The 71,622-nt window shown below is 44.7% G+C and overlaps 2 protein-coding genes across 2 annotated transcripts; one reads left to right on the top strand and one right to left on the bottom strand.

Moving 5' to 3' along the window:
- Positions 1-24,764: 24,764 nt before the first annotated feature.
- Positions 24,765-38,605, top strand: CSTL1 (cystatin like 1). Its single transcript, XM_029069564.2, has 4 exons — positions 24,765-25,084; positions 35,762-35,934; positions 36,574-36,690; positions 38,211-38,605. The coding sequence occupies exons 1-4, from the start codon at positions 25,012-25,014 to the stop codon at positions 38,286-38,288; spliced, it is 441 nt and encodes a 146-aa protein (XP_028925397.1). The 5' UTR covers positions 24,765-25,011; the 3' UTR covers positions 38,289-38,605.
- Positions 38,606-50,051: 11,446 nt separating this feature from the next.
- Positions 50,052-71,419, bottom strand: LOC103167717. The gene is made up of 23 exons (XM_007661496.2): positions 71,292-71,419; positions 71,135-71,205; positions 70,962-71,054; positions 68,636-68,766; positions 68,241-68,387; positions 67,849-67,938; positions 67,265-67,432; positions 67,086-67,182; positions 66,219-66,436; positions 62,920-63,073; positions 61,481-61,689; positions 59,899-60,016; positions 58,794-58,999; positions 58,246-58,363; positions 56,621-56,787; positions 56,437-56,537; positions 55,525-55,655; positions 54,739-54,789; positions 54,467-54,656; positions 54,269-54,392; positions 52,125-52,227; positions 51,521-51,622; positions 50,052-50,203 (listed from the first exon to the last, which is right to left on the bottom strand). Exons 1-23 carry the CDS (start codon positions 71,318-71,320, stop codon positions 50,076-50,078), a joined length of 2,946 nt encoding a protein of 981 aa, XP_007659686.2. The 5' UTR covers positions 71,321-71,419; the 3' UTR covers positions 50,052-50,075.
- Between the last annotated feature and the right edge of the window lie 203 nt (positions 71,420-71,622).

The following is a 71,622-nucleotide window of genomic DNA, read 5'->3' as shown; positions in this document are numbered from 1 at the left end:
TCTCCGGGGTCTCTGTCTTCCCCTTTTCACTTCCACTTGTATCCTTACTCTACACAGGGAGTTTCTCTTAAAGCTTCCTGAGAGATGCAGAAGCAGAAGTAGCATGGCCTAGAGGAAAGAACACAGGCTTTGGAGTCAGAGGATTTGGGTTCTAATCCTGACTCTGCAGCTTGTCTGCTGTATGACCTTGGGCATGTCATTTCACTTCCCTGGGCCTCAGTTACTTCATCTATAAAACGGGGATTAAGACTCTGAGCCTCATGTGGGACAGGGACTGTGTCCAACCTGATTATCTCATACTCAATATATTGTCTGGGACCTCGTAAGCACTGAATAAAAGCCGTAACAACAGAGAGAAGCAGACCAAGGGGAAAGACAACTGTTAGAATAACCTCGCAGGTAGCCACCAAGTCAGGGAGCCAAGCCCCAAGGATGGAGAAGCATTGTTGGGTCTTGGGTCCCTTGATGTTGGGGGTAGGGAGTAGAAGAGGAAGGAAGGGAAGAGTAAGCACACATCTGCCCTTCTGGGTTAGAATTAAGTCCATTCAGGGAAGATCATCTAGTGGAATCCAATTTTTCTGGCATGATTAGTCCTCTCAGGGCTCCTGGGTGGTCAGGCTGAGGTGGCAGTAGGTCTGTTTTAAAGCTGGAGAACCTTTTGAATCACAGACCACATCAAGATAGATCTGTAGCAAGAACTCAGGCCTTCTGGTTTCCAGACACAGATTTGACCTACCAGGCAAAGTTGCATCTAGGCAACTTCCAGAAATTGTCCCCTAGAAATTGTAAAATCAGTACAATCCAAGGGGACTCTCACCAGTCTCTAAAAAGCTGTACACAAAGCATGGGAGGGAAACTTGGGTTAAAACACACACAGACACACATACATTTACACATTCACACATTCACACTCACACACCCACTCACAAAATTTTGGCCAGGAGGGCAATAATTAATTTTAACACCTTCCTTAGGCATTCCCAACTTTAGAGTTACGGTGGTTCCCCACGTTCCCTCAGTGCTCTTGCACAGGTGGATAGCCTGCAGGGTGCTTTACAAACAGAGAATATACAAATTTCAGCTAAACATTTTTGAGCTTTTGCCCAGAATATAAATTGTGGTTTATCCACATTCACAGCTGTGGCGCCAAATGTCCTAATTGGCTATTTCTATGTGTGGTTTTTAATTTTGTCTTTGTAAGATGAGAATTGTTCATCTGCTTTGCTTACAAACCGAGGCATAACATACACAGCCCCTCATCTGAGTCTCTCAGCTCAACAGAGAACATTCTCAGATCAGTGGACCATGTGATGCCTAGTTAGCAGAATTCAGTGATGCCATTCACCTCGGAGAAGATATGGGAAGGAGGGGAAGCAGCATGGCTCAGTGGAAAGAGCACAGGCTTGGGAGTCAGAGGTCATCGGTTCAAATCCCGGCTCTGCCACTTGTCAGCTGTGTGACTGTGGGCAAGTCACTTAACTTCTCTGTGCCTCAGTTACCTCATCTGTAAAATGGGGATTAAGACTGTGAGCCTCATGTGGGACAATCTGATTACCCTGTATCTACCTCGGCACTTAGAACAGTGCTCTGCACATAGTAAGCGCTTAACAAATACCAACATTATTCTTATTATATGTGTAGGGTTTGTCCAGGAACAGGCTGGATTATGACTTTGGTCTTCTTCATTCTCCTTATCAATCCTTAGCAACCACTGCCTCTACAAAATAATTCATAATCACTTTTTAAAGATGCTTGTTAAGCACTTCCTACATGCTGGATATTGTACTAAACACTGGGGCTGATGCAGGCTAATTAAATTGGACACAGTCTGTTTCCCATATGAGGCTCAGTCTTAATTCACATTTCATAAATGAGGGAATTGAGGCTCAGAGAAGTTAAGTGGCTTATCCAAGGTCACAAAGCAGACAAATGGAGGAGTTAGAATTAGCACCCAGGTCCTTCTGACTCCCAGGCCTGTGCTCTGCCCACTAGGCCACACGTCTTCTTTGTATTTGCATGTCTTCTGCTATCTGTGTTTACAGAACAGAGTCACCAGCCATTTATGCTGATGGGAATAGATTTTCTTTTTTTTGACCTACAACATTTTCTAGAGGTTTTGATACTGGTGCAAGCATTTCTCCTCTACCTGATGCAGAGCAAAAAATCCTGTTTTGTAGACTGAAGTCACACTGTAGTTCTGAGACTAAATGGGTAAAATGTTCTTCAGGAGACATTCCCCAGTTAAATTCCACCGATCCTGGTGGTATCACCCCAACAACCATTATTTATGTAACTCAGCTAAGTTACTCATGTAATGTTCATACCTAAGGTCATATCTCCTCCAAGAGGGCAAACGTCTATTAAGCCTTTTTTTCCCTGGCTTTCTTTCCCTTCTACATCATCTCTGCACTTGGATCTGTGACTTTTGGGCATTTGATATTCACCCACCCTCAACCCCACAGCATTTAAGTGTATAACTATAAATTATATGTTATAAATTATTTATTTAAATTAATGTCTGTTTCCTCTTCTGGACTGTAAGCTCATCGTGGGCAGGGAATGTGTCTACTAACTTTGGTGTTATACTCTCCTAAGTGGTTAGTGTAGTGCTCTGCCCACAATAAGCACTCAAGAAATGCCACTGATTGATTTATTCATTGGGGCAGGGAATGTGTCTTTTTATTGTTGTATTGTACTCTCCCAAGCCCTTAGTAGAGTGCTCTGCCCACAGGAAGTGCTCAGTAAATACTATTGAATGAATCAATGAATTTATTGGTAGACAGTGTTATTCTCACACATGAAAGCCCAATTCCCTTCCCACAAAGGGAAATACCTTCTCTCCCCGATATTCACAAGTCAATTGATAATATTTATTGAGCTTCCTGTGTGCAGAGCACTGTACTAAACTCCTGGGAGAGTACAGTACAAGATATAGCCATAATCTAAATCCATCATCCTAGGATGGTTTATTGCTGTGGAAATGCATGAATCCCTAAAACAGTCAATGGGCCAAAGACAAATGAACAGAAAGTTGAGAGCCATATAGAGGTTCCATTGTATCCCTTTGAATACACCGTTCTGGTGTTGTCAAAGCAACAGGCTGAGTGCCTTTGATGACTAGGTTTGTAGTAATCAAAGTTAAGAAGTTGGGACCTTTTTCGGGAATGTGTTCTTCAATGGAATAGAAATGCAGCGAGATTCCGGCAATTACATTCTTCACGCTACTCTGGATTTGATTCTGAATATCCATAGGGGTGGTAATCTTGTTTAGCATCAGACACCTCCTAAACACTGGAAAACAGGAAAATAAGGGGGGAGTAAGGAGCTCAAGTAATCCTTCACTTTAGAGGGAAAGAGGGTTGACTCTGCAGAAAGCCTGGCTTAATTATTTGATAAGCATCAAGCACCACTAAGTGGTGTAAATGAGTCCTGGGCACTTGTCTGGGTAGCTTGAATCATGTCTTCAGGCTGTAAAGAACTCTGCCTCTCATAGGAACAGATTCTCGGGCATATAATGGGATTGGGGCCAGGCACTGATCTTTTCATGGGGGCATGGTGTTGGCCTGGGTCCAGTGCCGGACAGGAGAAATACAGACCCAGCTTTTTGGGTGAGTTGGACATTTCAAAGTGAGTCATGGCCCTCTGGAGGGTGATAGCATCAAACCTGACCTCTTTATGTTTTGTCTTTTCATTCTCTGGAAAGACCCAGAGACTCAGAGACCAGAGACCGAAGTCAGACATTTGGTCCCTTTGAAGTGAGAAAAATGAGTGGCTGCCTCCCAGTGCCAAAAGACATTATTATTACTATATTATTATTATTAGTACCATCATCATTATCACCATCATTATCATTATTCTCATTATCATGTTTGTTAAGCACTTACTATGTGTCAAACACTTTTCTAAGTGCTGGGGTAGGTATAAATTAATTAGGTTGGACATAATCCCTGTCCTTTATGGGGCTCACAGTGCAAGTAGGAAGGAATAGGATTTAATTCCAGCTTTACTGTTGAGGAAACTGAGACACAGAGAACTTAAGTGTCTTGCCCAAGGTCACACAGCAAGCAACTGTCAGAGGCAGAATTAGAACCCAGGTCCTCTGACTTCCAGGCCTGTGCTCTTTCTACTAGGCCATGCTGCTTCTCATCATTATCTTACAATGTGTGTGTATGCAGTGTAATGCAGTGATGTCCTAACTTCAGGCAGAAGAATGTTTTTGCATCACTGCCCTGCCCCCAGGGAAGCTCAGCTTTGAAAATCCAGATTTACACCACGTGATCAGATTGCTTTCATCTTTCTTGGAAGGGAAGCAACATGGAGCTTCTCCTCCAGACTGTAAGCTTCTCCTTCTAAATTGTGTAAGCTTCCTGTGGGCAAGGAACATGTCTTCCAACTCCATTATATTATAGTCTCCCAACACTTAGTCCAGTGCTATGAGCTCAATAAGCGCTCAATAAATACCACTGATTGAAGAAGAGTTGAGCAGTTACCATCTTTGCTAGGGCACAAGTGGTCACCATCTTTGTGGGGCTTGCTCTGCCCACTGGGGCAGGTCCTTAACCTTCGTCACTGTCCAGTGTCAGCCCTAGAGAGACTCTCAGAACTCAAGGATCCCCCACAAAGCCATCTCATTCATCTATCTACTTCTAACATAGCACCATCAGATGACCAATGGAAATCTCTATGGGAGCCTGAGGTGCACAGATAATATAGCACTCACTTTCTCAGTTAATTTTTCAATGTTTAGTACAGTACTCTGTACCAAAAAGCGCTTAATAAATACCATGACAACTCCTGATTAGGAGGTGCATTGGCCTAAGTACACTGAGACATGGAGCAAGAAACTGAGCCACCCAAATCTACTGCTCTCCCCTCTTGCCCACCCAACCATTCTAGACAGTTCTAGAACTCCTCTGGACTATAGGTTTGTTGTGGGCAGGGTATGTGTTTACCAACTTTGTTATACTGTACTCTCCCAAGCCCTTAGTTAAGTGCTCTGCACAGAGTAAGCACTCCAGAAATATGATTGATTGATTGAAGTCAGAAGAGCAGAGATGACAATGGAGAGCCTTTTCAACTGCTCTTCTGTTGCAATTCCAGCCAGACTGGCTCCTTTTTGTTGTATTTCCATCCTGCTCTGGCACCCAACTGACCCTCAGCAACCACTCCCAAAGAAAGGCGCAGATTTTTTTCTAATTCATTTTATGCACCTATCTGTCCCTTCCCAGTAAATTCATTGTGGGCAGGGAACATGTCTGCCAACTCTGTTGCATTGTACTCTCCTAAACACTTAGAACAGTGTTCTGTACATAGTAAGTGCTCAATAAATACCACTGATGATGACGATAATGATGATGATTATAAGAAGCATGGCTTAGTGGCTAGAGCACGGGCTTGGGAGTCAGAGGGCATGGATTCTAATCTGGCTCAGCCATTTATCAACTGTGAGGCTTTGGGCAAGTCACTTAACTTCTTTGTACCTCAGTTACTTCATCTGTAAAATGGGGATTAAAACCCTGAGCCCCATGTGGGACAACCTGATTATCTTGTATCTACTCCAGCACTTAGAAAAGTGCTTATTATTTTGAGCATATTTCCACTGTTTTTCAGTAAAGACACATGCAAGACCATCTACCACCCAATCAGTACAATACTTCAAAAAGATCATTACTGCCCTAAATTGCAGAGTAGTTATTTATCTCTTCATGGGACACATACTTTAAGATTAAGTCACTTCACTTCTCTGTGCCTCAGTGACCTCATCTGTAAAATGGGGATTAAGACCGTGAACCCCATATGGGACAACCTGATTAACTTGTATCTATCCCAGTGCTTAGAAGAGTACTTGGCACATAGTAAGCACTTCACAAATGCCATAATAACTATTATTATTATATGACCTTTTTTGTTTTGTCCATTTACATATTCCCCTGCCACACAGTCATGTCGGCACAAATCCTCCGTGACCTTCCATTGGTTGCTGAGCTTTCCATCTCTTCTCATAGTCAATAATATGTTCTTGGTGGGGCACATGGGGACCCACCATCCTGGGTTTGCTTCCAACTTCCGGTCAGAAAATGAGCCTACCAACTCTCTTATACTGTACTCTCCCAAGTATCTAGTTCAGTGCTCTGCAGACAGTAAGCATTCAATAAATACAATTGATTGATTGGTTGATTGAACATCTTCAACTGTCCATAAAGAAAACATTAGGGCACCCTACTGTCATTGGGTTGAAGTTTGGGATGGTGAAAAAGTTCTGGACGAGTTGATTTGGGTGTTGGTTTGGTTTGGTGTAAAGGTTACCCTCCCTTATTCTTACAATCCAAAAGAGAGGAATTCATTCATTCAATCGTATTTATTGAGACTGTGAATATGACTGTGAATATGGTCTTAAGGAATCACTTACCCAATCAGATTACCAGTTATCACTTGAACCTTGGCCAATTCCAAATCAGAGGGAGCTTGGAGAGAAGGGACCAGCTTTCCGTAATGCTGTCGCAGAGCAGGCTTCATCATCATCATCAATTATCAATAACATTTATTGAGTGTTTACTGGGTGCAGAGCACTGTACCAAATGTTTGGGAGAGTACAATACAACAGAGTTTGTAGACACTTTCTCTGCGAGCTTATAGTCTAGCTTTGGGGTACAAAAGTCTTAATTGGAATGCCCTCCGAAAAGTTCAAGGAACCACAAAGACATTCAAAAATCCCAAGCAGCATCATCACCTTCTGTCACATAATCCCAAGTCTCTGAAGGAAGGGCAGGATAAGAATCGTTGTAAAAAAGTCAAACAGTGTGTTAATCTTGCTTAAATCTCCAGCTCTCAACCCTTCTGTGTGATTGCTTAGCCTGGTCAGGTTAATATTTCAGAGCTGTGCACATGCAATGGAACACGGTGACATTTATAGTGGAATGAGGGCAGAGAGAGTGGCAAATTCATCTCAGAGCAGCCTCTCTCCCCCTCCTTCTCTCTTTCCCTCTCTTCTGTACTCTGTCTCCCTCTTCTCCTGCCCCTCTTCTCTCCCTCTCTCTCTCTCTCTTTCTATAGACATATTTGAAAGCAATTCAGCAGGGCCATATTGCTGAACACACAACCCAGTGGGGGGTATGATAAGCTCAACAGGCCTCCTAGCCCACGTTTTTCCTGCTTCATTAATATCACTACTGCTCTGCCTTGCCAAGTGAAGGGGAAGGCGGCTTGCACTGGTGTTGAATGTAAATGCCATCATAGCCTTGCTAGGAATGCAGAGGGTTTTTATTGTTATCCAGAATTATCAGTCCTCTCTGATTGGATCTGATGCTATAGAAACACTCCCATTCCTAGTTTTTGAGAGTAACACTTTTGGTATTTGTTAAGCACTTTGTGAAGCAGTGTGGCTCAGTGGAAAGAGCTTGGGCTTCGGAGTCAGAGGTCATGGGTTCGACTCCCGGCTCTGCCACTTGTCAGCTGTGTGACTGTGGGCAAGTCACTTAACTTCTCTGTGCCTCTTACCTCATCTGTAAAATGGGGATTAACTGTGAGCCTCACGTGGGACAACCTGATTACCCTGTATCTACCCCAGCACTTAGAACAGTGCTCTGCACATAGTAAGCGCTTTAACAAATACCAACATTATTAAGAACTTACTATGTGCCAAACACTGTACTAAGTGCTGAGGTAGATATAAAATAATCAGGTTGGACATAATCATTGCCCCTCATTGTATTTCCAGTCCTTTTGTTGCACTCAACCCCAAACCCTAGAACCTTCTAATCCTTCTAACTCCTGGATTTGTCCATGAAAGAAGAAGGGTTATTTTATTAGAAATTGTAAGCTCGTTGCAAGCGGGAACATGTCTACTACTCTGTTATATTGTACTCTCCTAAGCACTTAGTACAGTGTTCAGCACTCAGTAAGCATTCAATAAATACCATTGACAGACTGGTTAAGAAAGTGCATCCTTTGTATCATGATATTAGGTAGAACTCCCACATAGAAGTCATTAGTTCAGCCCTCTATCCACGATTACACTAGATTTAATGGTAATAATAATTGTGGTATTTGTTAAGTTCTTACTCTGTCTGTGCTCAGAAGTATACTAAGTGCTGGGATGGATACAAGTGAATCGGGTTGGACACAGTCCCTGACCCACATGAGGCTCAAAGTTTCAATCCCCATTTCACAGATGAGGTAACTGAGGCATAGAGAAGTGAAGTGACTTGCACAGCAGACATGTGGTGGAGCTGAGATTAAGAATAATAATAATAATGATAATAATAATGTTGGTATATGTTAAGTGCTTACTATGTTCCAAGCACTGTTCTAAGTGCTGAGGTAGACAAGGGAATTAGGCTGTCCCACGTGGGACTCACAGTCTTCATTCCCCCTTTATTCATTCATTCATTCAATAGTATTTATTGAGCTCTTACTATGTGCAGAGCACTGTACTAAGCATTTGGAATGGACAAATAGGTAACAGATAGAGACAGTCCCTGCCCTTCGAGGGCTTACGGTCTAATCGGGGGAGACAGACAAGAACAATGGCAATAAATAGAATCAAGGGGAAGAACATCTCATTAAAACAATAGCAAATAAATAGAATCAAGGTGATGTACATCTCATTAACAAAATAAATAAGGTAATGAAGATATATACAGTTGAGAGGATGAGTACAGTGCTGAGGGGATGATACATTGCTGAGGGGATGGGACAGGAGAGGGGCAGGAGCAGAGGGAAAGGGGGGGAGAAGAGGGTTTAACTGTGGAGAGGTGGGGGGGGGGTAGAGGGAGCAGAGGGAAAAGGGGAGCTCAATCTGAGAAGACCTCTTGGAGAGGTGAGCTTTAAGTAGGGTTTTGAAGAGGGGAAGAGAATTAGTTTGGCGGAGGTGAGGAGGGAGGGCGTTCCAGGACCGTGGGAGGAGGATGGCGGGATAGGTGAGAACGGGGGACAATGAGGAGGTGGGCAGCAGAGGAGCGGAGAGTGCGGGGTGGGCACTGAAAAGAGAGAAGGGAGGAGAGGTATGAAGGGGCAAGGTGATGGAGAGCCTTGAAGCCCAGAGTGAAAAGTTTTTGTTTTGTGCAGAGGTTGATAGGTAACCACTGGAGGTTTTTAAGAAGGGGAGTGACATGCCCAGAGTGTTTCTGCAGGAAGATGAGCCGGGCAGCGGAGTGAGGAATAGACTGGAGTGAGGAGAGAGAAGAGGAAGGGAGATCAGAGAGCAGGCTGACCCAGTAGATGAGGTAACTGAGGCCCAGAGAAGTTAAGTGAATTGCCCAAGGTCACACAGCTGACAAGTGGCAGAGCTGGGATTAGAACACATGACCTCTGACTCCCAGGCCCGGGCTTTTTCCACTAAGCCACACTACTTCTGACTTGCAGACTTATGCTCTATCCAATTGGCCACACTGCTTCTCAGAAATCTGCTAGATAGGGGAGGCCACTATTTCTAGAAAAATTCCTGTTTGCAGTACAAATCCCAGCAAACCTGTATTTCCTCCAGGTCTGTCTTGAGGAATAGTAGGTTGACTATTTGTTTATTCTTAATAAGAGGTAATGGACCTGAGGAAAGTCATTATTGTAGACTGTAAGCTCCTTGTGGTCAGGGATCAGGTCAATCAGCATGGCTCAGTGGCTTAGGAATCAGAGGTCATGGGTTCTAATCCCAGCTCCACCACTTGTCAGCTATGTGACTTTGGGCATGTAACTTCTCGGTGACTCAGTTACCTCATCTGTAAGATGGGGATTAAGACTGTGACCCTCATGTGGGACAACCTAATTACCTTGTATCTACCCCAGCACTTAGAACAGTACTCACCACATAGTAAACGCTTAACAAATACCAACATCATTATTATTAGTATTTTCCAAGATCTTAGTACAGTGCTCTGTGAAAACTAAGCACTCCACAAATATCACAGATTGATTGATTGTCCCTATAGCCATGTTCTGATTTTCCTGTGGAATGCAATATTTCTGGCTATATTCTTGTTCAGCTTTGCTAGAATGAAGGAGGGTGTGACCTAGTGCAGAGGACAGAGAACGTGGCAGGAGGGTCTCTTCACGGTCTAACCATCCAAAACAGTTTGGGCTTCTGCACCAGTGGAGTTGGAGAAGCTTTGGAAGTCATGTCCAAGGTTCTGGGAATCATTATTCTGGCTAATCCTATACTACCTTCTAGCCAGGATGACGTGGAATCCATTCATTCATTCAATAGTATTTATTGAGCATTTACTATGTGCAGAGCACTGTACTAAGCTCTTGGAATGTACAAATTGGCAACAGATAGAGACAGTCCCTGCCCTTTGACAGGCTTACAGTCCTGTGCTACAATAACTTTAAAGCAAAGGGCAATCTCTATAGGCACACAATGCCAAAGAGAACAACAGTGTCACATTGGTTTTGTAATCTATACACTGACTAATAATAATGGTATTTGTTAAGTGCTTACTATGGAAGCACTGTTCTAAGCACCGGGGAGGATACAAGGTTATCAGGTTGTCTCATGTGGGGCTCACAGTCTTAATCCCCATTTGACAGATGAGGTAACTGAGGCACAGAGAAGTTAAGTGACTTTCCCAAAGTCACACAGCTGGCAAGTGGCAGAGTTAGGATTAGAACCCATGACCTCTGACTCCCAAGCCCATGCTCTTTCCACTGAGCCACGCTGCTTCTCTGAGACATGCTGCTTCTCTAGAGAAACAGCCTGATGTAGTGGATAGAGCAAGGACCTGGAAGTCAGAAGATCATGGGTTCTAAACCTAGCTTTCTACTTGTCTGCTATATGACCTTGGGCAAGTGACTTCACCTCTCTGGGCCTTAGTTACCTCATCTGTAAAATAGGGATTGAGACTGTGAGCCCCACAAGGAACAGGGACTGTTTCCAACCCTATTTGTTTGTATCTACCCCAGCACTTAGTCCAGTGTTTGCACATAGTAAGCCCTTATGCTTACTATGCACTTACTATGTGCAGAGCACTGTTCTAAGGGCTGAGGTAGATACAGGGTCATCATGTTGCCCCATGTGAGGTTCACAGTCTTCATCCCCATTTTACAAATGAGGTAACTGAGGCACAGAGAAGTTAAGTGACTTGCCCACAGTCACACAGCTGATAAGTGGAAGAGTCGGGATTCAAACCCATGACCTCTGACTCCCAAGTCCAGGTTCTTTCCATCGAGCCCTGCTGCTTCTACGAGTTATTATTATTATTAATTAAAAATATTACCATCTGAAAGGTGATGTTAACTGGGTGTGTGTGTATGTGTTTGTGCCTGATGCATGATGGTCATTTACTCCTTATCTTTTTTTATGGTACTTGTTAAGTGCTTACTACTGGCAAGCAGTGTTCTAAGCAGTGGGGCTCCCAGTTTAAATAAGGGGGAGTAGGATTTAATCTCCATTTCACAAGTGAGGTAATTGAGGCACAGAGAAGTTAAGTGATTGCCCAAGGTCATATAACAGAAAGGTGGCAGAGCTGGGATTAGAACCCAGGTGCTCTGACTCCCAGGCCTGTGCACTTTCCACTAGACCATGCTACTTCTCTAAGAACAGAGAAGACTAAGACTAGTTAAGACTACAAATGCCTTGCCTCCCCTCTCCTTCAATCTTGTAAAGTTAGCTGCTCATTTAAAATCTGAATGTAAGGGCCAGTAATATCTGTCTTTGCTTGCTTGAGTCTCACAGCAAAATGGATTAAAATGAGTTTCTAAGAATGAATAATTACTTGTTCTCAGTGTCCAATCTCTTAGGTTTTTTGCTTACTGAATTTATGGATCAAGTAATCAATCAATCACTTGTGGTAAGCCCACAGCAAGTCACTTTATGAGTGACTGACTGTGATCCCAGAAGAACAAAGAAGAAACTTGTGAAAGCACTGAAGTGGTCGGCTTGAGGACAGGCGGTTGCCAGCATGGAGCATGAAGATATGGCCTTCTCTCCCTGCTCTACCCAATAATGAGCCTGGACCAATCGATGACTGCCATGTAGAGCCACAGCTGTGATGCCTAACACAGATAAAAGGTGCTCATTTTGAATCACAAGAAAGCAGCTAAAGCAGCTGGAGAGTAGCACTTGGAAGCAGAAAGAAGAAGCATCATTAGAATGGACTCTCTTGACCAGCAGACTGGTATTGGGCCCTTGGTGGAGTAGAGAGAGAGTGCATGTATATGTCACTCCCTTGCATGTGGGTAAAGCTAATTAAAAAAACTGTCCACTGTAACCTTGGTGGTCGGGATTGTCGTTTGACTCTACTGTTTCACTGAGGCTCCCCTGGTTCAGGAAAGTCCTGGTTGGTGTGAGCTGGGGGTTTGTAACACCAGTCATATTTATTGAGCACTTACTGTTTGCAGAGCGCTGTATGTAGTAAGTGCTTGGGCGAGTACAAAGTAACAGAGATGATAGACATTTTTCCTGCTCACAATGAGCTTACAGTCTAGAGAGGGATACAGATTCATCAATACAAATAGTTGAATTACAGATACATATAATAAATGCTGTGGGGCTGAGGGAAGGATGAATTTAAGGTTTAAGTCCTAGTGAAAGGATGATGCAGAAGGAAGTGGGAGAAGAGGAAATGAGGACTTAGTTGGGGAAAGCTTCTAGGAGGAGATGAGCTTTTAATAAGCCTTTGAAGATGGGGAAAGTGATTGTCAAATATGAAGGGGGAGGACATTTCAGGTCAGAGGTAGGACATTTCAGGTCAGAGGTAGGACATGGATAAGAGGTCAGGGGTGATATAGACAAGATGGAGGTACAGTGAGTATAATTGGCTTTAGAGGGTTGAGTTGTAGGTAGGAGAGTAGCAAGATGAGGTAGGATGGGACAAGGTGACGGAGTGCTTTAAAGCTGTTAATAAGGAGTTTCTATAACGATAATGATGGTATTTGCTTACTATATGCCAAGCACTTTGATGCAGGGATGGAAGGGCAACCACCGGCGGTTCTTGAGGAGTGGGGAAAACATGGTCCCCAAAGACTGTATTACAACTACAAAATTCATAAGCAAACCTAAATCCAGCTTTCTTACTGTAGCTTAATTGTGTGATAATGTTCATTTTTTTTAAGCAATCATTTCTCTTAAACAGAAAGGTTCCCAGATCAAGATCCCAAGGTCTGAAATGACCACACGCAGTCAAGGTTGGGATGGTGTTTTGCTCTGGGTGAAGAACAGAGTGTCTGGGGCAGAGGGAGAGAACTGCAGATAACTTGTTGAAAATACAGTGTTATGGAATAGGTTCCACTCCAGGAATGTGGTAATAAGCTACTGATTCTATCTGCCAGACCATCTGGGCCTGGAGACCTCATTCTCTAATAGACAATACACACCCTGCATAGTCAAAGTAACCATGCCAGCTTCTAACACTAGGACTGTTATCTTCGGAACAAATTCCCAAAACATCCATAGAGAGAGAACCCACGTCTCACTTCTTTCATCTGAGATAGAGTTGGGAGGCCAGGCTGTTTTGGGAAGATTTCAGCTAGATATTCTATATGATATTGCTTTTCCACAATAGCACCTGGGATATTGTAATTTAAGAGCTATCTCCTGCTCATTTGTGTCACCCATCACACCTGCCCAGCCCCCAAGGCTCTATCCATTAGGGTACACTGCTTCACACAGAAACACTAGAGTGACTGGGAAAGGATCCAGCTGGGCTACTCAGAGTTAGAAGCTGCATTTGGTTTCTCTTCTTCTCCTCTTGAAGCAACATGGCCTAGTGGAAAGAGCATAGGTCTGGGAGTCAGGAAACCTGGGCTCTAGTCCCAACTCCACCACTTGAATGCTCTGTGACTTTGGGTAAGTCATTTCACTTCCTCTGTTCCATAAGTCATTTCACTGCTCTGAGCCTCAGTTCCCTCATCTGTAAAATGGGGATCAAGACTCTGAGTCCTTTGTAGGACAGGGAATGTGTCCAAACTGATTATCTTGCATCTACCCTTGCATTTGTACAGTGCCTGGCATATAGCAAGTGCCTAACAAATATCATTAAATAAAAAATCAGGGCACACCTTTAAATCCTGCCCTACCGGGCCACCCTGTTCTGCTCTGATTCTGTAGATGCCCTCAAAGGGTCATTTAGTCCATCCTTCTCCCTCAAGGTGACTTCACTAAACCATCCCACCCAATTCTCTATCAGGAGAGGTTTATCACAAAGTCATAATAATAATGGTATTATGTGTCATTCCATCACATAGCATTTACTATGTGCTAAGCGCTATTCTAAGCTCTGGGGTAGGTACAAGGTAATCAGATGGCCCCATGTGGGGCTCACAGTCTTAATCACCATTTTACAGATGAGGTAACTGAGGCATAAACAATAATAATAATGGCGGTATTTAAGTGCTTACTATGTGCTAAGCAGAGAAGTTGAGTGGTGTGCCCAAGGTCACACAGCAGATAAGTGGCAGACCCAGGATTAGGATCCATGTCCTCTGACTCCCAAGCCCGGGATCCTTCCACTAAGCAACACTTATAAGTTGTGTGCATCCTACAAATGGGTTCTGAGACTCTAGCCAGTGAGGAGCACAGAGCCAGAGACAGACCAGTTGGGATGTAGACTGTAAACTGGTTATGTGCAAGAAATGTGTCTGCTAATTTTGTTGCACCATATTTTCCCAAGCACCTAGTAGACTGCTCTGCAAATCATAACGGCTCAATAAATATAATTGATTGAACGATCTGAAGCTACAGATGGCTTCTTTCCTGGGACCTGGAGCTACAGTGATTAATAGACAGAAAAGTTGGGTGGTTTAGTGGATAGAACATTGTCCTGGGACTCAGAAGGACCTGGGTTCTAATCCCAACTCTGCTACATGTCTGCAAGTCACTTCACTTCTCTGAGGCTCAGTTACCTCATCTGTAAAATGGGGATTAAGAGCATGAGCCCCATGTGGGACAGGGACTGTGTCCAACTTGATTAACTTGTATCTACTCCAGTGCTTAGAACAGTGCTTGGCACAAAGTAAGCACTTAACAAGTATCATAATTATTAATAGGCCAAAGCAGGGAACATGGACCAGATTTTACATCCTGAGAACCATCAGGGAAGTTTTCCCACCTACCCTAAAAAAATGATGATTCAGTCACCAGAAAGCTTCTAAAAAAACATTAAATTAGAGAATGTTTGTTTTAAATACCTTAACTACCATCGCAGCATCCTACTCAGAAGATCCTTTTGAAGCTAATGGAAACTGTGCCAGGCATGAATATCCATTTTAAACACACTTGTGTCCCACTTCACAGAAAGGTCAAGATTAATGTTAGATTGAAAACATTTTTCTAAGTACAATTATCTTGACTCATGAAGCGAACCAAATTCCTATTAGGTTTCCAGTCTAGGGCTTAAGTCTTGCAAGTTTCACCCGAAGAGGTTCACCAATTAAATTGAAAACTGAATTAAAGAGACATTGTAATGACCTTCTGTCCCACCATTTGGCTCTTAGTGTCCACAGTCATTGGTCACAACTAAACCTCCAGGGATAACTAAAACAGTGATGTGGAGATGCAATTTTTTAATCTGCTTACCATAGTTCTGCACATTTTCCCCAAGCCCTATCATGCCACCTCCCCAGTGACATCTTATTCTCAGTTTTCCAACCCACATCACCTCCTGTTGGCTTAATGGAAAGAGCATTAACTTGAGAGTCAGTGACCCTGGGTCCTAATCCCCATTTTTGTCACTTGCCTGTTGTGTGATCTTGGTAAAGTCACTTAATTACCTCAATTTCTTCATCTGTAAAATAGTTCAATACCTGTTCTCCCTGCTACTTAGACTGTGAACCCATGTGGGAAATGAACTGTGGTTGACCTGATTATCGGGTAATAATAGTAATGATGATATCCGTGGTATTTAAGTGCTTTTATGTGCCAGGCACTGTACTAAGAACTGGGGTGAATACAAGCAAATTGGGCTGGACACAGTCCCTGTGTCACATCAGGGTCATAGTCTCAATCCCCATTTTACAGGTAAGGTAACTGAGGCTCAGAGAAATGAAGTGACTTGCTTAGGGTCACATAGCAGACTAGCGGAAGAGCTACGATTTGAACCCATGACCTTCTGATTTCCAGGACAGTGCTCAATCCACTACACCATGCTGATTCTGGGTGGTATCTACCCCAGTGGATAGTACAGAGCTTGGCACCTAGTAAAAACTTCACAAATACCATCCTACTTATCATCATTATTATTACTATACAACTCGGCAAGCTAATGCCCAAACCCGAAACTCAGCTGAACTGAACTGGGTGAAGGGTCAAGAGCAGAAGCACTTGCAGGCATCACTTTAGTTCTGGCCCTAGGGATTCAGAGAGGCAAAAGGGGAAACAGGGCCAGGCTCTACAAGCATTAAGAATGATAACACATCAAGGGAAAACATTTTTGTGCACACAATGTGACTGGGTCTATGGGTTCTGCAATTGCCTTTTCAGACACATAGACCCTCATAGATGGGCTTCAGCATCACAGGTGTCATCTTCTAAAGGCAACTGTGCATGTGTCTGTGTATATATAAGTAAATGTGTGTACAATTAATCATAATAATTATGTTATTTAAGTGCTTACTATGTGCCAGGTACTGTACTAGGCACTGAGATGGATATAAGCTAATAGGGTTGGAAACAGTCCCTGTCCCACTTAGGGCTCACAGTCTTAATTCTCATTTTACAGATGAGGTAACTTTATCCCAGAGAACTGGAGTGATTTGCTCAAGGTCACACAGCAGACAAGTGGCTGAGCTGGGAGTCTACTCCCAGGACCATGCTCTAACCATTGTGCCATGCTGCTTCTCTGTGTATGTATAGTTCTGGCCATGCTAAAACATTCTATTTTTGTTGTTATTATTACTACTACTAATAATAATCGTATTCAAATGTTTACTGTGTGCCAAGCACTGTTCTAAGCTCTAGAGGGAGATACAAGGTTATCAGGTTGTCTCAAGTGGGGCTCACAGTATTAATCCCCATTTTGCAGGTGAGGTAACTGAGGCACAGAGAAGTTAAGTGACTTGCCCAAAGTCACACAGCTGACAAGTGATGTGGCAGGGATTAGAACTCCTACTACTATTACAGTTGAAAATATTTGCTGCATGTCTGTTTTGGTCAGTGCACTGTACTAGGAATTTTGGATTACACAAAAACGTATGCCTTGATCTCAGTCCTTTCCTATGAGGAGCTAACATTCTAGGGTAGAGGCAAACACAGAAAAATATGCAACTTTTAAACATCCAAATTCACTCCCCTCCTACATTCCATTGTAAAAACACCAAGACTTCACCATTCTTTGCCAGTGCAGGAAGGTTTCACCTTTCCCTGTTTTACACATTGGGATGGCATGATGGCGGCTGGGAGATCTCAGCAGAGAAGACCCAAGACAACGCACTCTGAATGTCCATTAAAGTTGGTGGGAACCCATGCTGCACTGTGCTGCCTGCTTCTCCAGGTGTCTGATCTTGTTAAGGACAAAGTCACTAGACATCTAGTCAATTTAAAACAAAAAACAAAACCTCCCTCCCTCCTCCCTGCCCCCCACAAAGTCATTAAAGTTGTTTTAATGGACAAATTGTACTAGCTTTTTGGTGAATATTTTTAGGGATTTAGAAACAAGGACTGCCACCCACTTTCCAGCCAGCAAGAAAGTTGTTAGTTATTGACAGACACACTGGTTGCAGGGAAGAGAACATAAGGGGAATACACAGAGAAATCTCACTTTGCAGCTTTGAGCATCTTCAAATTCCAACCAGGCCCCTGGAAGTTGCCCCACTCCAGTCCAGGGGCTCAGGTAAGATGCAAACATCCAGATTTCACACAAGACTAGGAGTCAGAAGGACCTGGGTTCTAATCCCAGCTTTGCCATTTGTCTGCTGTGTGACTTTGGGCAAGTCACTTCACCTCTCTGTGCCTCAGTAACCTCATCTGTAAAATAGGGAATAAGATCGTGAGCTTCCAAGGGGCACAGGGACTGTGTCCAACTTGATAAACTTGTATCTACCCCAGCACTTAGTACAGAGCCTAGCACACAGTAAGCACTTAAATACCATTAAATAAAAACAATGAAAAAAAACTTCAAAGCTCTCACCAGGTGGAACTGCTCCCACAAGAATGAGTTTTGGATAGCACTGGCAAAGGGCAAATGGGTTGATCTTAGTGGAAGATAGGCCCCTAAACTTTTCTGGTTCATCCCCTCTGCTTTCAGCAAGCAGCATGGCTTAGTGAGTGGAACCCAGACGTTGAAATCAGAAGGACCTAAGCCCTTTATGGGACTACTTGCTCCTTCTGTTCTCTTTGAAAGGAAAAGTCATATATCTTGTAAATTTTGTTCAATTAGCCCTGAATCTTTTCTAGGGAATATAATAATAATTTTGGTATTTATTAAGCACTTACTATGTACCAGGCATGTACTAAGTGCTGGGGTGGATACAAGCCAATTGGGTTGGAAGCAGTCCCTGTCCCACATAGGGCTCACAGTCTCAATCCCCATTTTACAGATGAGATAACTGAGGCCCAGAGTAGTGAAGTGACTTGCCCAAGGCCACACACCAATTAAGTGGCAGAGTTGGGGTTAGAACCCATCACCTTCTGATTCCCAGGCTCGTGCTGTATCCACTACACCATGCTGCTTTCATGATGCTGGCCCCACTGCCCTGCTGAAGAAGTGCCCTGTCTACGATATATACCTCATGAGCCAGATTTTATCTCTCAAGGCACCCAACACTCATCCAGGTGGCTGCTGGATTCACGCAGATAACGATAATAATAATAACTGATATTTAAGTACTACGTGCTGGGCACTGTAATAAGCCCTGGGGTGGATACAAGCAAATAAGGTTGGACACAGTCCCTGTCCCTCAGAGGTGTTCACAGTCTTAATCCCCATTTTACAGGTGAGGGAACTGAGGCCTAGAGAAGTGAAGTGACTTGCCCAAAGTCACACAGTAGACAAGTGGCAGAACTGGGATTAGAACCCATGTCCTCCTGACTCACAGACCCGGGGTCTTTCCGCTAGGTCACGTTGCTTGGTTAAGGGTGGGTTCAAGCCAGGGAACAGTTGACCTGGAAGGGTGGAATGGTCTTCTCCTGACTAGCCAGAGAAGAGATTGAAGGACAGCGAAGTAGGGAGGGCTGAGCGGCTTTCTTGTCTTGCTGTCAAGTAGTCTCCAACCCATAGCGACTCCATGGACACATCTCTCCCAGATCACCTCACTCTCTATCAGCAATCGTTCAGGTAGTGTATCCATGAGGGGCTTCAGTGCATTATAAATACCACTCTCAATATCCCAGATGGAGACTTGAGTAGTTCCATATGAGGGGAGAGATCACTTCTTCATGAATTCAAAGCTGGTTAAACATCTGCTTCAGCCCCTTCAGCCTAGCTGACCCTGTTCTCTCATCAATTAGAGCTTGAGCCCTATGGGCAGGGATTGTCTCTATCTGTTGCTGAATTATACGTTCCAACTGCTTAGTACAGTGCTCTGCACATAGTAAGCGCTCAATAAATAATATTGAATGAATGCTTCTCCCTCACCTCCATGGTGATCTTAATGGAGAGAGCTGTCTGTCTACCCTTCTAGACTGTAAGGTCATTGTGTATAGGAAATGTCTGTTTTTTATTGCATTGTACTGTCCCAAGTGCTTAGTGCACTTCTCTGTGCACAGTAAGCACTCAATAAATACTACTGACTGATTGACTGACTGCTGGAATTAGAAATTGGAAATCTAGGTTCTAAGTCCACTCCTCCACTTACCTGCTGTATGAATTAGGGCAAGTTTGCCTCAGTTTTCTCATCTGTAAAATGGAGATGAAATACTTGTTCTCCCTTCCCCTTAGACTGTAAGCCCCATGTAGCACAGGAATTCTGCCTAATCCGATTGTATTGCACCTCTCTGAGGATTGAAAACAGTGCTTGGCACATAGTAACTGCTTAAACAAATACCATGGTCATTAACTTCTCCTGGGAGCACAGATAGAAGTGGGGTGGTTGGTCTGAGCTTCAGCCTCCCATATGCTGCAATCTGCATCCTTGTGGTCATCTGGATGCCAGATGGTTTCAGGGTAACATTTCAAGTATTTTGTCCTGACTTGATCAATCAATCATATTTCATTCATATTTATCGAGCACTGACTGTGTGAAAAGCACTCTACTCAGCACTTGGGAGAGTACAATACAACAACAACTAGATACATTTGCTGCCTATAATGAACTCACAGTCTAGACGGGGAGTCATATTTATTGAGTGCTTACTGTGTGCAGAGCACTGTACTGAGTGCTTGGGAGAGTACCATAGTAACTCTAGAGTACTTCTCTAGACTGTAAACTTGTTCTGGGCAGGGGCCGTATCTGTACTCTCCCTGGTGCTTGGTACAGTGCTCTGCAGACAGTAAATGCATAATAAATACCTCCGATTGAGTGATAGATTGACTTCCCAATTCATTCCAATTTCCCCAGGCTCAGCCAGGAAGACCTCATGGAGCTAGCCTGCTTCAATGAATGAATGAATCAATCAATAGTATTTGTGCAGCATTTACCATGAGCAGAGCTCTGTACTAAGTACTTGGGAAAGTTCAGTACAAGAAGAGTTGGTAGACATCCCTCAGTGCATCAGCATGGCCTAGTGGAAAGAGCACGGGGCCTGGAAGTTAGAGGACATGGGTTCTACTCCAAGGGTTCTAACCTTGGGCAAGTCACTTAACTTCTCTGTGCCTCAGTTACCTCACCTGTAAAATGAGGATTAAGGCTGGGAGTTCCACAAGGGGCAGGAACTGTGTCCTACCTGGAGAAGCAGCGTGGCTCAGTGGAAAGAGCCTGGGCTTCGGAGTCAGAGGTCATGAGTTCAACTCCCGGCTCTGCCACTTGTCAGCTGTGTGACTGTGGGCAAGTCACTTAATTTCTCTGTGCCTCAGTTCCCTCATCTGTAAAATGGGGATTAAAAGTGTGTGAGCCTCATGTGGGACAAACTGATTACCCTGTATCTCCCCCAGTGCTTAGACAGTGCTTGGCACCTAGTAAGCGCTTAACAAATACCAACATTATTATTACCTGATTACCTTGCATCTATACCAGTTCTTAGAACAATGCTTGGCACATAGTAAATGCCCAACATGCCACAGTTATTATTATTACCAGATTCTCCTGCCTGTAACTGGAGTGGATTGTTTTAGTTGGTTCTGGGCTAAAACCTTCCCTTGTTTAATTCTTTTTAAACTTGAATTTTTTATTCTGATTGTTCAGCTAACAATAAAAAATTGTGTGTCAGAGTGGGTGTGTGTAGGCGTCCAATTTGTCCTCATTCACAGAGTGACATGTTATGATTCCAAGTTATTAGGATGTGCTGTGAGACTTTCCCATCAGAGGTGGGAGAAAACAGCTCTCTCTGAAGACAGCAGTGGCTAATTTGGCTTCCTTGATAATGAGAAAATCTTGAAATGGGTTTTATCTCATGACCAGAATGTGTGACAGAACTTAGGCTGTCTGAGAAAAGTGTCTTTTCCATGACCATCTCAACAGCTTAGGCCACTAGACAGCAAGCCAGATTTCATTGATTGCGGGTACTCTCCACTAGGTGCAGGTCCAGAGAGGGAATGGCCATCTTCCTAGCTTACCAATTGTCTCCTCTGCAGACTTTCAGGTAAGCAGGAAGCAATGTGGCCTAGTAGATAGAGCATGGGCCTAAAAAAAAGAGACTCCAGTGCTTAATAGGAAATGGAAGGAAAAATGGATCAAGGTTTAATCTGTCTGGAAAACAGTGCTCAAGAGCCATAGGAAAGACTCTGTTAACTAATCAGTCAATCAACAAAGCAATCAAATATATTCATTAAGCACAGAAAGTAATAGGCATGGCAACACCTACCTTTGGTCAGCTGTCAATCTAATGGGGGAGACAGGCAGAGAAATGATATACAGATATTGGGAGCAAGAAGGAAGTACAAAAATGTGATATAATCACAGGATCAATCAATCAATAGTATTTACTGAATGCCTCTTATTCATTTATTCTATCACATTTATTGAATGCTTACTGTGTGCAGAGCACTGTACTAAGCACTTAGTACAATTCAGCAACAGAGACAATCCCTGCCCACAATGGGCGCACAGTCTTAAAGGAGGGAGATAGACATCAAAACAAGTAAACATTCATTCATTCATTCATTCAATAGTATTCGTTGAGCGCTTACTATGTGCAGAACAATGTACTAAGCGCTTGGAATGTACAAATCGGCAACAGATAGAGACAGTCCCTGCCCATTGATGGGCTTACAGTCTAATCAGGGGAGACAGACAAACAAAAACAATAAACAGGCAACAATAGCATCAATTTAAATAAAATTATAGATATATATCCATCATTAATAAAATAAATAGAATTATAAATATACACACAAGTGCTGTGGGATGGGGAGGGGGGTACAAGAGAGGGAGCGAGTGGGGGCGATGGGGAGGGGAGGGGGAGCAGAGGAAAATGGGGACTTATTAGTCTGGGAAGACCTTCTCGAGGAGGTGAGCTTTCCACTGAGTGCCTTTCGTGCAGAGCACTGTACTAAGCCCTTCGCAGAGTACAAGAGAATTAGCAGATATGATCCCTTGCCCTTCAGGATTTTACAATATAGCATAGTTTGTTCTCTGCAGCCTCCCTGATGGCTCTAGTTAACCACAAAGCCACCCCCGGATCGTTCTGAAACCTTTTATCTCAGGGGCTCAGCAATTTTTCCCAGTGTCTTCACCGGTCTCTCCATAGCTCTCTGGGCAGGCCTTAGCAGGGCCGGGCATCACTACCTCCTGCTGATTTGCATTTCAAGTGGACCCCATGCCATGGGAAGATAGTCAAATGAGGTAATGTAGGAAATGCTGCTTTAATGGTGGAGTCTCTGGACTTGGTAATGGTCAGGACCTTAATAGATATGCCATCTGGGCTACCAGGGAAAAGTTTTTAGATTGCAACCCCAAGCTTGGAGCAAAGCCTTGTTAACAGATGAATGACAATGCCATTAGAACACTTAGAGTGCAAGCACCACCTGGTCCCTGATTGAAGTCTGTGGAAAAATGAAATAGCTGCTTCATTTTTTTCTTTTGAATTCCACTTGAAGCTGGGCCTCAAGCTAAGATCGGAGACCTTTGAGGCCTGAAGAGATAGTTATTTCTTGAATCCTGCTGTCTCTGTGGCTGGTGGCCATAAGCCATCTCCAGTTATTCATTCAATCATATTTATTGAGCACTTACTGTGAGCAGAGCACTCTACTAAGTACTTGGAAAGTGTAATTCAGCAATAGAAACAGTCTCTATCCAACAATGGGCTCACAGTCTAGAAATCAGCTTGTCCATTGCCTATTTTGACCACAGTCATGGTGGAGCCAGCAGTGTGAGAACAGCCAGAGTCAGATTCTATGACACCAAGAGCCACTTGAGGTATCTGATATTTGGAACTAGTGATATATGGTATTGATATATCTGGACTAGTAGGAGAATGGTGGACAGGGGAAGAGAATTTATTTTTCCACATTGGAAGAAGGGTGGTGAGGGATAGATTTTCTGAATTGTCCCAGTTTTACTCTCTCACTAGGAAACCTTCCAGGTCCAGAACAATTGTGTCTCTGGAATATATGATGCAGCAGTGTGTTTGTGTTTGGGAGTTGGGGGTGGGGAGGATGGAGAACAGCAGGAGGGGAGGGAAGGAAAGTGGGTGGGGGGGCTATGGCTGGGTGCACTTTTTCATTGGGAAGAGCTTGACACATAGATTTTCAGTTTTCAAGTTTTCAGCTGCCAACAAACACTACTCTACATTTATCTCCTTGATTATTTGTTCCAACTGAATTATCCATTTGTTTGTATATTCACACATACTCTTTCTCACTTTTAACTTCTGGGCATTGGATCATCTGGGAAGATTCCTGAAGCCGGTGGAGTCTGGCATGACTGATGCCATGCAGGGCTCCAGAATGATGCTCAGCTTTAGGAGGTCGGATGGGGAAAATAACCTCTCAGTGAGGGGTTTTGCCACTCAGGTTTCCAGAGTCAGCAGAGACTATATCTCGTCTTCCACTAGGATCCTTTTGCTCTGTTGCTGCTGCAGAGAGTCAACGTGGGGAGCGGAAATAGCTTCCATCTTGCCCCATCAGGGGTTTGATGGTGCAGAGTTTGGTGAGTGGGAGTCTCTGATAACTAGCCTCAGTGAGTCATTTTCCCTCTAGACTGTAAGCCTCTGTGGGCAGGGAACAAGCTTGCCAACTCTGTTATACTCTCCCAAGTGCCTAGTACAGTGCTATGTACACAGCACGTACTCAGTAAATACGATTGATTTTCTTTCTGGTCAATTTCTTTCTTCATGTGGGAGAGGGACTGTGTCCAACCTGATTAAACTTGCATTTACCCTGGCACTCAGAACAGTTTACACAGAATAAGTGCTCAACAATAATAATAATTATAATGACAATAATGATAATCAATAGTATTTACTGAGCACCTACTGTGGGACGAGCATTGTACTAAGCCTTTGGCAGAATACTATAGAATTGATAGGCACGATCCCTGCCTGCAAGTAGCTCAGCCTAGAGGAAAAGCTTGCATTTTACAGCTTTCTGCCCAGAGTCAATGTGTATGAGTCTCCCCCTTCCTCTTTCCCACCCACCTCAGACTGCGTTCCTGTATCTCAAGGGGAACCTCAGATGTGCCAGTTTCAGTTCCATTTCCACTTCCTGCAGCACGGGGTTGGCATTTGGTTGTCTCTGAACAGTCCCACTGAGGGAGTGGTGTATTTCTCTGGGGTCTAGCCCGCCCACCTGGAGGAGGGTCCCCACCATTGAGAAAGAGCAACTGCTCAAAATGACTCAGCAAAGAAAGTCCAAACTGTCACTGGAAGGGGTTAGTGCAAGGTTCACGCTGATGTAGAGTTAAATATCAGAGCTGTGGGCCACGGGTGGGTTTTCGTATTGGCCAATGAGGAACCTCGGGTCCCTCCCTGGCCCCTTCCGCTGAAGCTGTTCACAGGGATCTGTCTGACTGCAACCAGCCAGCTTCATCTTGGCTTCTCCTCCAGTGGCTGGGATGGTGTCTCCCTGGGGCTGGATCATCTTCCATTATTTAATAACGTCGGTGGACCTGACCAGGGCTCCCAATGGTAAGATCCACCGGGGCTCTCCCACTACCCTTTCTGGGTTGGTCTCTGCCTCCCTCAGCTGAACAGAAAGAAGGGTCTGGGGTTCTTCTGCAGGTGCCTGACTCAAACTTCCCTCGTTGCTTCTGCAGGAGAACTCAACTTCCCTTGTCACTTCTCCAGGAGAACTCCTAGCTTTCCACCCCTGGAAAAAGCTCCAAGATTTTCCTCTTTCTCTCTGAAGCATGTATTCCTGAAACAGCAACTCCTGTTAGATCCCCCTGACCAATCCAAGGACAGGACAGTCAGTGTTAAGCCTGGATCTGACCCACTAGTGAGTCTAACTCCCTTCTAATTCTGGGCTATGCTATCTTCCTTCCCCCGATCAGTGGAGATTCGCTTGAAATATGCCGGGAAGCAGAACACAGAAGCATTGCTGGAGGGAATTGCAGGTTGGACGACTTGACTGTTGGTGTAAATAGTTGCGGTTTCCTTTTGAGGCAAACAACTTCTAAAGGCACCGGTTCTTGTAACAGGTCTCCCAGTTAGGCAGCTTTATATGTGGGTTGCTGGACAAGAACAGAATGTGTCCTTTGAGACTTTCTGTGCCTGACCCAGACTCTAGTAGCCAAGAAATAAATCTATCCAGCTCATCTTCTTCCTTGCCTGTATGTGAGGCTATTATATTACTCCCACAGCCTGATAGTGTGGGGCAGCTGCTCTCTAACAATGTGGTTGTTTTCATCTTTTCTCCTTCAACCCGACAGAGAGGAGCTGCTGCTTGTCTGTTTCCTAGAAGTGTTTTTAGATTAGCCGTCCGTCTTCGCCAGAGATCTCTAACTCCTGGGTTTTGTTTTTGTTTATGGTATTTAAGTGTTTACTATGTGTCAAACCCTGTTCTAAGTGCTGGGGTAGGTACACGTTAATTAGGTCAGACACAGTTCCTAGTGCCACATGGAGTTCGAAGTCTAAGGAGGAAGAACAGAAATGAGGCACAGAGAAGTGAAGTGACTTGCCTAAGGCCACACAGCAAGGAAATGGCAGAGCCAGGATTGGAACCCAGGTCATCTGACTCCTAGATCTGTGTTCTTTCTACTAGGCCACTTTACTTCTAGGGGGTGGTGGCAAGTTAGGAGAGGAAGGCAGACTCCACAGGCCTCTACCTAGTGGAGTAGCTGAGATGGTTGTAGGTCTCCTACACACATTTTAAAGCATGAGAAAGCCAACTGCCCACAGTATTACATGACTTCAGATGATTCACTCGGGTGTGGGAGGTGGGTGGTCCAGAGGAAAGCCAGGTCGAAAGAGGGGATCAGGGAGGAAGTTTCAAATCAGGCAAGTTCTGTGTAGATTGGTGTGTTCACAACAAGCCTTACCCCTGGGCAATGTGGAGGCAGCTCTGTGAGAAAGCTATACTGCTGGGGATCTGGGAACTGGCTCAGATCCCTATGAAACCATAGGCAGGGCTAGGAACCTGGAAGCTTGGGAGGAGGACAGGCCACCAGTCCTCAGAGCCGTTGGCCATTGTGGCCTCCTGCCCCTTGGCATAGGCCTGTGAGTGGGAACCCTTTGGCTATGATATACTGCCCCCTCACACTGACCCTCCCACCAAGCCCCTCCACCCCCACCCCAACCTGCTCTGTTAGCTGTAAGAGTTGCAAAACCTTAAAGAACTACATGGAGCTATTTCAGGCAGGCTGGGCAGTCTGTCCCTCAACCCACCACTTCAGAGGTTCCTGTGGCCACTGGTCCAACCCCATGAACCCTGACTTAGGCTTTCCACCACCCAATGACTCCTCTGAACCTGTCGCTTTTCTTGGAGGCTCCAGTTTGGGCTCCAGGCCCCAATACTCAGGCTTCAGGTCCCAGCCCAGCCCTTTCCCTAACTGGCCTAATCTCCTACCAGCCCAGCCCCACAGATTTGCTTGTTATTGTTTACTGTCATCAATGCTGCCACCCACCTCTCTGGCCTCACCAGCCGCCTGACTTTGAGTTTGATCAGGTCGGCCCTTAATGGAGCCTACCCCCGACCCTGGTCATCGCCTGCTTATTAACACTACTGTATTGTATCATACTGTAACATGTTGCTATATTACCGATTTCGTTTGTTACTGTTTATCGTTGTCAGTGCTGCCACCCACCTGTCTGCCCTCACCATGTCCCTCCTCCCCCCCCGCCCCTTCCTATCCTCCTCTTCCCCTTCCCCTCTCTCGCTCAGCTCTTTCCCGCTCTCTCCTCTGTCTCCTCTCCCCTCCCCTCCCCCGCCATAGAACCCCACTTTACCAGCGCTACCCCTCTTCCCCCTCCCTCTCCCCTCCCCCCCACCAAACCCCCTCCTCACCCCCTCCCCCCTTCTCTCCTCCCCCCCCATGCCCCATCCCAGTCCTCCTGTCCCACCGCTACCCCTCATCCCCCTCTCCCTGTCCAGGGCCCCGCCAACTCCTTCCCATCCAAACCCTCCCCTCCCCCCGCCCTTTCCCCCTTCCCCCCCTTGCACCCACAGCTACTTTCAAGTGTGGCCTCTGGAACCCCCGCTCTATTACAGGTAAGCTACCTTTCGTCCATGACCTTTTCCTCTCCCGCTCTCTCCTCCTCCTCGCCCTTTCAGAAACGTGGCTCACTCCCGAAGACACGGTCTCCGCCGCTGCTCTCTCTGGCAGAGGCCTCTCCTTCTCCCACTCCCCCAGACTCACCGGTAAGGGAGGAGGCGTCGGCTTCCTCCTCTCGCCCCGTTGCCGCTTCCGCACTATCCCTCCCCCCCCCCACTCCCTCTCCTTCCCCTCCTTCGAAGCCCATATCATTCGCCTCTACCACCCCCTCCAGATACTTGTCGCTGTCATCTACTGCCCTCCCGGTCCCACCTCCGACTTGTTCAACCACCTTGACCCCTTTCTCACCTTCCTTCTCTCCTTCTCTCTGCCCACTCTGATCCTCGGAGACTTCAACATCCATATGGATGTACCCGATGACTCCTATGCCGCCCGCCTGCTATCCCTCTTCGACTCTGCTTACCTCCTCCTCCACCATTCCACGCCCATTCACCGACTCGGTCACACCCTCGATCTCGTCATCCCCTACCGCTGCACTATCTCCTCTCTCACCGACTCTGAAATCCCTCTCTCTGATCATAACCTTCTCACCTGCCTCATCTCGCACACTCCCTCCCCCTGCAAATCTTCGCTACTGCCCCACAGAGACCTCCGCTCTCTCGATCCCATCCGTCTTTCCAAAAGCATCTCTCCTCACCTTGCCACTCTGTCCTCACTTCCCACTCTCGACGATCAGGTCTCCGCTCTCAACTCCACCCTCTCTACTCATCTCGACTCTCTCGCCCCCCTTTCCGTCCGCCGCTCTCGCTCCACTAACCCACAGCCCTGGATCACCTCCTCTGTCTGCCTCCTACGCTCCTATGCTCGAGCTGCTGAGCGCTGCTGGCGAAAGTCCCAGCACCAAGCCGACCTCACACACTTCAAATTTATCCTTTCCTGCCTTAACTCTGTCCTCTCCTCTGCCAGGCAAAACTTCTTCTCCTCCCTCATCTACACCCATGCCCGTCACCCCCGCCAATTGTTCCGGACCTCTAACTCTCTCCTTAGGCCCCCTGTTCCTCCCCCTCCCCCATCTCTCACCCCCAATGATCTGGCCACCTATTTCCTCACGAAAATCAACACAATCAGGTCTGAGCTCCCCAAAGTCACCTCTCCGCCTCTCCCCTCCCCCCCACCAACCCTCTCCCCTACTTTTCCATCCTTCCCTGCAGTATCCTCAGAGGAGATCTCCTCCCTCCTTGCAAGTGCCACCCCCTCCACCTGCGCCTCGGACCCCATTCCCTCTCACCTTATTAAAACCATCGCCGCTGCCCTCCTCCCTTCCTTAACTTCTATTTTTAACCACTCAGTCTCCAATGGCTCCTTCCCCTCTGCCTTCAAACATGCCCACATCTCCCCCATCCTAAAAAAACCCGCTCTTGACCCCACTTCCCCCTCCAGTTATCGCCCTATCTCCCTACTACCCTTCCTTTCCAAAATCCTAGAACAAGTCGTCTACAATCGATGCTTAGAATTCCTTAACTCCCATTCTCTCCTAGACCCCCTCCGATCTGGCTTCCGTCCCCTCCACTCTACCGAGACTGCTCTCTCTAAGGTCACCCGTGACCTCCTTCTTGCAAATCCAATGGCTCCTACTCCATTCTAATCCTCCTTGACCTCTCTGCTGCCTTTGACACTGTCAACCATCCCCACCTCCTCCATACCTTATCTCACCTTGGCTTCACGGACTCCGTCCTCTCCTGGTTCTCCTCTAACATCTCTGGCCGGTCATTCACGGTCTCCTTCACTGGCGCCTCCTTCCCCTCCCATCCTTTAACTGTTGGAGTTCCTCAAGGGTCAGTTCTTGGCCCTCTTCTGTTCTCCATTTACACTCGCTCCCTTGGTGAACTCATTCGCTCTCATGGCTTTGACTAACATCTCTACGCAGATGACACACGGAGCTACATCTCCGCCCCGTCCTCTCCCCCTCCCTTCGGGCTCGCATCTCCTCCTGCCTCCGGGATGTCTCCACCTGAATGTCGGCCCGCCACCTAAAACTCAACATGAGCAAGACTGAGCTCCTCATCTTCCCTCCCAAACCCGGTCCTCTCCCAGACTTCCCTATCACCTTGGATGGCATGACCATCCTTCCCGTCTCTCAGGCCCGCAATCTCGGTGCCATCCTTGACTCGTCTCTCTCGTTCACCCCACGCATCCTATCCGTTACCGAGACCTGCCGGTTTCACCTTTACAATATCGCCAAGATCCTCCCTTTCCTCTCCACCCAAATGGCTACCTTACTGCTATGGGCTCTCGTTATATCCCAGCTAGACTACTGTGTCAGCCTTCTCTCTGATCTATAATAATAATAATAATGTTGGTATTTGTTAAGCGCTTACTATGCGCCGAGCACTGTTCTAAGCGCTGGGGTAGACACAAGGGAATCAGGTTGTCCCACGTGGGGCTCACAGTCTTAATCCCCATTTTACAGATGAGGTAACTGAGGCACCGAGAAGTTAAGTGACTTGCCCAAAGTCACACAGCTGACAAATGGCCGAGCCGGGATTTGAACCCATGACCTCCGACTCCAAAGCCCGTGCTCTTTCCACTGAGCCACGCTGATCTCCCTTCTTCCTCTCCTGCCCCGCTCCAGTCTATTCTTCACTCCGCTGCCCGGCTCATCTTCCTGCAGAAACGATCTGGGCATGTCACTCCCCTTCTTAAACACCTCCAGTGGTTGCCTATCAACCTCCGCTCCAAACAAAAACTCCTCACTCTAGGCTTCAAGGCTCTCCATCACCTTGCCCCTTCCTACCTCTCCTCCCTTCTCTCTTTCTACTGCCCACCCTGCACGCTCCGCTCCTCTGCCGCCCACCTCGTCACCATCCCTCGGTCTCGCCTATCCCGCCGTCGACCCCTGGGCCACGTCCTCCTGCGGTCCTGGAACGCCCTCCCTCCTCACCTCCGCCAAACTGATTCTCTTCCCCTCTTCAAAACCCTACTTAAAACTCACCTCCTCCAAGAGGCCTTCCCAGACTGAGCTCCTCTTCTCCCTCTACTCCCTCTACCACCCCCCTTCACCTCTCCGCAGCTTAACCCTCTTTTCCCCCCATTTCCCTCTGCTCCTCCCCCTCTCCCTTCCCATCCCCTCAGCACTGTACTCATCTGCTCAACTGTATATATTTTCATTACCCTATTTATTTTGTTAATGAAATGTACATCGCCTTGATTCTATTTAGTTGCCATTGTTTTTACGAGATGTTCTTCCCCTTGACTCTATTTATTGCCATCGTTCTCGTCTGTCCGTCTCCCCCGATTAGACTGTAAGCCTGTCAAACGGCAGGGATTGTCTCTATCTGTTGCTTACTTGTTCATTCCAAGCACTTAGTTCAGTGCTCTGCACATAGTAAGCGCTCAATAAATACTATTTAATGAATGAATGAATGAATTTTCAATGCTAGACACAGCTCTCCAGGAATAGGATGCTGGTCACTCTCTCCTTCCCCAGGGTGGCCAGGGCACTGATTCTTGACATGGCTTCCTGGGATCCGGGTTCAGGAGGCAGGGAGAGGAGGGAATGTCCATCCAGGCAGGTTCAGTCATAGTATAACATCACAGGAGAGATGGCCTGCACTTTTGGGTCTCTGGGCTGGGCTGGAGCTGGAGCTAGGCTGGAGTGGTCTGGGGCCAGACTAGAGTTAAGGCTGCAGCTGGGGCTGAGGTGGTCTAGGTTGGGGGCTATTTGGCTGGGCTGGACTGGACTGGGTTAGGATGGACTGGGCTGGAACTGGGGCTAAGCTGGGTTGGGGCTTGCTGGAACTGGGGCTGAGTTGGGCTGGAGCTGGGATGGGCTGGGCTGAGGCTTATTGAGCCCAGGCTGAGCTGTGCTGTGATGGGCTGGGCTGGGCTAGGCTGGGCTGGAACTGAGCTCACCTGGGGCTCGGCTGAACTGGACTGGGTTCATCTAGCTGGGGCTGGGGCTGAGATGGGCTGGGCTGGACTGGGCTGGAATGGACAAGGCCTGGGTTGGGGCCGGAGCTGGGTTGGAGTTGAGCTGGACTGAGCTGGAGTGGGCTGGGCTGGGGGCTTGCTGGACTGGAGGTGGGGCTCATTTTGGCTGGAGCTAGGGTTGAGTAGGACTGGGCTGAGCTGGTCTGGGCTGGAAATGAACTGGGTTTAGGCTGGAGCTGGGCTGGTCTGGGCTGAGCTGGGCTAGCCTGTCTGGGGCTGAGGCTGGGGCTGAGCTAGGCTGGGCTGAGTTGGGACTGAGCTGGGCTGGGGGATCATTAGGCTGGGTTTGGGGCTGTGGGATTGTTAGGCTGGGGCTGAGTCTGAGGGGGCTGGGATTGGGGCTGAGTTGGGCTGGGCTGGTTTGGACTGAAGCTGGGGTGTTGTTGGGCTGGGACTGGAGTGGATTGGAGCTGGAGTGTTGCTAGGGCTGGGCTGGACAGGACTGGGCTGGGCTGGACAGGACTGGGCTGGGCTGAACTGGGATGGACTGGAGCTGGTGGGTTGCTAGGCTAGGGCTGGGCTGGACTGGGCTGGGCTGGAGCTGGTGGGTTACTAGGCTGGGGCTGGACTGGGCTGGGCTGGAGCTGGTGGGTTACTAGGCTGGGGCTGGACTGGGCTGGGCTGGAGCTGGATGGTTGCTATACTAGGGCTGCACTGGACTGAAATGAAGCTGGGCGTTGCTGGACTAGGACTGGGCTGGACGGGAATGAGCTGGGTTGGAGCTAGGGGTTGCTCTGCCAGGGCTGCACTGGACTGGACTGAAGCGGGCATTGCTGGACTAGGGCTTGGCTGGACAAGACTGGGCTGGATTGGAGCTGGGGGGTTTCTAGGGTGGGGTGTTGCTGAACTAGGACTGGGTTGGACCGGACTGGTGCCGGTAGCCAGGTGTCCGGGTGGGAGGCAGGGGGACTCATTGGGCCGGAGGCGGAGCCGGATGTGAGTCCAGGGGCCGTTAGACCGCTGCGGCGGCGGAGCAGGGGCCGAGGAAGGAGGGACAAGGGTTAATAATAATAATAATAATGTTGGTATTTGTTAAGCGCTTACTATGTGCAGAGCACTGTTCTAAGCGCTGGGGTAGACACAGGGTCATCAGGTTGTCCCACGTGAGGCTCACACTCTTAATCCCCATTTTACGGATGAGGGAACTGAGGCACAGAGAAGTGAAGTGACTTGCCCACAGTCACACAGCTGACGAGTGGTAGAGTCGGGATTCGAGCCCATGATCTCTAACTCCCAAGCCCGGGCTCTTTCCACTGAGCCACGCTGGGTTGTCGGGTCCTCGGGACTCCCCCCCTGGGGGCTCCGAATCATTCATTCATTCGACCGTATTTATTGAGCTCTGGGCACAGCACTGTACTAAGCGCCTGGAAAGTACAATTCAGCAACAGAGACAATCCCTGCCCACAACGGGCTCACAGTTCAGAAGGGGGGAGACAGACATCAAAACAAGTAAACAGGCCTCAGTAGCATCATTATAAATAAATAGACTTATAGACATAGGCACATCATTAATAAAATAAAATAGATTGTAATTATAATTATGCACATATATACAGAAGTGCTGTGGGGAGGGAAGGGGGTAGAGCAAAGGAAGCGGGTCTGGGCGATGGGGAGGGGGAGCTGGGAAGGCCTCCTGGAGGAGGTGAGCTCCGCTCCTCGGGGTGACTGGGGAGAGGACCGGGAGGGCGGGACGGGAAGGCAGGGGGACGTGGCTGGGAACTCGTTGTGGGCAGGGAATGTGTCTGTTGTTAGGTTCTCCTCTCCCCAGCGCTTAGCACAGTGCTTCGCACCCAGTAAGCGCTCGATCAGTAGGATCGAATGACCGAATGAACGCACGGCGGGTGCGGGGGTGGAGGGGTGGGGGGCGGTGCGGGGGGCATGGAGGAGTCGGGCCTGGACAAGCAGGGCGACTCCCCCTGTTGCCCTTGCTGGCCCTGGGCCCGCTGGCCCTGGACTAACTGGCCTTGGGCCGGGCCGGTCCTGGAGGCTCCGGACACGGCCGTCTGCAGGGTTGCCGGGGGACCGGGCCCTGGATGTGCGATCTTGCCCTACCCCGGGCATCCCCTCGACGCCCAGCCCGGCTCCGGCCGGAAGGTGGCCAATCTGTGCCCACCGCGGCCCTCTCGGGTAATAATAAACGCTTACTATGTGCCAAGCACTGTTCTAAGCTCTGAGGTAGATGCCTCCAGGTACCTCAAGGTAATCAGGTTGTCCCACATGGGGCTCATAGTCTTTAATCCCCATTTTAAAGATGAGGTAAACTGAGGCAGAGAGAACTTTGTTCCAAGCACTGTTCCAAGGGCCGGGGTAGATACAAGGTAATCAGGTTGTCCCATGTGGCACTCACGGATCTTAATCTTTATTTTACAGATGAGGTAACTGAGGCACAGAGAAGCTAAGTGACTTGCCCAAGAACAGTGCTTGACAAATAGTAAGCTTTTATCATTTACCATCATCATTAAGTGATTTGCCCAAAGTCACCCTGTTGACGAGTGGCAGAGCCGGAATTAGAACTCACGACCTCAGACTTCCAACCCCATGCTCTTTCCACTAAGTCACGCTGCTTCACGCTGCTTCGGGTTCCTGCCCCCTGCCCATCTCCCCGGGGGTCCGGACCCCTGTGCTGAGGCCAGTCCGCCCCGCTGCCCCTGACCTGCCAACATGGCCCGGTTGCTGGGGCGTGGCCGCTCAGACAGCAGCCCACATACCCAATTCCCCTGGACCCAAATGGAGAGAGCATCCCTTGGACCCTCCTGGGCAGGAGAAGAGGAGGGGGTGGGGACTCTGGAAACACATAACAGGTCAGGCCAGTCAATCAGTCAATCAATCAATGGTGCTTATTCAGAATTTACTGTGTGCAGAGCACCACACTAAACATAATAATTATGGTAGTTGTTAAGTGCTTACTATGTGCCAGGCACTGTACTAAGTGCTGGGGTAGAAACAAGCAAATTGGGTTGGACCCAGTCCTTGTCCCACATGGGGCTCACAGTCTTAATCCCCATTTTACAGATGGGGGAACTGAGGCCCAGAGAAGTGAAGTGACTTATCCAAGGTCACAAAGCAGACTAGCGGCAGAGCCGGGATTAGAACCCATGACACTTCTGATTTCCAGACCCGTGCTCTATCCATTAGGCCATACTGCTTCTCCAATTTATTGCATTTAAGTGCTTATTATATACCATGTACTTAGGCATATATAACACTGTGTGTCCTTGTGTATATAAACACTGTCCTGGGAGCTAGAGGACCTGAGTTCTAATCTCAACTCCCCCATTAGCCTGCTGTGTGGCACTAAGGCTATGCAGTGTGCAAAGCCCAGCTCAACTGCGAAGTGAGCATCAAGGGGATGGAGAGGAGTCCAGGCTGTGGCTGCAAAGCATCTCAGGGGAAAGGTTTAATTTTTCACCAGTTCTATACTAGAGGCAAAGGGGCGCTGCTCCCTGCAGCTGGGGATCAGTCCTTTATCTCATTGCCTGCTCCTTCTTGGGTCGGGGCCAGGGACCAGGGTGCCATCTAGAAGCAGTGTGGTTTAGTGGAAAGAGCACAGGCTTGGAAGTCAGAGGATGTAGGTTCTAATCCCAGATCTGCCACTTGTCTGCTATGTGACCTTGGGAAAGACACAACTTCTCTATGCCTCAGTTACCTCATCTGTAAAATGGGAATTAAAATTGTGAGTCCCACATGGGACAGCCTGATTACCTTGTATCTACCCCAGCGCTTAGAACGTTGCTTGGTACATAGTAAACACTTAACAAATACCATAATTATTGTTATTATTATTATCTCCTGGAATCACCGGCTTTTACTTTTGCATGGTTGTTTATCATATTTGAAAAGAGCATTACATTTTCCTAGTGAAGGGGCCCTTTAGAGTGAGAATGTCAGAAGGGGCATGTAGACTGGTGAGAGTGTGGGGGAATCTCCCGGTGCTGTTGGCCCCCCAGTTCCATTTCATTGCTGGAAAGTCTTTCCCGGCTCTCATTTCCCTCTTGTCCCCTTCCAAACGGGTTGGTCAGAATCCATCTGTAGCTTTGCTTTGGAAGTGGCTCTAACCCAAGAACATGGGGGTGGGAACTGATTTGTCAGTGCGTCTCAGCTCATGAGATTCCCCAAGTTGGTGACTTAAGCAGATTCCCTGAGTTGGTGTCTTTCCCATCAGGTCTCTGCTCCCGGAGTCAGAATTTGGTGGTGAAGCCTGGATTCCCCAAAGTCATAAAGACCAACGATCCTGGGGTCTTGAAAGCTGCCAGGTTCGGTGTTGAAAAATTCAACAATTGCTCCAACGACATCTTTCTCTTCAAAGAATCTCGTGTCAACAGAGCCATGGTGCAGGTATGAGGGTCTGTTGGATGGAAGAACTGTCCGATCTGATGCCTTTGGGGAACGGAACAGGAAGGGTTAGTTCATTCTCTCCCTGCAGCCCGCCCTCAGGGATTGCTTTTGCCATAATTAATAATTGTTGTATTTAAATACTTACTATGTGCCAGACACTGTCCTAAGACCTGGGTGGATTCAAGCAAATCTGTTTGGACACAGTCGTTGTCCCACCTAGGACTCACAGTCTTAATTACCATTTTACAGATGAGGGAAATGAAGCACAGAGAAGTGAAGTGACTTGCCCAAGGTAATGCAACAGACAAGTGGCAGAGCCAAATTTAGAACCCAGGTCCTTCTGACTTCCAGGACACACTGCCTCTCTTGGCTCAGGCTTTGCCTGAGCTGTGGACAGTATGGTAGGGAGGACAGGTGGCCATTCCCCATCATCCCCAAAGCTCGGGCTGTGGGGGAGATGTCTTCGGACTGGTTCTGTGAGTCGGTTGCTGGATGCAGCCTGACTTGCCTGGGGGTTGGGTATGCGGTGGGGCAGGGTTATGGCAAGATGCCAGAGCCTTCTCTTCCCACCCCACCCACTCATGAACAACCTCAGACCCCCCAACACACCCCTTCTTTTTGGTGTGCTCCCTTGTTTAGCTTGTGAAAGGGCTGAAGTACATGCTTGATGTGGAGATCGGCCGCACGACCTGCAGAAAGAGCGACCATACCAGTCTGGACAATTGTGACTTTCAGACCAATCAGGATTTAAAGCAGGTAAACCAAAGGATCTTTCCTTGTTACTTTCTTGCCCCTTCCCTCATCTCAGCCCCTGCCCCCACCCGTTTCTACCTCTACTCTTGCCCCTTGCCTCGGCCTAGCCCTCGTCCTATCCCTGCCCTCATGTTAGCTCTTGTTGCCGGCTCCCTTAAGGTTGGCATCGCAAAGTCTAGATTTGCTAGACATTGGGTAGGCTGGAGCAGATGAAACCACTGACTTTGTGCAGAGCACTGCACGAAGTACAATATAATAATTGGTAGACTAGCTCCCTGCTCTCACAGAGCTTACAATTTAGTGGAGGAGATATATATTAAAATAAACTACAGATAGAGGAACTGGCAGAGTATGAGGACGTATATGAAAGTGCTATAGGGATGGGGATATAAAATATTTAAGGGGTATAGACTAAAGTGAAAAGGCGATGGAAAGGATAGGCAAATGGGGTGAGGAAATGAGGGATTAGTCAGGGAAGGTCTCATAGGGGAGATGTGAATTTAGTAGAACTTTGAAGGTGGGAAGAGTGGTGGTCTGTTGACTATGAAGGGGGTGGGAGCTCCAGGCCAGAGGGAGGATATAAGCAAGGGGTCTGCCAAGAGAGAGATGAGATCGAGGTACAGTGAGTAGGTTTATGTTACAGTGAAGTATGCAAGCTGGGTTTTAGTAGGCTTTCAATGAGAGGTCAGGAAGGAGGGGGAAAGCTGATTGAGTACCTTAAAGCTGATGGTAAAGAGCTGTGTGATATGAAGGTGGATAGGCAACCATTAGAGGTTTCTGAGGAGTGGAGAGATATATGCAGAATGTTATTTTTAGAAAAATGATCTGAGCAGCAGAGTGAAGTATGAGTTGAAGTCAGGATATCCTGGAGGCAGTGAGGTCAGTGAGGAGGCTGAAGCAGTATTTGAGGTGGGATACAAATGCTTGGATCAGCGGAGTAGCACTTTGGATGCAGAGGAAAGGGCAGATTCTAGAGCTAATGTGAAGGAAGAACAGATAGTATTTGGTGTCAGACTAATATGTGGGTTGAATGAAAGAGATGGCTTGAGGATAAAGTCAAGATTACAGATTTATAAAACTGGGAGAGTGGTGGTATTGTCTTCAGTGATGGGAAGGTCTCAGGGAGGACAGAGTTTGGGTGGGAAGAAGAGTTTTCTTTATCAGTTTCAGTTTAACATTTCCAGGCCTCATCACAAGCTCTACCGATTCAGAGAAGGAGGAGGAGTCCGGGGAGAACTCTTGCCCACTTGTGCCTATCTTGTGGTGCAAAGTGGGTAGCGGAGGAGGGGATATGTAGAGTGCCCCTTGTATCTAACAGGGCCACTCTCCCCACAACCCCCAACTCTCACACTGCCAAATGAAGCCAAGCGATAAAGGGAAGGAGGCTCAGGTTTTGTGGGTGGCCCAGACTCCCCACCTAGATGGCTCTACTTTCACCTTGACTCCCAGTTAACTAGACTTGCTGACCCAAATATACTCAAATGACCCAAATGTACTGCACTCTCAAATGTATCTTTTTACAGACATTCAAGTGCTACTTTGAAGTCTGGGTAGTTGCCTGGCTCCAGAAAGTAGAAGTGCTCCTCCTTCATTGCCAGTGATATCCCCTTCAGCCTTGAGGACCAAAGATCACTTTTGGCTCCAGAATGCAACCAATCCAGGTTCGGCACTGTCCACTGACTGCCTGGTGTGTCTTCCACTGACCCTCCGGACCCTTCCGAGTCAGCCACAGAACATTTACAGCTCATCTTTCTTCATGTGTCTGTCACCCATCCCTTCTCCCCTTCCTTCTTCGAAGATTGTAAGTCCTTTGAGGGCCAGGAACGTGGGTCTAATTGTCATCTGTGGATTTTTTCCCAGCACTTAAAACAGTGTTCTGCAAAAAGTAAGTGCCAAATAAATAGTATTACTACTACTACAAATAATTCTACTACTCCTACTGCCACTGCTCCTTCTGCATCAAGTTGAAACTTCTTAAGATAGGTTTCCAGATTTTAATAATAATAATTATGGTGTTTGTGAAGTGCTTACTATGAGTCAGGCACTGTATTACGCACTGGAGTAGATAAAAAATAATCAGGTTGGACACATTCCCTTGTCGCACATGGGGGCTCACATTCTTATTTCCCCATTTTACAGATGAGGTAAGAGTCACAGAGAGGTTGAGTGATTTGCCCAAGGTCACACAGCAGAGAAGTGGCAGAGCCAGGATTAAAAGCCAGGTCCTTTTGACTCCCAGGCCTGTACTCTATCCACTAGAGCACACCACTTGTCTACCTGTTTTACCTGTTCTCTTCCTATCTGCCCTCTTCTCTCACTACACAGGCCCCTCATTCTCTCCCATGGTGTCAATTACCAACTTTTCATGGATGATTCCCAAACCTACCTCCCCAGATCTCATTTTTGTGCTTCTCTGCAGTTGGTATTTGTGAAGTGCTTACTATGTGCCGAGCACTGTTCTAAGTGCTGGGGGAGATACAGGGTAATCAGGTTGTCCCACGTGAGGCTCACAGTTAATCCCCATTTTACAGATGAGGTAACTGAGGCACAGATAATTTAAGTGACTTGCCCAGAGTCACACAGCTGACAAGTGGCAGAGCTGAGATTCGAACTCATGACCTCTGACTCCCAAGCCCATGCTCTTTCCACTGAGCCATGCTGCTTCTCTAGCAGTCCTGCATTTTCTCCTGCTTTCAGAACATCTGTATTTTTGATGGCCCACTGACACTTTAAGCTTAACATGTCCAACACAGAACTCCTAATCTCCCACCCAAACTCTGTCCTCCCCATGATTTTCTTATCACTGTAGACAGCACCACCACCCTCACTGTCTCATAAACCTTGGCATTATCCTCAACTCATCTCTCTTGTTCAACCCACACATTCAATCTGTCACAAAATCCTGTCTGGTCTACCTTCACAACATTACTAAAATCCATCCTTTTCTCTCCACCCTAACTGCTATTACGCTGACCCCAGTCCTTATCATATCCTTCCATAACTACTGCATCTCCACTCCTGTCTTACTTCACTGCCTCCTCTGACTTCAGTCCAAACTTCATTTTGTTGCTTGGATCATTTTTCTAAATATTACATTTTGTACACAGCTCTCCTCCTCCTTTCTTACCTTGTGGATCTCAGACTACAAACCCCTCTGCACACTTCACTCTTATGATGCCACCCTATTCACTGTACCTTAACATTGTCTATCTTGTCACTGACCCCTTGCCCACATTTTCCCTCAGTTCTGGAACTCTCTTCTGCTCCATAGTCAACAGTCTACCACTCTCCCCAAATTCAAAGCCCTCCTAAAATTACATCTTCTCCAAGAGGCCTTCCCAGACTAAGTCTTTTGTTTTCCCTATCCTCCTATCCCTTTGCATCTACTTGGCTCTTGATTGTGTACCCTTAAGCACTTTGAAATTCACCCCAGACCCACCACATTTAAATAAATATTCTTATACTCTACTATCCCTCCACCCCTAATTAATGTCTGTATCCCTCTTTAGACTGTAAGTTATTTGTGGGCAGGGGATGTTTCTACCAACCCTGGGGTATTGTACTTCCCCAAGGACTTAGTATAGTGCTCTGCGCTCAGTAGGTGCTTGATAAATATCACTGTTTGATTGATTGATTAATACACCCCAACTCCAACTCTTTGCTCCTCTCAAGTGTGCTTCACTCTTGTCTCTTCCCCCTTAGATCCACTGCATAAGCCTTGCCCCATCATGCAACTCCCTCCCTCTTCAAATCCACCCCACTGTGGCTCTCCCTATCTTCAAAGCCCTCTTGGAATCCACCTCCTTCACCAAGCTTTCTCTAATTCATTTCCAAGGATTCTAGTCACATCAACTCAAAAAGCCACCTTTAGTATACGTATACTATTTATTTTTTCACTAATTTATTCATCTATTCATCTTTCCATATTACTACCACAACCAACTGTAGCTTTGTTCTCTCACTGCTACTTTTTATAAATAATTTGTGTCCACCTGTATTCCTCAATAGATCGTAAGCTCCTTAAGGATAAGGAACATGCTTTTTGCTTTTATTGTATTCTCCCAATCACTCAGTGCTGTACTTTGCACATGATAGTCACTCAATAAATACTAATGATGATGAAGATGATGTTGGTGATGGTGATGATATTTTTGAGGGAAGCAATTGAGGAAGAGGAAATTCAGTGGTGTAGTATTTTTATTGTTTTCTTCTACAGGAAATATGATTTCTAACTTGGCTAGCTTTGGACTCCAGAAGCAGTATCTGGGCACCATTGTGGCCACCCCTGAGGCAGCTTCTGTGGCATCCTTGGGACTACTGGGGAGGAGGGTGTTTCAGGAGCGGTTGTGTGTCCTATTGGGCTCATCAACATTCTGCAGAGAACCAAAAGAACTCCAGAATTTGGGCTGAAGGCAACCTGTTAGTCCGCATCCAGGTGATCTCTGTTTTCCATGAATTACTTTGACTTATCTCACTGTGATGTCATCAACCTCCTCTCCGATCTCCCTCACTCCAGTCTCTCCCCTCTCCCATCAAGACTTCGATCTGCTGTCCATATCAGTTTTCTAAAACGTTCACTTCCCACGCTTCCCACACCTCAGAAACCTACAGTAGTTGCCCATCCAGCAGAAACCTGAACATTGTCTGAAAAGCACTGAATCAGATCTCTTCCCCCTTCATTAACCACTCCCTCTTGTAGACTGTGAGTCCCATGTGGAACAGGGACTGTGTCTGACCTGCTTAACACAGAGTATAATATGGTACTTAGAACAAAGTAAGTGCTAAACAAATACCATTATTACTCTATTGCTCTTCTCTACACCCAAGCTGGTACTCATTCCTCACAGTGGCTTATTCTCATCCCTCACCACCAACTTCTTGCTCATTTCCTCCCTCCTGCCTGGTCCTCCTCCTTTCATATCTGATAGACCACAACTCCCTTCCTTCTCTAAAGCCTTTCTAAAATTGCATCTCCCAAATTAATCTCTAATCTCCCCAATTTTTATTACTTCACTGTTCCTTCAGATCTACACACTTAAATACATTAACAGCCCCTATAGCACTTATGTACATATCTTTAAACTCTGTTGTTCCTCCCTATCTGTATTTTATTTTAGTGTATGTCTCTCCATTCGATTATGAATTCCTTCAAGACAGACATCATGTCTACTAACTCAATTGTTCTTTCCCAAGTGCTTAGTAGGATGCGTAGTATACAGAAGATGCTACATGTATTAATACGGATTGATTGATTAATTGACAGATTGAAAAGTTTGCTCCTCATTTAAGATCAGATATATATTAAAGTCTCTCTACCTTGGGCTTATCCTCTCAGGGTCACACCTGGGAGCTTCCAGTACTCTACCAGTTTCAGCTATGGGAGGGAAAGTCAAGCAGAGGCCGACCCATTCCATTCCTACCTTAGGCAATGGCTAGCAAGTGGAAGTCAATCTGTTACAGGTCAAAACTCACCCATGCTGGGCAGCAGCAACACGGGAGAGAGCCGAGGGTGGAGACTCGAGTGTACTATGTGGAAGGCGGCAATGGTAAACTATATTTTTATGAAGAAAACTGTAAATTTCTGGTAGTGAAAGAATGATTGCAGGTGGGGTGTTCTGGGAGAGATGTGTCCATGGTGTTGCTCTGGGATGGAAATGACTAGACAGTTTAAGATAAGACAGGACCTTGGGCTTGGTTCGCCTGCACTTTTCTCTTTTCAGGAATTTTTTTGGAAATAATTTCAGGATATCTATAGGCTGTTGAGTTTTGTAGTTTTTCTCTAGATTTTGCCAGGGAAAAGGAATTGGCCCTCTTGTTTATTGAACTCAGGGGCCTCTGGTCTCAGAAATAACATGAAGGAAAAACAGTTGGTATATTCACCACAAATAAAGGCAAAGAAAAAGACAAGTAATGAGGTCTGTCTTTTCTCCTGGCAGCTCAGACATAGAATAAAGACCTTTGTATAGGAGATTTTCAAATTTGTTTTGGATCTTTGAATAGGGGTGAGCTTTCTCATAGACTCAGTCACAGTTTCATTTAAAGGGCAGAGTCAGTTGTACTTTTTGAAAGTTTGAGTTGAATGTGTTGGAGTGGACTGAGGTGCACTGGGTTAAAACCATCTAGTTTTATAAAATGTTGAGAAAATCATGGAAAAGTAGTATAAATATTATTCAAATGGTCACAGGTATAAGTGGGCAAGATAAATGAGTGCTCAATGAATACCACTGATTGATTCACATCCTTCAGGGCATTTGTAAAAGCCCCAACCCCAGCAGCCACTGTGACCTAGTGGATAGAGCCCAAACCTGGAAGTCATAAAGACCTGGGTTCTAATCCCGGCTCCATCACCTGTCTGTTGTGTGACCTTGGGCAATTCACTCCCCTTCTCTTGGCCTCAGTTACCTAATCTGTAAATATGGGATTAAGACTGTGAGCCCTATATGTCCAACCTGATTTTCTTGTACCTACCCCAGCATTTAGTATAGTACCTGGTATAGAGTAAGTGCCTAACAAATTCCATAACCCCTTTATGCCCTCCAAAAAACACAAAAAGAATCCTCTACTCTGGCCCAGTCTTAGCTACCTCCTGATCACTGCCTTTCCAGCTCCAGCTCACCTTGTGTTAGTATCTCAATCCAGGATGATCACATACATATCACTTCCAGAACAGGAAAGCTGATACCAAATTATATTGCTATGCAGATTATGACACCAAATTAAGTGGTCAGACACTCCAAACAACAAATGCCAGAGCACAGTGAGGGGCAGTCAGTGTTCTTGGGAGAGAATAATAGAGCTAGTAAACATGATTCCTATCCTTAAAGACCTTACTTGTTACTGTGGAAGACAGATGGTAAAATCAATTGCAGGTAGAGGGAAGCAACAGAGTTTAAAGTCATGTATAAAATGCTGTGTGTGGAAGGTATGAGGTGAGCATTTAATAAATGTGCTTGATGGCGTCAGGGTAGTGGAAGTGAATGGTTTGAAGTGATGGTAGCTGGGGAGGGGAATGGGATGGCGAATTAAGGGATTAACTGTGGAAGTCCTCTTGGAGGAGATGGGATTTTTAGAAGGACTTTGAAGATGATGAAAACAGTGAAATGGGGGATGTGAAGAGGGAGGGAGTTTCAGTTTCAGTTTCAGGTATATAGCCTTTGTGTATATACAAGGGGGCTAGGATTGAAGGTCAAACATTAGCCTTATTGGAAAAACATGGATGCTTAGGTGAATTTCACCTAAATTAATTAAAGTACAAAGTACTTAAATTATTATTTTAATAATTAATTACTTTAAGTACTTTAATTAAGAATTAAAGTACAAAGACAGTTATACACGTATGCACAGATATATGTCACTGATAGTAGAGAAAATCATTTTCAGGTTAGGGGCTTAATGTTGATGCTGTATCTCATTCTTTTTCATGCTGGAATGTTTTTTCTGTAGAATTCAGGAAGACTTCCTGGTTGTTTGCTTGACATAACTGGCTAAGCATTTGTTGATCAGAGGTCAGAGACAAGCATCGCTCAATTCTTTGAATGGAAGGCTGGTGCTAACTTGCTTGTACTCTCCCAAGTGTTTAGTACAGTGCTCTGTGCACAGTAAACACTGTACCAATAAATCAATATTATAAATCAGTAAATCAATAAATACTACTGATTGATTGACCAGTTTGACACTCAACAATGGCCCCAAGGATTCTCAGATATGACAAATAAATGCATAGCTTTTCCTTGAAGATTTTAATCTTACAAACAAATGAAATCCTGTCAGCTTCCATCACCACCAATTAGTATTTGTTAATGATAATAGCAATAATAATCTTGGTATTTGTAAAGTGCTTACTATGTGCCAAGCACTGTACTAAGCACTGGGGTGGATACAAACTAATAGGGTTGGACACAGGCCCTGTCCCATGTGGAGATCACAGTCTCAATACCCATTTTATAGATGAGGTTACAGACCCAGAGAAATGAAGTGACTTACCCCAAATCAAACAGTAGAAAAGTGGCAGATCTGGGATTAGAACCCATGACCTTCTGGCTCCCTAACCCATGCCCTACCTACTATGCAATGCTGCTTCTCTGTTTGTTACTGACTGAACCCAATTAGCACCTAGTGTGACACAAAAGTGCACGAGTTGGCTCTGTTCCAGAAATTCTTGTTGAAGCCTAATCAGTCAATCAATCAATAGTATTAATTGAATGTTTACTGTGTGCAGGGAATTGTACTAAGTGCTTGGGAGAGTACAATACAACAGAGTTGGTAGACCCGGACTCTACCCACAAGGAGTTTACAATCTTGAGGGCAAGAGTCTTACGTTATCTTTAGTGACTTTAAGGAATTAGTTAAATGTAAAGGCATCAAAGCACAACAGTCATTATGGAGTCTTTAAAAAAGATGACACACAGGCACACACACACTCACACACACTTGCAGATCCTGCTGCCCTTTAGTATTGCTGTGTGGTATTATTAATATTGGGGTATTTACTCTGTGTCAAACACTGTCCTAAGCATTGGGATAAATATAAGATAATGAGGATGAACAGAGTCTTTGTCGCCCTCAGGCTCCTGGTCCTCACAATCCAGTGAACAAATTCTCTGCCTGCCCTCAGCTTGCTCTGAGCATAGTGGGCCAGGTATAAGAGCTTCTGCTCTGCTTTATCAGCCTTCTTCATCCCCAGAGCTGAACGGAATCAATTAATCAATCAATCAATCATATTTGAGTGCTTATTATGTGCAGAGCACTGTACTAAGCACTTGAGAGACTTCTAATCCCCACTCCTTCATTTTTCTGCTGTGTGGCCTTGGATAAGTTACTTCACTTCTCTGGGCCTCAGTTACCTCATCTGGAAAATGGGGATTACGACTGTGAGCTCAGTGTGGGACAGGGACTGTGTTCAACCCAATTTGCTTGTCCCCTCATCCCCAGGGTTCAGTACAGTGCCTGGTAAATAGTAAGCGCTTAATAAATATCACAGTTACTATTATCATAATTAATATTATTATCATTATTATTATTACAATACAACAGATTTAGCAGACTCATTCCCTCCCCATAAGAAACTTACACAACTGGCATTTGCAGTCTTGCATCCTTGCATGCTCCCTGTACCCATAACTGTAGTCAAGCAATCTGTTTCCCTTGCCTGACACCCGTCAGCCTGCAGGGTCGAATGAAGCTTCCCTCCGCACCACCAAAACAACCCCATCCAGGCCTGCCTTCCACCACCCCAGTGGCAATGTAAACAGCACCTGCAGCATCAGGCACCTGCAGCCTCACAGAAATGTGGTAAAGCTAGAAGCAGTAAAAGCCGCTGCTGTAAGAATTGAATCATGAGGAGAAATTCTACTCCTCTAGCCATAGCTCACTACTGACTTTTGTTTTTATTTTGTGGATTTCAAAACCTTATTGAAGGCATATCTCCTCCAAGAAACCTTCCCTGACTAAGCCCTCATTTTCTTTTCTCCCATTCTCTTCTGCCTCACCCTGATTTGCTCACTTAATTCACCCACACACCACCCCCACCTCAACCCCACAGGACTCGTGTATATATTCAGGATTTATTTATTTATATTAGGGTCTGTCTCCCTCTCTAGACTGTAAGGTCAGTGTGGGCAGGAAATGTGTTTTTAATAGTATTATAGTGTACTTTTCCAAGTACTTACTATAGTGCTTTGCATATAGTTAGTGCTCAATATAATTGATCGATTGAGATTTGTCTTTGTAATGATTGCATTTAAGCACTTACTATATGCCAAGCACTGTTCTAAGCACCTTGTCTTATGCTGCTTAATTATTTGAGCATTTCATTGCTCCCAATGCATTCATCTCCATTCCCCGCATGCTGCAACCTATAGTTATAGATTGTGAACCCCTCAAGGGACAGGGTCCAAATTAAATTCTCTTTCTCAATGTTTAGTCCAATGCCTAGCACATAGAGAAGTAGCGTGGCTCACTAGAAATATCACGGGTTTGGGAGCCAGAGGTCATGGGTTCAAATTCCAGCTCTGTCCCTTGTCAGCTGTGTGACTGTGGGCAAGTCACTTTACTTCTCTGTGTCTCAGTTCCCTCATCTGTAAAATGGGGATGAAGACTGTGAGCCTCACGTGGGACAACCTGATTACCCTGTATCTACCCCAGCGCTTAGAACAGTGCTCTGCACATAGTAAGCGCTTAACAAATACCAACATTATTATAAGAATAATGATAATGATAACAATAATAGTAATGACATTTGTTAAGTACTTATGTTCCTGTCACTGTACTAAGCACTGGGGTGTATATATGCAAACCAGGTGAGGAACAGTTCCTGTTCCTTATGGAGCTCATAGTTTTAATCCCCATTTTACAGCTGAGGTAACTGAAGCTCAGAAAAGTGAAATGACTTGCCCAAGGTCACACAGCAGACAAGTGGCAGAGCTGGGATTAGAACCCCGGTATTTCTGACTCCCAGGCCCATGCTCTATCCACCAGACCATGCTGCTTAATAACTACTATTACTACTTGTTAGGCTAGCTAGGAGATAATATTCATTCATTCAATCATATTTATTGAGCACTTACTTTGTGCAGAGCCCTGTACTAAGTGCTTGGATGCTGACAGGTCCCTAAACTTCCTCCATGATAGCCCCGCAGCCTTCTCCTCCTCCTCCGTGTGCTCCCTCCCTGACCCTGGAGTAGCATGGTTGTCCTCCGCTTCCGTTGCTGCTCCCCCTGCCCTCGTCCTTCCGTGGCATCCAATGCTGTGGAAAGTAGACAAGGACTACTTAAAAGGGCCAGCCTAACTTTAATCACTAAAAATGATCACTAACGATAATGGTAAGCAGTGATATCATATGCATGGTTGAAAATTTATGACAGATGCATCCTTCTGCACTGTTTGTACATAAAGATAGATCCTTGTTGTACTTCTCTGCACTTGTTGCAGAGAAGCAGCGTGGCTCAGTGGAAAGAGCAGAGCTTCAGAGGTCATGGGTTCTAATCCCAACTCTGCCACTTGTCAACTGACTTTGGGCAAGTCACTTAACTTCTCTGTGCCTTAATTACCTCATCTGTAAAATGGGGATTAAGACTGTGAGTCCCACTTGGGACAACCTGATCACCTTGTATCCCCCCCAGCGCTTAAACCAGTGCTTGGCACATAATAAGTGCTTAAAAAATACCATTATTATTATTATTATTATTATTAGTGTGTTTGTTCTATAAAAGGCCAGGCTTGGATTTCAAAGCTGTTTCTTTATGCTCTGATCTTTGTTAAAGTCTCTGATCGAGGAAAGCAACCCCTTTTTTAATTACAATGACTGTACTCATTAAGAGCTTAATGTGTGTCAAACACTGTATTAAGCTCTAGAGTAAGTATGCGATAATCAGATTGGATATGGTCCCTGACCCACATGGGACACATTGGGCAGTACCCACTTTACAGATAAGGAAACTGATGCAGAGAGAGATAAAAATGACTTGCCCAAGGTCACCCACAGGGCTTGTGGCAAAGCTGAAAGTAGGATCTGTGTCTTCAGAAGCTGGTTGTCATACCCATATTCTTTCCACTAGAACATACTGAATCTCTACCCCTTGCTTGGGTGACTGGAGCCTCTCCCTATTTAAGTCCATCAGAAATCCATCTACTCCCCTGGAATTTCACCTTCCCCTAGTCTCAAAAGTTACCCTTAGCATTTTGCATATTTTAACATCCTTCATTTACTCAATTTTTCTTACTCTTGCTTTTACCTATTATGCTCATTTTCCCTCCTACCTGGTAAGCAATCTGTGTTTGTCTCACTCTCCTCAAGTAGATCACAAGCTCCTTGAGGGCAGGAATCATACTTCTTACTTCTGTGGTATTCTCCCAAGTACATTGTTCAGTGCTTGGCTACAATAAATGTAATTTAACAAAGATTATTGGTTATGGATGTAAGAGGTTATCATAAGGTAGTTTGACAAAGTTATGTACCTAGGATCAATTTCAACTTAGGAAATGGGAATAAAGAACCAGCTGGGTTTTTTTTTCAGAGATTTTAAGTTAAACCCCATGATGCTTATAGGTGTTAATGTGCTTCACCAATGATTTTTCAGAAAAGAGGATTGCCCCCATATGTTAGAGGAAGAAGACCCAGCTATCTTATAGCATCACCAGAAAACCTGAGTAGGTAATTGGGGGTGGAGGTGGGGGTAGTGTTCTTGCAGGTCTATTTAAAGATCACTTGGTCCTAGCAGGAAAAGATCTGGAAAAGAGTAAACTTTAAATGAGGGCCAAATTAATGACAATAGCAAGACAAGAAAAAGGCAGCCATTTGCCACAGAAAGGATTAAACCTTATGTTGTCCCACAGCACTTATGTACATATCTTTAACATGCATTATATTATTTACTCATATTAATGTCTATCTCCCCCTTATCAACTGCAACCTTGTTATGGCCAGGGAACCTTTCTGCTAATTCTGTTGTAGTAGACTTTCCCCAGTGCTTAGTACAGTGCTTTGCACATAGTAAGGGCTCAAATATTGATTGATGTTTGCATTCTACCACCTAACAAGTGAGTAGGAAGTGAAAATGGATTTGGAAAGAAAATTTGCTTGAGCAGAAGAATGGGGGAACTTCACTGCAGAAGGTCTTGGCTGGGAGGATTGTCAAACTGTGGCATGAAGTGGAAGCTTAATACCCAGAAAGGCAGGCAGAAATGGTTTCAGCAGACCTTAGTCACTTTGAGCCTTATGATGCTTTTCAAAGGAGAAGGAAATAACTCTGCACCCCACTGAGTGGTTGAATGAGTAGAGTAACTACTGGAAGCCGTTTAAGAAAGGCAGATTGAATACAGTTGCACTGACACGCCTGCACAGAAAAAAAAGGAAGTGTTGCTCCCTGCCAGCTAACACAGACCCAAACTGCAACTAAATGCCAACAGATATGGGTGAGGAAGTCAGGCCACTGGCCCTAGACTCATTACCACAAGACTGAAGTGTGAGAGGTTGGAGGTGGGGAAAAGGTAGGGAAGAAGAAATACAGCAGAATTCTAAAGTAGACAGAGCTGGACCAAAAATAAGCAGTTGTCAGCTGAATTATGGGTAACAAAGGGAAGCCACAGTGGAGTTTGGAGCAGTGGAATGCAAGAAACAGAGCAGGTAAGTAGCAGGGCTGAAGTAAGAATACCAGCACACTGAAGTAGAAGTTCCTTCTTTCTCCTTTCATCAGGGTAAGAGGCTCTAGCAAGCTCCTAAATAAGCATTTTCCTGGGGGCACTGTCAAAGTATATGGAGGAAGCTTGAGCTAGCTTTTGTTGTTGGAAGAGAACTGATGGAACTAGTTCCATGGTGGTGAGGAACTTGAGTGGATAGAGTGAAGAGTATAGTACTGAGGGTTCAGTCCAGGCTGAATATGAATACATTTTTATTTCTGCAAATTGTTACATTTTTTGAACTGAATGCAGGTCATTTGGTGTAGTATAACAACAGCCACAGTCATGGAGGTGATGATTCCCACTGCAACCCAAAGGCCAGACATTTGGATGGTGGTTTCTGTAAGAGGGAGAGATCTGTTAGTGCAAGTGGTCTGATAAAATGCAGGCATTAGTCTTATTTGAGCTTGGTAGGAGTGTAGCCTGCCCTTTCAGCTGCAGAATTTGAGCAGAGAAACAGCATGGGCTTGGGAATATAGAGGATTTGGTTCTATTGCTGGCTTTGCAAGTTACCTGCTGTGTGACCTTGGGCAAGTCATTTTTCTGTTCCTTCATCTGCAGAATGGGAAATACCTATTCTCTCTCCTGCTTAGACAGAGCTTATACCATGATAGTACAATCACTCATCCTGTCCTGACTGGATTACTGCATCAGCCTCCTTTCTGACCTCCCAACCTCTTGACTTTCTCCACTCCAGTTCATACTTTACTCCACTGCCCAGATTATCTTTCTATAGAAAGGCAACCATTGGAGATTTGAGAAGTGGGGGGTGACATGCCCAGAACCTATCAACCTCCATATCAAACAAAAATTGCTCACTATTGGCTTCAAAACTCTTCACCACCTTGCCCCTTATCTCATTTCCCTTCTCTTACATCCCAGCCCACACATTCCACTCCTCTGGTGCTAACCTTCTCACAGTGCGTCAATCTCACCCGTCTTGCTGCTGACACCTGGCCCATGTCTTACCTCTGGCCTGGAATGCTCTCCCTCAAATCTGCAAATCACTTTTTGCCCTTTCAAAGGCCTAGTGAAAGCACACCTCCTCCAAACCCCCTTTTCCTTAGCTCCTCCTCCCTTCCACATCAACTCACTCCCTTCCCCTCACCACCGCCCACCCCACAGCACTTAACTATAATTCTACTTATTTATATTGATGCCTATTTACTTGTTTTGATGTCTGTCACACCCATCCACCCCCTACCCGCCAATCCTGAGCCCATTGTGGGCAGGGATTGTCTCTACTGCTGTATTGTTCTTACCGAGCACTTAGGACAGTGTTCTGCACAAAGTATGCACTCAATAAATGATTGAATCTACCCTAGGGCCTAGCACATAGTAAGCCCTTAAATGCCATTACTATTTTATCTGTCCCCAACTTAATTTTTAACCTAGTACAGTGCTCTGCCCATAGTAAGCACTCAAATACAATTGAAAGACAATAGGATCACATAGCTAGAATCCACTCCTGAATCTTGGACCAAGCCACATCGTTATAGATACACTTTCCTAGCTATGAAAGTAGATCTTCATGACACCAGGAAAGCTTCTTCTAGTTTCAAGAAAATAGCATGCTGGAAGCTCTGCTTCTTACATAAAAGATGACTATCTGGACTCTAGTTGGGCTGTAACTGCAACACTATATGGTAGAGCTTACCCTGATTAGCATTTACAGTATCTTTTCCATTACTGTGTGTTAGCAAGATGGGTCCTGCTGCTGTATATCCATGATGCCTGGAGTGCAATTCTGTAAGTATGTCTGAAAGGTTAAAAACAAAAGTAGCTTTAGTGACTTCAACACATCCAGATAGAGCAGACAGTTTGTCCCATAAAAAGTAACCCCGGCAAGGAAGTCCTTGAAGATCCTTCAATCTCCCCACTTTAGTGAGTTCAAATGGAGCATTGTGGCTTAGTGGAAACAGCACATGCCTGGGAGTCAGAGGACAAGGGTTCTAATCTCCACCCTGCCATTTGTGTGACCTTGGGCAAGTCACATCTTCTCTGCCTCAGTTTTCTCATCTGTAAAGGGGATACAATGCCTACTCTCCTAACTCAGATTGTTACAGTCCCTATCCCAGAAGGGGCTATCCTACCTGATTAACTTGCATCTTCCCTAGTGCTTAGGGTGTTTGACACACAGGCTGGTATTCCAAATCAATCCCACCTTTTGAGCACACTGTGTACAGAATACTAAACTCTTGGGAGTACAACACAACAGAGTTGGTAGACTTGTTCCACTCCAAGCACTACTCCATACATACCCAATGTATCTTCCCCTACAGAGGGACACTGTCTTCCACAAGAAGCAGGATTTTTGGGTCCAGTGAGAGAGCTGCAAATTAGAGTCAGGCAGTGCAGATACACCTGAGGAGAGAGTTTAAGAGGCTCATCGCAGAAAGTTAACATTTGACAGGGTCTCTTTCTTGTCAAGAGGATTCCATTGTGCCAGACAGGATTGAGAATCTAGGCCAAGAATTGTCAGTTTGGTATTATGGGCCAGTTCTAGTCAAGTATTTGTGTCTCATAAGATCTCCATTTTTAGTGGTCAGAAACTGAGGAAAGTTAGGGGGTTGTAGGCATGGGGCAGAGGGGGAGAGAAGGGTGAGAAGGAGAATCAGAGGGTTTTTTTTTTTTTAAAAAAAAAAAGAGGGAATGAGGAGAAAGTGAAGTTAGTAATACTGGAGTGCATAACATTTTACTAAATGCTTCAGAGAATACAACAATGAAGAACTTGGTTCCTGGACATATGGAGCCAATTTGGGAGTAGCAGGATGGCCTAGTGGAAAGACCATAGGCCTTAGAATTAAAGAACCTGGATTCAGATCCCAATTCTGCCACTTCTTGGGATCTTGGAAGAGTCACTTATCTTCCATGCCTCAGTTACCTCATCTGTAAAATAGGGATTAAGTTCAAGTTCATGGAGCCATTTAAGAACCTTGGAAGGGACCAGAGGTATCAACTTCTGTGCCCAAACTTGGCAGGAGAGTAGAGATTTCTCTTCCACCCTGAGAGGTTGTAGGTTTGTACTTCAATGTTTTAGTACCAGTACTGGGCCCAAACTGGTGTACCCTTCAGTTCCTAAACTCAGGCCTTGTTTTCTATGGACAGATAAACTTTGCTAGTAACCAAAATCTCTTGGGCAACCAGACTGGTTGTCCTCTCCAACTGCTAGCCAGAACTTTCCATGTTTAAAGTCCATCTCCTCCAGGAGGCATGATTAGTTTTTTCTCCCTACATTGCATCCTATCATCTCAGCACTTCTGCACTCAAACTCTCATAAGACTTATGTAATAGAAATTTATATCCTCAATTTGAACACTTCCTCCTATGTACACATTTTAGGTCTTTGTTAGATTGGGAAACTTCTTGTGGTTTAAGATTGAACTCTCCCAAACACTTAGTTCAGTGGTCTGCTTACAGCAATCACTCAAATACTGATGATTTTGGCTATTTTGAGAGAGAATGATCAAGGTGATTCAGGGACAAAGCAACATAAACATGGAGGTGTGGTTTGCTGCTTAATGCCAGAAAGGAAAAAAAAAAATTACAGTGCTTTGGTATTTGCAGATTTAGTTGATGACTGGTTATACTCACAACTGGGGGAGGCCTCAGTCCTTATCAGCTGTAATATTAGTTATACTTCAGTGCTTACTAAGTAGGGAGCCCTGCATTAAGCATTGGGTTAGCTACATATAAATCAATCTGGACCCAGGCCCTGGCCCACAAAGGGCTCACTGTTTAACTAGGAAGGAGAACAGGTATTGAATCCCCATTTTACAAATGAAGTGACTTGTCCAACATCACACAGCAGGCAAGTGATAGAACTGAGATTAGGACCATGTTTCCACTAGGTCACGTTGCTTGTCCATCTCTGGTCACCAATGGCCACAGCCTTATCTGTTCAGTATTGTCTGGTGGCCATTTTCGTCCCTTCTTCCTCCCAACAAGGCAGGACTGAATCAATCTTTCTGGTGCTTCAAGTGCAGCTGCCCTGAGGAACAGATGGTATTAGAGGTTTCATCTTATTTGTGGGAACTTCTCCACTCAATCCACTAGTACTTTCTGAGGGACTACTTTATCTTCATTTGCTAAGTGATTTGGGCCAAATACCTCTTGATATGCTGTGAAGTGCCACTAATGGCGATAGCCTTTTAGTAGCCACCTTGTTACCTGCCCTATTCACATCCAGGTGAATTCTAATAACTGAGACCATTACATTTTTGGGTGGAAGTTACAGGAGTTTCCTACCCCACTGTGGGAGAACAGAATGATGTAAAATGGGTCTGTAGTCAGCCAAGTATGCTCTTTAATATCTTGTCTATTTTTCTGCTGAAGTGAACCCTACAAACTCCAACATCTCTTCTCTTGCTAGTTTTTTTTGCAGCCAAGTGATAACTGGTCTTACCCTTTCAGAGCCAGGCATCAGTCGCCTCACCATCAGCCTTTTGACAAGAGAAGGATTTTGGACTCTCTTGTTCTTGATTACTGGAAATAATTGTGCCAGAGAGCTTTTCGTCTCCTTTTCACAGCTGAAAGACAAAACAAAGAAAATTGACCCTCATCAATGGGATTCCATTATTTGTTCCCTAACTTTTATACTTGCCTCTTCTCAACAATGCTCCACTGGGGGTGACCGTCAAATTCTGGAGACTGTGATATCCAACACTTATCTAGGAATAACTCAGCATTGGTATCTTCATAGTGCAACAGTTCTATCTCAAAGTACATGGGCTCAAACCATTGTTTCATCACCATCCTGTTTTTGTCATTGTAAAATTCAGTGAAAGTATGATCTTCAGAGAAAGAAATATTCCATAGTTATAAGATGCACCAGTGAGATATACCCCACCCAGGCCTTTTCAAGAAGGATTTTACCTTTGGATATTCTTGATTGTATCTCCAGTGTTTGTCTAGTTCTTCTTGATCCTACAGAAAGAAAGGAATCAAGTAAGGGAGATGGAGGGCTTTTTGGTGTGTTTTGTTTTTTTTTGTTTTTTTTTAAAAAAAGAGGATGAGGAGAAAGTGAAGTCAGTAATACTGGAGTGCATAACCTTCTACTAAATGCTTCAGAGAATCAAGAATGAAGAATTTGGTTCCTGGACATATGGAGCCAATTTGGGAGTAGCAGGATGGCCTAGTGGAAAGAGCATAGGCTTAAGAATGAAAGAACCTGGATTCAGATCCCAATTCTGCCACTTCTTTGTTGTGGGATCTTGGAAGAGTCACTGATCTTCCATGCCTCAGTTACCTCATCTGTAAAATAGGGATTAAGACTAAGCACCAAGTGGGACATGGGTTAAGTGCTTAGTACAGTGCTCTGCACACAATAAGAATTCAATAAATACAATGGAATGAGTGACATGGATTGTGTTCAGTCTTATATCTACCCCAGTGCTTACTATAGTGCCTGGGACATAAGTGCTCAAATTACCACCTGCCCCCCACCCAAAAAAAAAAGGGACAGACATAGGGTTTACAAATAAGTGGAGCCAGAGTAAGAACAAATATATGAATATGGAAGAGGAACTAGATGAATAAAGAAATGTAGGCATATATCCATCTGCCACTAATCTATAGCTAAAAAGAGTTAAGAATGGGTGAAGACTCTTGGGGCGGGATACAAAAGGGAGATAAGGTTACTTCCTGCCAAAAATCACTTACCTCTGAAGGTCGATGGGAGCACTACAGTCCCATCACCATAAGGTAAAGGAGCACTGTTTCGAGATTTACTTCTAATACTAGCCTTTTTCACCAGCGTCTCTTTGGCTAGATAGTAGCACAGAAGAGTTAATCTGGAACCAAATAGAGGGGTAAGAGATATCCCAACTTGTCCAATGTGCCCCAATCTCATTTATCTTGCCCCCAACAGCTTTCCTACATCCTCCTTCTAGCCTGAACTCCCTCCCCATCCATATATGCCAGACCACCACCTTCAAAACCTTAAGGTCACATCTCCTTCAAGAGAATTTCCCCAGTTCAGCCCTCTTTATCTCTGGCTCCCTCTCCCTTCTGGTGGCATCTGTGTAGTTGGACATGTGACCTTTGGCATTTACTCTACTGCATTTATGTACCTCTATATTACAAATTATTTATTAGTGTCTCTCCCTCTCTATACGGTAAGCTCACTGTGGGCAGGGAACAGGTCTGCCAGCTATTGTATTGTACTCTCCTGACCCTTAGTAGAATCATCTGCACACAGTAAGTCCTCAATAAATACCACCATTATCCCCCAAAGGGATAGTTGCCTTAGGACCCACTTGTAACAGTCCAGACACCTTACAATTCAAGCACTTTAGACATACTTGGCATAAGGGTGCCATACGATCTTCTCCAAATGAAGGGTTTCCCCTCTGAACCACCAGGTCCCACCTCCCCATTGGTCTCCACCCCCAGCCTTGGATTCCTTTGTTTTTTCCCCTAGGACCTGGATCCTCCCATTGTCCAGCAGACTGACTCTTGAAAATTGAGATATATAAAGACAATGTTAAAAGCATTTGTTTATTGAAGTGGCTCTTTGCAGTTTGTGGAGGACACTTGACTAGGATTTGTTCAGGAGAGAGTACAATCTCTTACCTGTAGGCTGGATCCCTAGTGATTGTGGGATGACCTCCAACAGGGAGGGTCTCTCGCTCTAAAGAGATCTCATTTTCATAGACCATATAATCACCTTCAAACTGAAAAAGGCAAGGATTTCATCTCAGATGTTATCTGAAGCTTAAAGGAAGGGGGCAAAGGATAGCAGAGAAGTATGTTTTACCCTCAGAGAGGTGCCGCAGCTGGCCACATGGAAGCGGAAGTAGGCCCGATCCTTGGTGAATTCTCTTGGCTTGCAACTGCGGTCTTTCAGAGTGGTCTTGCCCAAATCGATGGAAGGGTCAGTCAGCATTAGGGCAGAGGCTGCTACAGTTCCATTGGGAAAGCACACTAGGAGAGCAAGGAACACAGTTAACTCTGTTACAGTACTTTCCCAGAGATGTCTTCCACCCTTACCCAGAGATATTTTGGGGGAGAAGTGCTGGTCTCAGATCTCTCTCCATTTCATGATACGTGACTGAGGTGAGTTAACACAAACAAGTCTCTGGATCAGGACTAGTGAGACACATAGCACATCTCTAGACTTACTGTGGAAAGGGAATGTGTATCCACTTTGTTGTATTGTATCTTCCAGTACAGTACTTTGCACATAGTAAGGGAGTAATAAGTGCCATTGAATCAACAACTAATTTAAGAGAAGGGGTAGGTCACAAATACTTCAGATCTTATGTGGCCTGGATAAGACATAGGATCAAGATAGAGAAGCAGCATGGCCTAGAAGAAAGACTGAGGCCTGGGTTCTACTCCTAGAAGGGTTCTACTCTTAGACCCTGGCCTGCTGAGAGAGTTGGCAAGTCACTTAAGTTCTGGGCCTGTTTCATCTGTAAAATGGGGCCTAAATAGCAGTTATTCCTTAATAATAATAATAATGGTGGTATTTGTTAAGCACTTACTATGGGCAAAGCACTGTACTAACCTCTAAGGGGATACAAAGTTATCAGGTTGTCCCACGTGGGGCTCACAGTTTTAATCCCTATTTGACAGATGAGGTAACTGAGGCACAGAGAAGTTAAGTGACTTGCCCCAAGTCACATAACTGACAAGCGACAGAGCCGCAATTAGAAACCAAGCCTAGGCTCTTTTCACTGAGCCACTTATACTGTGAGCCTCATTTGGAACAAGAACTGTGTCTGATATGATTACCCTGTTTCTACCCCAGGGGTTACCACAATTATTAAAGAGTATAAAGAATTCCAGCCTCCAACCCAAGGCTTCTGGACCGATGTTGCATGATTTTATTCCGGCTCTATTAATATTATTACACTATGCCCTCTGCTGGTCACCTACTAGAATAGCCAGACTGTTTCTATTATCAAGGAGGCAGGAAGGCTGTTTGCAAAGACCAGGACACAGTACCAGTCTCCTCAACAGGCCAGCCAATAATGCAGATGATTCCTTCTGCCTCTTAGGTAGTTAGATTGGCCTATACGAAATTGAAGAGTAGTGCCTAGTTGTTATTCAGAGGAATTTTGAGTTGAAGTTTGGCAATATTGACTTGGAGACATCAGCTGTGGTTCATGATGGGCAATTTAGAATAAAATTGAAGAGAAGGGTTCCTGAGGTTTCTATGGGTCAATTTGGCTCTTAGTAGTAGAGTAGGAAGCTGATGGATTTTGAGCATTCGATATTAGAGTATGGAGCGCTGTATTAAGTGCTTGGGAGAGTCTCAGTGCCAAGTGGGTAGACATATTCCCTGTGCACAAGGAGCTTACAGTCTAGGGGAGAGAGACATTAAAAGATATTCTGGGTATAAACATGAATGCTGTGGGATGAGTCTTGCCTACTTACCAATGAAGTCTGATGGGTGGTAATTGCACTGAACAGAAAAGATATTTAAGGTCTCCATTGTGTTTGCCTTCCTTAAAGCAACATCAAGTCTAGCTTGGATTCCCTGGAGGGAAATATCCTGAAAGAGAGAGCCTCCACAAGTTTAGACAGTAGGCAAGCCAAGCCCTGAATTTAAGACAGTTCTTTGCCAACCACCAATAGGCATGCAGCTTGTGGTAGAAGGTGAGAAAGGATCTCCTATGGGTGAATGCATCCACAATGTTGTGTCACGTGACTTTTCCTTGGCCAATTTTTAATGACCAAGTTAGAATCTGGACTTCCAAGTGGCAAGTTTAAGTGCTTAATGTCAGTACCAACATCAAGACGACCTACTGTACGCAGAACACATGGTCATGTAAGAGGTGGTAAGATTCAGGTTCAGGCCATGTAGAAAGATTCTTGGAACCTAGGGTCTGCAAGACTGAATTCTCTAACGCTTTTGAAAGAGCATAGTCACATTTTAAATGAATCCCCAAAGCCTCAGTTTAGCTATTCCAAGCTATCCTTACCTCATAAGTGACACCCTTAGCAAAGAGAGGCACTTTCAATAATAAGTGAGTGGCATTTTCCATCAAGAAATAGCCATGTGAGAGTCCCGAGCGTAGAATCAGGAGTTCATTGCCAATGTAGAGATCCCAGTACTGCCGTAGTCCTGTGGTAGGGAGGGTCAGGTACATGTTCTCCTCATCACAAGATCCCACTGCTTGGGGAACAACTGCAAAGATAAATGAGCATTTGAGGTTTCTTGCCTTTTTTTAAAGTGATATTTAAGCGTTTAACATGTGTCAGGCACAGTACTATGCACTAGGATAGGTACAAGCTAATCAGGTTGGACATAGTCCAGGTCCCACAGGGGGTTTACAATTCATCCTCATTTTACAGATGAGGTAAAAGTCACAGAGAAGTAACTTGCTCAAGGTCACATCATAGCAGAGAATTGGCAGAGCTGGAATTAGAACGAGGGGCCTTATATTCTCAGGTCTGTGCTCTTTCAACTAGGCCATGTTACCTCCTATTCAGCAAATGCCATTGTTAGTATTAAAGCTAAAAAGGGAATTATTCTTAAAGGTTGGAGGTGCAAGCTTAATTTGATACCATATACACAGGTGAGTTAATATTGAGGACCATTCTAGTCACTGATCCTCAGATAGACTCAAAGTCTTCCTGGACTGGGAGCCCCAGGTGAAGCGGTGATTGTGCCCAACCTAATTGTCTTGTATCTATCCTGATGCTTGGTATAAATGCTTAGCATGTAGTAAATGCTTAAGTATCACTGTAGACACTTGCACAATTGTGTGACTAGTTTTTTAAGAACTCAACTCTACTCCCAGTGGGATGGTAGCCTTCTCGTTGGAGCTCCCAACCGTGTATTTTCTCCCATTGCTTACTGTACTGCTCTGCACCCAGTAAGCACAAACTACTACTATTATCTGCTTATCCTGACAGTGTGGGGGTGAGCTTTTTGTTGAAGTTGCACCAGACTTACCCTTAATTCTATCCTTTTTCAGCCAGTTACTCTCAAAAATCCTTACCTGAATCTCAATAAGGATAGTTTTAGGTTTTTCTTGTAGTCTCTACATTCTAGGAAAGAGGAAGATGCGGCTGTGCACTTACTAATATCTTCAAGGGTACACTCTATTTCAGCAGGCTGATGAAAAGACTTCCTTTCTGGACCCACTTTCAGTGTATAGTTTACAAGAAGAGTATATTTGGTTTCGTTTCTGTTTACATACTGAAAGACAAAAAAAAAAATTTGAGTCAATATTGCTCTTAACTTGAAAGTAAATGTGTACCCAAGTAGACATTATATATATCAATAATACATAAGTTCTCAGCAGATAATGCATAGTTTTAGGTGTTTTCCATTTAAGAGTATATCAACTGGCATTTTCTTCCTTCAATCTCAAGCCATTAGTTGACTAAAAGCAGCTCAAATTTGTAAAGTGTTTTTTCTAGAGTGTTCAATTATTTCATTTTATCCTCATGTGATGCCCAAGATGGGTAAATATCCCCATTTTAGAGATCAGAGCATAGCAGAGAGGTTAAGTGATTAAAAGGGTGAGTAGGTAAATGGATCAAAAGGGAGAGTAGGTTAATGGCAAAGCTGGACTAAAGACCCAAGTATTAGAATTAGAATAGCTAGAGCTCCTTGCTATCATTCTTGCTTCCCCAAGCTAAGTTATTTGTTCCAGGCTCTCTTCCTTCCCCAAAGTAGGCTTTAAAGTATTGAAAAGTATCTGGGTAGAAGAGTCACCATCTCTCAGAGTTTTTGTGAAAGGGATTATTTCAGAATTTATTCCAGCCCTTAGAATGTATTAGATGGTTAATGTCTACCATAACAGCCTGGATGAGCAAATTTATTGAGCACTTGCTGTGTGCAGAACACTGTAATAATAATAATAATGGTATTTGTTAAGCGCTTACTATGTGCAAAGCACTGTTCTAAGCACTGGGAGAGTAGAATGTAACAGATGGTAGATGCATTCACTACCCACAGTCTAGAGGGAGAGATATTAATATCAATAAGTTACAGGTATGAACTTAAGGGCTGTGGGAATGAGGGAGAGGTGAACAAAGGGAGCAAATGAGGGCAACACAGAAGGGAGTGGGAAGAGAGAAAATGAGTGCTTAGTCAGGGTAGATTTTTTGGAGATGTGCCTTCAATCTCCTACACTGCAGAATCTTTCTATATGTGCTAGTTAGTAGTTAATCACTGAGCCAGAAGCAGCGTGGCTCAGTGGAAAGAGCACGGGCTTTGGAGTCAGGGCTCATGTGTTCGAATCCCAGCTCTGCCACTTGTCGGCTGTGTGACTGTGGGCAAGTCACTTCACTTCTCTGTGCCTCAGTTCCCTCATCTGTAAAATGGGGATGAAAACTGTGAGCCCCACGTGGGACAACCTGATTCCCCTATGTCTACCCCAGTGCTTAGAACAGTGCTCGGCACATAGTAAGCGCTTAACAAATACCAACATTATTATTAATTACCTATTATTAGGTAATTATTAGGTAATTAATTAATTAGGTATTATTAGGTACCTATTAATTATCATTAATAATAATTATTAGGTAACTATTATTAGGTAATTAGTTAATTGTGCAGGATTACTCAGTATACCATTCGTAGAGGTATGGATGTGGTGTTGGGAGGACAGTCTAGTTAAAGGGCCATCACCAGAAATGTATGCAAGTGGCTTACCTCTTTTATCACATTGGAATCATCAAAAGGAACTTCTAGGACAAATCCTTTGGTCCCATTGGGGAAGAGGGTTTCTGAGATCTTGTATCCATGGCTCTTTGCCTCTTGGATTGTATAGGGCACATTACCGATTTCCACTTTGACCAGTTGATCATCCGGAAGAAAAGAGCCAATCACAATATTGAACAGTCTAGTGTCTGGAATGGTATCTGTTGGATAGTTTCCAAGTGTAAGTTACCATTCTTATGCTTGATGAGAAAGCCCTTTTATACCTAAAGCTTCCCCAGGGACCGTTGAATTTATGTTACCTACCCACTTTCATTACAGTGGGATTAGTTAGAATGCTTATTTGACTGCAAAATAGAGCCTACAGGATTCCAGTCACTTAAGCACATGGAGAATAGCAGAGGAAAAGATGTTTTATATGACATTAGAGAGGTATTAGAAGAGCTCCTGGAGGCATAAATAGAATGAAAGCCTTAAGCAAATTTGAGAATTAGTATTGTGATGTTCAGTTTAAAAAGGCTCTCAAATCAACAGGTCATTCTTGAAGTGTTAATTTAAGTTGGGCTGTCCCAAGTTAAGGAGGCTAGAAAGATGCTTAAGAAGCAAATCCGTAGTGGCTCTCCTCCTGAATAACTGAAGTACAGTTATTTCAAGGGAATACCTAAGAACATGGCCCATTCTCTTCTTTTTTATTAATTTACGGGATGGGGAAGATGATGGTTTGTAGCAACCCAGCTTTCCCTCCAGCCAAGTCCTGGTAAGGTAGGGGGGACCTTGATCTGCTGTTCAGGGATGTTGTTGCCAAACTGTACATTCCAAGAGCTTAGTACAGTGCTCTGCACACAGTAAGTGCTCAATAAATGATTGAATGAATTTCAGTCCCAGCAGTTTGAGCTACTTGACAAAGCACAGTGCCAGCTTAGTCTTTGAAGACTGTGGTCAAAATTGACCTAAGAAATAAAATCAAAATCTGTCTAGCTAATAATAGTGATTTCCTAAGTGCTTCCTGGATGCCAGGCACTGTAGTAAGCAAATCAGGTTGGACAGTCCCTGTCCCACATGGGCTCCCAGTCTCAATTTTACAGAGAGGGAATAGTGTCACAGAGAAGTGAAATGACTTGTCCAAGTTTACAAAGCAGACAACAGCTAGAATGCAGACAGGAGCATCAAGATCAACCTTGTTGCTAGGGGAGCCTCAACAGCTGAGCCAGCTTTAAGAAGGGCTTCTAGAGGAGCTCTTCTTGCTTAAGTGGCTCAGGATTCAGGAGCAAGCTGCCCTAAAACAGAATCACCTGACAATCTCAACCCAGCAAATGACTTAACATGTTAGTTTATTGCTCCGTTTGATGCTGGATTTCTAGTCCTTAAGGCACAAAGATCTTAATGATCAATAAATTAGCACTATATGGCAGAAGCAGTTAAAAGGGACTTACTATTGATGACTGTGGGCACTCGAGCTGTAAACGGTGTAGTGATGGGTTTGATCACGATGTACTTTGTCAGATGCCAATCAGTGTCTGTCCAGACATGTTCCAGGAACAAGTTGATACTATAGGTGGTTCCATAAACACCATTAACAACATCACTCTGAAAGTGGGGTGGGAGAGAAAGGAATCGGAAAAATTCAAAAAAAAAAAATGTAGAGGACTAAGTCAGAGGTAGTTCATGCTCATGGTACTTTATTTGGTGGTGAGCATAGACTATCATCAGGCCTTGAGCACTGTATTAAGCCCTATTTTTAAGAGGTCATAATTAGAACTTGCTATTGCCTAGGTCAATAGATACTTTAGAAATAGAATAGAGCAAGCTGAAAAAGGGAAGTGATGCATAGAAGGAAAGGCAAGCTGCTCTTTGGTCTGATGTACTCAATTGGTTTACTGGTAACAATACTAGGGGGAGCATGGCCTACTGGAAAGAACACAGGGCTGGGAATCAGAGGACCTGTAATCTACTCCCAGCTCCACCATTTCCTTACTGTGTGACCTTGGGTAAATTACTTTATTGCTCTATGCCTCAGTTTCCTCATCTGTAAAATAATTACTGTTCTCCCTCAGACTACAAATCCTATATTGTACAGGGTCTCTATCCAATTGGATTATCTTGTCCCTAGTACAGTGCCTGGCACACAGTGAGCAGTTAAATACCTCGGTCATTAGTATAGCGTCCAAGGCACTGGTAATAATTGTGATATTTCTTAAGCACTTAATATGTGAAGCAGCATGACTTAGTAGAGCACAGGCCTGAGAGAAGGACCTAAGTTCTAACCCCTTCTCTGCTACATGTCTGCTGTGTGACCTTGGGCAAGTCAACTTCTCTGGGCCTCAGTTCTCATTTGTTAAATGGGAATTAAGAGTGTGAGCTCATATGGGACAGAGACTGTGTCCAACCAGATTAATTTATATCTACCCCAGTGTTTAGAACAGTGCTCGGCACATGCATGTTACTAACCATAATTATTATACAAGTCAGGCTGACCACAGACCCTGTCTCACATAGGGTTTACAATCTTAAATCCCATTTTACAGATGAGGTAACCGACCAGTGAAGTGACTTGCTGAAGGTCACACAGCAGTTGTCAGAAGTGGGATTAGAATCCAGGCCCTCTAACTCACAGGCCAAGCTTCTTTACACTTGGCCATGCTACTTCTCAGACTAGCTTACAATGCTAACTTTCATACAATATTCCCTGAAGGGATGCCAGTTAGAGTTCATAAAGTCACTTATACTAGTTTTCAGTGAATGAGCAGAACTAATAACTTCAAGAGCACTTGCTTAAAAAAAAAAAAAAAGTTAAAGGGAGGGACACTGAATAATAGGTACCTTCCTTGGGGATGAGTGGGGGAAAGTAGTCAAAACTTAATTACTTTGATGCCTGGAGTTTAAACTCAAGTTTGCCTTTCTTCTCTGCCCAAAATAGTACTACTAGCTCTGGTTAAATCATGACTAGGCTATGGCACCAACCTCACATGGGTCACTTTACACTTAACAAAAAGGCTCCTCACCATTGGAATTTTGAGGCTTCACATAAAAACTCACCCCATCTTCTAGCTGCTCTTTACTTATTTCCCCAAACAGTTCCCTTCATTCATACCAAACTTAGAGAAAGCAAAAGGTAGAAAGAAATTCCCCTTCTTTTCATTTCCTAGTCACAAGTAAAACTACATTATAGGGGAACATTAATTGGTAAGCTCCATTCTAAACCTCCCAAGTGTCTAGTATAGTGTACCAACCCAAGTGGATGTTCAAATAATGCTACTGTTACTATTTCAGTCTAATTTTGATGGTACTTATTTAGCATCAGCCATTTAACCTGGTTAACATATGATTCTACAGTTACCTAATCAGAGTAGCAAGCATCCCTGCTCTTAGAACTTTAGGATTTACTGTTCTGATGGGTAAAGTGTTTGCCTAGGATTGATAAAAACTCTATTTGAAGGTGATTACCTCAAAAACATGCCTCACAATTGCAGAGCCATAATTTTTCCCTAACAAGGAAGAGTTAATAATGATGTTGGTATTTGTTAAGCGCTTACTATGTGCCAAGCACTGTTCTAAGCACTGGGGTAGACACAAGAGAATCAGGTTGTCCCACGTGGGGCTCACAGTCTTAATCCCCATTTTACAGATGAGGTAACAGGCACAGAGAAGTGAAGTGACTTGCCCACAGTCACACAGCTGACAAGTGGCAGAGCTGGGATTCGAACCCATGATCTCTGACTCCAAAGCCCGTGCTCTTTCCACTGAGCCACGCTGCTTCTATAAGTTAAGGACAGAAGGATAATTCCAGGCCTTCCAGAATGATTTTGCTTGAATAACCTAACTAATTAATCCAAACTAAATAAATCCCCAAGATGAAGATAAAGAAATTTCAATCATAGCAAAGGAGGATATGAAACAGCAGATCCTTCCTAGTTTGAACTTCTGAAAATACTAGGGCAGAAATCCTTTGGGGAGGTAAATCATTGGTCTTAGTGGAGGTACTGTATCCTTTAAGGACTTGATATTCACCCCACTCTCAGCCCCACAGCACTTATGTACATATCTGATTTTAATTAATGACTCCTCTAGACTAGCTCTTTTTGGTCAGGGAAAATATGTCTACCAACTCTATTACACTCTCTAATGTTTAGTCCAGTGCTTGGCAGACAGCAAGCACTCAAGACTTAATACCATTTTTTTCATCCATCAAGAGCAACACAAGAACAACTGTGTTATTTAAGCACTTACTATGTGGCTGGTACTGTACTAAGTGTTGGAGAAGATAGTGTGGCCTAGAGGAAAGAACATGGGCCTGTTAATCAGAGGACACGGGTTTTAATCCCAGGTCTGTCAAATGTCTGTGTGTGTCTGTCTGTGACTGTGCAAGTCATTTCACTTTGTTATCCCATAATTACCTCATCTGTAAAATGGGGATTAAGACTTAGTCCTGTGTGAAACAGGGACTGTGTCCAACCTGATTACCTTGTACCTACCCCAATGCTTAGAACAGTGCTTGACACTCTTTAGTAAGAGCTAATCAAGTACCACAATTATTAATGTTACAATATAATCAGGTTGGATTCAGGCCCTGTCCCTAGTGGGGCTCCGTCTTAATCCCCCTTTTACAGGTGAGGTAATTAAGGGATAACAAAATTAAGTGACTTGCCCATGATACCATCCCATACCTCCTTGTCAGGTCTAACATGTCAGTCCAATCTCATGGGCTCTTATCCATAGGGCTATGGAGACCAACCTTGATCCGGCCCCCCTCAGCACCAATGGGAACAGTCACTTCAATGTGAGTTGTATTCATCTGGAGCGAGTAGCTCAAGGCTTCAGGGTCTGTTACTCTTCTGCCACCGACGCCCATGGATACGTTTTCTGACCGGAATGTGCCCAGCTGAAGGATCAGAGGAGGGAGAATGCTCGGCACAGACCAGGTTATGGTTGTGTTAGAAAACAGGACACCATCTGTTGATCAAGAAGAGTTTGAATACGGTGGTTACTGGAATGCTTAGAGCCACTAAGAATTCCTGAGAGCAGGGACTGAGTCTCAGACATTTAATTCAACTCTCCCAAACACTTAGCACGGTGTGAGATTCTCAGAAAAAAAAGTTGATTAAAAAAAAATCTTCAAACTGAAGCCAACCTTATGATTAGTACAACTTGCTAGCCTAAAAGGTTTTTTTACAGAGTTAAAGCATAAGGGAGAGCTGGAGAAGCTCACCGGTTCCAGATTAGAACCTAGAAACTCAACACTGCTACATTCCTGGAGCCTCACTGCCGTCAAGGCTGAAGCCTTCACTGTGGACCCTACTCTATCAAGTTATTCACCTTCATCCTGACCTTCAAAGCAAGCCTGCTGGCCACCAAAAACGTTACATTTGCCTTGATGGATGTTCTTCTAGTAGAGGGATTGATAGCACTATGAGGAGTTATTTTATTTTCATGCTATGGAGAGTATTCTCCAACTGACAGTACTAACCCATAGCTATGTTTTAAGGTTGGGATGATCAGAGGAGAACACTTCCCTTCATTCTAGGATTGTGAGGTTGTGTTGCTAGGTCAAACCCATGCTTAAGTTTACAAATAGGATAAACGTGTTCGAAGAGATTCTTACCAACAGGACAAGACACAGTCGTGTCTATTAGGAGCAACAACCATCTTTGTTTGTACACTGCAGTGGAACTCACTGTAGCAACAGGTAGATTCTCAATCTAAAGAATGAAAGAGGAAGACTGAGGAAAGGAAACCAAGTGGCACAGGGGAAGCCTCATTGGACAGGATACTGTTTCTTACCATGGTGATTTCTGACTCATTGCTGAAATACGGAGTACGAAGAAACACTCGAGCTCCTGTGTTGTTGAAGCCATAGCCCAGTTTTGCAGCATTGCTTACCAAGATTATATTTCTTCCCGATGGGGAATGAAACATCATTTGCCATATTTTATATGCAGCTTCTTGAGCCTAGAGTAGAAAAAGTTGCTTTTTCACTTCAATGGTACTTGAACACATGTTAGAAACTCTGTATTAAGTGTTTAGGAGAGTACACAAGCATTTACATCTAGTTGGCTGAATTAGAATGGCTCATTAAGAACTAGAAACTTGTAGATGAATGGAGAATGGGATAAGAACCCCCACCCCAGCCAAGCACAATCAATCATTTATTTAGCACTTACTGTGTGAAGGACACTTTACTAAGTGCTTGGAAGAGCACAAACAACAAGATACATTTCCTGGATGAGTTCTATAGCACAAGTTGTGTAATGCTCCCCATGCAATAGTTTCCTCTTTCCTCAGTGTTATTGATTTATTAGGTGTGTGCAGAAGCAAGATGGGAAGAAACATAAGGGTGAAAGAGGCAGCACAGGCAGCTAGCCTACCCCAGGTAGAGCAGACATCCAGTGGGCTGACATCCATTGCTCAGGGTCCTTGCCTTCAGATATTGTTGGCACATCACTCTTCACAGAGACCTGTTCGTCAGACATTTGAATGGAGATGTTTTTGTTACTGATGGGAGATTAAGTCTTAAGGTTCGCAGACAAGGGATCAAACAGACAGATTTCAGTCCCTAGTGATTCATATGTCTAGAGTTTAATCCAGAGAGTCTAGATTGTGCAAAGAAAAGAATCACATCTCTTTGGTGCTGTCAGTCTGTCACTGAAGCATCAAGCTATTATGCTACTGCTTTGTATTTCTAGAGGTTTAGTGGTGACAAGTCCCTGGGCCTCACTTTCTAAGAGATTTCCCCTCCGCCCTGGGAGAGGGGAATTACCTCCATGTAGTTCTCTTCACAAAGGATTTCTCTTGGGGCCCACGAAGCATAAGTACAGTACATCATATGGGAGTAGGTGGTCATTCTTCTTTCATCCACAGCTGAGGAAACCTTTACATTTACACCAAGGGAGAACCATGTGTCTCCCTGGGAAGGAGAGGGAAGAAAGATGGAAGGAAAGAGAAAGTGTTCAGTGGTGGAAAATTGATTTCAGTTAGTTAAAAGACAGCTACTAGACCGGATGAGAGAAGTGCAGCATATACAGTTCCATGGGGTGGAAAGAGCATAACTGATAGCAAGCCTGATATTGGGGCAAAGAGTGGCCACTGACTCAAGCATCTCATTTCTTACTTGAGCTGATAACAGAAAATGCATTACCTGTATTCAGCCCTCACCTGATTAGTTACATGACATCCCAACACAGAGGCCCGGAAGACAGGATTACCCCAGACATCTTCAGACAGGATATAGCCACAACGGGAAGCAAGCTTTGCATCTAGTGGGACTGGAACACCACCATGGGGGTCTAGATATGGGAAAACCAGGTAAATTTGGGTTTTTAACAGACACCAGATTTGGGGACAAAGGCTTCAGTGTAGCAGATTCTAAGGTAGACAATAGCATGGAATTTGATGTAATTTTTTGAAAGCAACTTGACTGCACTGCACACCTGCCAAAGATCAACTACGTAGTTATTTTCAGAACATGCAGTAAATACTGTATAAGAACTCATATCAATGTGGTCTAGCTGATCAGCAGCAGCATTGCCAAGTGGATAGAGCACAGGCCTGAGTCAGAATGACCCGAGTTTTAATCCCAGCTCCAACACTTGTCTGCTGTGTGATCTTGGGCAAGTCACAGCTTCTCTGTGCCTCAGTTTCCTCATCTGTAAAATGGTGATTAAGACTGAATTCCATGTGGGAGAAGTATTATGTCCAACCTGATAAGCTTGCATCTACCCGAGTGCTTAGAACAGTGCCTGGCATACAGTAAGTGTTTAACAAATGGTAGTAGTAGTAGTAGGTAGAATAGGTGTGAGTCAGAGAGCCTGGATTCCAGTCTTGCTAAAGTTTCCTAGAGTAGAGAGGTGTGTGTTTTGGGGGGGGGGGGGGGGATGGAGCAGGGGGAGGAAAAGGGGGAAGAGAAATGCCAGATTCAGAGCACTATCATTTTTTTGGTTGACTAAGCAGCTAGTGACCACCAAACCCTTCTGTTCCAGTTACAAAAGCATCCCTGCACCACTAAAACTAATGGTCAATCCAGGCTTCCAGGAACTAGAGAAACAAAGCAAAAAGCTTTTATACCTTGTTACCCCTATGCCATTCCCTTTCCATATGACTTCATGTGATTTACTTCCCTGAATACTGTAGCATTTAAGCACTTACTATGTGCCTAGTACTAAGCAATGGAATGGATACCAACCATGGTTGCTCAGTCTCAATCCCATTTTACAGACAAAGTAACTAAGGCACATAGAATTAAAGCCACTTGCGCAGGTTACACTGCAGGCAAGTGGCAGATCCAAGATTAGAACCCAGCTCCTTCCATCTCTCAGGCCCATGCTTTATGCCCTACATCATGCTGCTTCTTCTTACACATACAGTGCTATATAGAAACTCTCTAACATTCCCAGAACTAAAGCACTGCTCCAGGTTGACTCAATCTGCCCCCAACTCCAGATTTTAGCAGCATTTAAGTTTCCCCCTCCTAGATCCCTGGTTGCACAGAGATAACTTCCAGCTTTGGCTGGAAACTTTTGGAATCTTCACTGCCATTACCCCTCTCTGATGCTGTGCCCTGAGATGATTGTCTTCACTGTTCACAGTCTGAAGCTGGACCTGTTCAGCTAATAGCCCACTAGGGTGGGTCAAGTCGAAGCTTTATTGATTAGTGCTATTTATTGGGCCTTTACTGTGTACTAAACACCATACTAAGGTTTAGGCAAGTACAACAGAATTGGTAGTTGTCAGAAGGAACATGGCCTAGTGGATATAGAGTCCAGGCCTGCTTTCTAATCTCAGCTCCACCATTCATCTCCTGTGTAACCTGGGGCAAGTCACTTCACTATGCCTCAGTTACCTCAGCTATAAAATGGAGATTATGATTGAATGTTATGTGGGAGAGGGACTTTGTCCTATCTGAATGAATCTATCCCAGAGTTTATTACACTGCCTGGCACATAATAAATGCTTAACATCTCCCCACCAAAAAAAAAATTAAAAAAGTTACATGTGTGTATACATATATATATATATAAATAAAACATATAAAACCATCCCTTATCCACAAGGAGCATATAGTCTAAAGGGGGGAGATAGTAGGAACGGGTCTGGGAGTCAGAAAGTAATGGGTTCTAATTCCAGCTCTGCTGTGTGGCCTAGGACAAGTCACAATTTCTCTGGGTCTCAGTTACCTTATCTGTAAAAGAGGGATTAAGACTCTCATGCAGAACAGGGAGCATATGATTTGCTTATATCAACCCTAGTGCTTACTATAGTTCCTGGCACATAAGTTCTTAAATACCATAATAGTGATTAATTATTGTTGAAGGCTATACTCAGACACTTTATGTATCTTATGTTCTTCTCCATTCAGCTTTTGGGTTATAGTTTAATCCCTGGTATTACAGCAATTTTGAGAAAAGCTAATTTGAGTTGGTGGCCTTATGTAAGAGGCAGATTATCTAGCAAGATATTTGCCTGGATATATCATACTACTCACCAACAAGCTCGAGTGTGAACACCTTCCCCTTAAGAAAACGTTGGTCTAACTTCATCCAGAATATCCTAGACAGACAATGGCTTGCAACAATTCCTATAAGGTAGAAAGCAAGACTTGAGATTATCCAATAGAATTTAACTCTAAAAATAATCTTAAACACCTCCTTCACCAACCTGGAGGAAAGACATGAGTTGGTGGGGTCCTTCCTAAGCCAAACCAGGGGAGAAGTAAGAAGAGCAAAAGTCTGTAACAGAAGCAAATGATTATTTGTCAAGTGAAAACACACAAGTATCACACATACTAATGTAAAAAATTACCATGTGCCCTTACCCACAACTCATATTTCTTAGAAGAACCATGTTTCATGGGGCCAAACCCCTCTAAAGTGAATTAGAACCTAAACAATAAAGAAACCTCCTCTCAACCCACCACTAAATGAAAAGAAAGGAGCTTAGTAGAAAGAAGAAGTCAATACCTGGACCTGTGCTTTTAAAGGGAGTAATTGAGGAAGTGGGCACATGTGGAACCACCATCAGCTGACTATTATCAATCATATTCATTAACTGCTTACTGTGTGCAGATCACTGTACTAAGCACTTGGGGGAATATAATACAACATAGTTGGCAGACATATTCCTTACCCACAGTGAGGTATCCCAAT

This window comes from Ornithorhynchus anatinus, chromosome 1 (assembly GCF_004115215.2).
Source record: "Ornithorhynchus anatinus isolate Pmale09 chromosome 1, mOrnAna1.pri.v4, whole genome shotgun sequence".
Lineage (NCBI taxonomy): Eukaryota > Metazoa > Chordata > Mammalia > Monotremata > Ornithorhynchidae > Ornithorhynchus > Ornithorhynchus anatinus.
Note: the sequence above shows the minus strand (reverse complement) of the source record. Positions and strands in the feature narration are given on the sequence as shown.

What these genes read in the sequence shown, in the direction of transcription:
- CSTL1 (XM_029069564.2), top strand. Translation starts at nt 25,012, where the DNA reads ATGGTGTCTCCCTGGGGCTGGATCATCTTCCATTATTTAATAACGTCG. An exon ending in CCTGACCAGGGCTCCCAATG is followed by an intron (nt 25,085 to 35,761) that starts GTAAGATCCACC and finishes CTTTCCCATCAG; the next exon opens with GTCTCTGCTCCCGGAGTCAG. An exon ending in CCAATCAGGATTTAAAGCAG is followed by an intron (nt 36,691 to 38,210) that starts GTAAACCAAAGG and finishes ATCTTTTTACAG; the next exon opens with ACATTCAAGTGCTACTTTGA.
- LOC103167717 (XM_007661496.2), bottom strand. Translation starts at nt 71,320, where the DNA reads ATGGTTCTTCTAAGAAATATGAGTTGTGG. An exon ending in GCTGCGGCACCTCTCTGAGG is followed by an intron (nt 56,538 to 56,620) that starts GTAAAACATACT and finishes TGCCTTTTTCAG; the next exon opens with TTTGAAGGTGATTATATGGT. An exon ending in ACAATCAAGAATATCCAAAG is followed by an intron (nt 54,657 to 54,738) that starts GTAAAATCCTTC and finishes CTTTCTCTGAAG; the next exon opens with ATCATACTTTCACTGAATTT.